Genomic DNA, 72,089 nt, shown 5'->3' with positions numbered 1-72,089 from the left:
GAAGATTATGTTTTTCCTCCCTGATGAGTTCTATCTAAATGGGGGGGGGGGGTAGCTATTAACACTGATTACTGGCAGCTGAATACTAGCTGCCTATTACAATGTGAACATAAATTTTCATACATTAAATAGTGAATGTATTATCTCATAGTTTCTTGAGAACAAGAACTCAGGAGAGACTTAGCTACATGGTTCTGTCTCTCTCTCAGAAGAAAAGCTGGGCCTGCAGTCATCTGAAGGTTTGAATGGAACTGAACAATCTACTTCCAACAGGATGCTATTGGGGGCTCCAGTTCTGTATTACACGGCCCTGTCTACAGCATCCTCATAGCAGAGCTTCCGCCAGAACCAATATTCCAAGGGACAAGACAGGAAGTTGCCATACTTTGGATGTACAGTCTCAGAAGTCACAAATCATCTCACTGAAACATCCCACTCATTGAATGTAAGCCATCCATCCCACACTTAATGGAGGAAAAGCAGGCTCTACTTTAGTTTGTATGTGTGTTTGTTTATTTGTTTGTTTGTTTGTTTGTTTGAGATTAGGTATAATGTATCCCAGGCCGATTTCAAACTTGTAACCTAGCAAAGGATGACTTTGAGGTCTTAATCCTCCAAGTATTAGAATCAGAGGCATGTACCACCACACACAGCGAGGCTCTACTTATGAAGAATTCCCAGACAGTCCTGGTGATGATATATTTCTCTAATTCTAGAACCTGGGAATCCAAGGTAAGCGGATCTCAAGTTCAAGGGTAGCTTGGGCTACACAACCAGTCTCTGTCTCAAAACAAATACACACACACACACACACACACACACACACACACACACACACACACCACACCACACACACACACACACATATATATATATACATACATATATGTATGTATATATATACATATATATATTCAAAATTTGAGAATGTATTTTTGAAATCCAATAAGAAAGCAAATACACAGAAACGGAGGTGAGATAGAATTGCCCAGGTTTCTGGACTGTGGTCTAATTTTGAGCCCTAGTTCTATGCTATTGGTGTGGTTGTGTAAAATAGAACTGAACTCTTAAAAATATTTTCTCAACATGGTATTGGCATGAAAACAGACACATTGATTAAAGAAGTAGAACTGAAGATCCAGATGTAAGTCCACACATCTATGGACACCTCATTTTTTGATGCAGAAACCAAAAGTACATCTGAAAAAAAAGCAGTACTTTCAACAAACAGTGCTGTTCTAACTGAATGGCTGCATGTAGAAGAATGCAAATAAATCCTTATGTAACACCCTGCACCAACTACAAAAGGACCAAGGACCAGATGCCTTGAACCTGATAGAAAAGAAAATGGAAAATAGTTTTGAACTCATTGACAGAGGAAGAGAATTTCTGAGCAGAATACCATTAGCACAATCACTAAAGATCAATAATTAATAAATAAGACTTTATGAAACTGAAAAAGCATCTATTTGGCAAAGAACTCCATGATTAGGACAAAGTAACTGCCGAAAGGAAAAAGATATTTCCCAATTACACACTCGATAAAGGGTTAGTATGTAAAATATATAAAGAACTAAAAACAAAACAAAACAAAACAAAACCTGGACTCCTAGAAAACAAATAACCCAGTTTTAAATAGGATACACTAAACAGATTTATCATAAGATAAAACACATATGTACACATATGTTGGCTAAGAAACCCCAAAAAATGATAACACTTTTGGTCATTAGGGGAATGCAAATCAAAACTACTTTGAGATTTCATCTTTCACTAATCTGAATGGCCAAGATCAATCAAACAAATGACATCTCATAATAGGAAAGATGTGTTTAAAGAGCAAGACTTATCCATTTCTAGTGGGAGTGCAACCTTGCACAACCTTGGAAATCAGTGTGGTGCTTCCACAGGAAGCTGGGGATAGATCTTCCTCAAGATCCAGCTGTACCACTCTTGAGCATATACCCAAAGGACTCTAGGTCCTATATATGGAGGCACTCGCCCATCCATGATCATTGTTGCTCTATTTTTAATAGCCAGAAATTAGAAACAGTTTAAATAATTATGAATGTATGAATGAACATGTGAAAATGTGATATATTTACACAATGGAATATTATTCCGCTGTTAGAAAAAAACTTACTAAATTCACAAGTAAGAGGATGAAACTAAAAACAATCAAACAATGCATTGCGAGTAAGATAACCCAGACATGTTCTATGTGTTCTCTTATATGTGGATGTTATCTTTTTAGCCTTTAAATGGCATTCTGTAATCTGTGTGAACACAGAGGCTAGGCATAGAGTAAGGGACTGGGATGGGGGGAGTGTTGGGGTGCACTGTGTGAAGGTTGTCTTTGTATTTTTCATTTGTTAATTCTGTACCAGCAGAGAGCTAAGTACTGGTTGGTTTTAGTATTGGCCATCACCTGCCTCACAGTTTTGTAAATACACACCTTCTTCACTCACAGATTAGTGTAATGAAGATATGATGAACAATAGCTGGGCAGGAAGTAAAAAGCTGGACTTCCAGGCAGAGAAAAGGCCTCTGGGAAAGAATGAGGCTTGGGAAAGACTTGCGAGTGGAACACAAAGGAGGTTGGCCATACCAGAAGAAAGAGAGAGAGAGAGGTAACAGGCCAGGTGGCACTAGAGTAGTCAGGTTAATTAAGTTAGGTGAACAAGCTGAGAAATAGCCTAAGCTATACCTAAGCTATAATAAAATAAGTCTCTGAGTCATTACTTGGCAACTTGCAAGTCCAAGAAAGTGCAGCAATAGGGGTGGATATTCCAAGGAAGGAGCAAGAGAATATCTAGTTATGATGGAGTAGGAGGGAGACTAGAGCAAGAAGATTAAACAGGAGGAGGGGGAGAAGAGGAGAGGGAGTACAGGGGAAGGACACCTGACACTAAGGGCCATTTGAGGGGGCACATGAAAACCTACTATTATAGAAGTTTCTTACATTTAATAAGTATTCAAAAGAAATCTAAATCAAGACACTAAATATTGGGAGACAATGCCCAAGGAAAAACAAAAGGGAACCAGTGCCAGGAATAGATTACATCTAATTGAGTTGTTGGCCAAAGGGACCCCAAGACAAACCTGAAACACCTTAGACTATGGATTGCTCTCCACAAACTGACAATAAGACCTTAATGCTGAAAACATCACTTACATTCCCACTGAACACAAGAAGAAGAGAAGTCAAGATGGTCCCTAACTAGACACTTTACACATACCTACTAGTGTTTGTGGTACTAGAAAGGACTCTACATACTAACAAAGAAGGAAGTTAACCACCAGCCCAGCTACAAACTCTGCAATCTACAATAGTGACCCGCCTGTAAAATATGCTGATGCAATAGTTGCACAAACATTGTGAGTGTAACCAACCATTCTCTGAGTGGATTGAAGACTCCTTGAGACAGGAGTCATGCCTGACACTGCTCAGACAGCCAAAAACCTGAGATTAAATAGACCCAGGGCCTGATGGAGGCCCAGATGTTATTGTTCTGCTAAAGGAGCCTAGAAGCATGCTCCTAACAATATTCTGCTATACCTATAGATCAGTGTCTTGCTCAGGCATCATAAATGCTTATAAATTCAAACTATCACAGAGATCTGCAATGGGACAGTGGGAAGAGAGAAGCACTCAGTCTTGGGGGGATGTTTTTATCCAACCCCTCTTGAGCCTCAGTAAGAGCCAAAGGGGATGAATGACTCCAAGTGAGGAGTACCTTCTAGTCACAGCAGGAGTCGTGTATGTATGAACTCACAAAGACTACAGCAGTATTCACAGGGTCTGCACCACTCAAGCCAGACAGGGACTCAGCTCAGAAAGGGGTAAGTAGACCCAAGTTACCTTCCCTAACCAAAAAGCTATCTCCAACTGACACCCACTTGCAATAAAAACAAAAATAGTTTTCTCCAATGGAGTATTATTGGATATATTAATCACACTTAAGAGTAGGCCCCATGCCCAGCAGTAGGTAGCTAACACAAATTGAACTAATGCCATTTTTGGAGATATTGTTTGTCTCATATTACTTTGGGCATTTTTTTTTCTTGTTGGTCTTTAGTTTGTATGTTATGGTTTCTGATTTTGTGGTTTTACAGGGTTTGGATTTTTCTGTGTTTCTTGTGCTTTTTCTTTTTTTTTTAAGTTCTGTTTTGTTTTGTTTGTTCTTTTTGCCTGTTTGTTTGTTTTCTTAAAAGAAAAGGAGGGAAAAAAGGACACAGAGTCAGGAACATGGGAAGATCTAGGGAAGTTGGGGTGGAAACCATGACCAGAATATATGGTATAAAAGTGTGCATGCATGTGTGTGTGTCTATGTGTCTATGTGTGTCTGTGTGTGTCTGTGTGTCTGTGTGTGTGTGGTGTGTGTGTGTGTCTGTGTGTGTCTGTGTGTGTGTCTGTGTGTGTGTCTGTGTGTGTGTGTGTGTGTCTGTGTGTGTGTGTGTCTGTGTGAGTGTGTCTGTCTGTCTGTCTGTGTCTGTGTGTGTCTGAGTCTGTGTTCTTCCCTAAAATATTTTGGACATTTACTTACTCTCAACCCACAAAATCTAAGTCACAAAATGGATTCATGCAACTAAAAGCTCCAACACTTCTGATAATCCTGCTTCGGCCACACAGCTCGCTGTTTTCTGCACTGAACACTCCTTAGCCATTTATCCCTCCCCTAGTGACTTTACCCACCAAAGACTTGGAAGGACTGTGGGTGCCATGCCCCACTGTTGCTCTCTCCTGACCTGCTCTGGCCTCTGCTGAGTGCCAAAGTAGAAAGCAAAAGACAGTGGGGATGCAAAGGCATCCTGAAAGCATCTACTCTCCTGGGTAGTAAATGCACATGGCTTCTGACTGGCACATCTCCCTGAAACTCTAAGTTAAAGTCAAACAGAGGTGACACTTAGCTACTGAAGCTAATTTTAAAAATTAATGTTTAATGAGTAACCCTAGTCATATCTTAAATGCATGCTTCTTCAGTTACCTTCAACTTCCTGTCTCTACGTTATAAAATACATCGGCCAGGGGATAATGAGGTCACCAGGCTCAACCAAGAGAGTGATGGAGGAGATCGTAGTAGCTATGTTGCTGATACAAGAGTAAAGCTTGCCCACTCACTTTGCCTGTGGAGAGGCTATGGGTTCTGTGGTGACTGAGAAAGGCAATTAGATACTAAATGGCTTGTTAGTGTGGGGTTTGTTCTTCCCAAGGCATAGAAAGGTTTCTGATGGACGTGGGGCTTTGAGCCACTGAAATGGGTGAGTTTAGGTTATGACAGGGACCCCACCTCTGTTCTTTTCCAAAGCTACTAAAAAACATTTCTCAAGTGGATAAAATAGCCAATATTTGTATTTATTTATTTGTGTTTATGTTTATAGTCTTGAGGTGTCCCTCACAGTATGCAAAGTGCTTCTATATTCCCTATAAACCTACAGAACATGGATCTGTAGTGGACACTGGAGAGCTTAGATCAAAGCCGATGCGCCTCAGCTGCTTGGAACACAGGCTGCTGGAAGCTCACAGCTGGACCTCACACTAGAGACTGCCCTCAGCTACAGGAAACTTCATCACTCCATGTTACACCCCCTCCTGGGGAGTGGTACACAGCCAACTATTGATTGAGATGAGTTCAAAGTCTCAGTCCTTCTTCTCCAAAAAGAGGCATCTCCAATGGGCCAACTGAGCACAGACTCCTCATCCAAGCTCCAAAGGACTGGATAACAGCCATATTGCAGGTCAGGTTCCCCCTCTATCTAATCCTGCAAACCTCACTTCCTTGGAAGCACAGATTTCCCAGTAAGCTGGTGCCTGTGACTCCTCTCAATGTCTGTTTCTAAAAATCCAATTTAAAGTGGTTTTATCATACAGATGCCAAGTGGAGCCTCAGAGAGTCTGCCCCAGTACCTAGAGTCGCACAGCTTATAATGTAGCTCTGATTTGACCTGTTGCTTTCAAAGGTGGTTCCATATTGTTGTTTGGAATCACATGCCCCATGCCTTTTTTTTTTCTAGCTTACTTAATACCTACAGAGCATCCTGAGGCTCAGATCTAAGAATCCTTGCCATTACAATGGTTCTTTTGTCTTCTTTGTATGAATTTCTTGTAACTCATAACAATGTGAGTTCCTCCGTTAAAAGAATCCTACTCTCTGGAAATGGACAAAATTGTTTCTGTCCCCGACCTTTAGCTCTTGCCTGAAAAAAATGCCTGCCAACCCTGTAGCAACTACCACCTTCCACACATTTGCTTAGCACATAGTGAGATGTGTTACAGCTTTTTCAGAGAGACCTAAGAAAGCCTGTGTGTGCCATCCATCACAGTAAACTACCTCTGGGCACCAAAGTAGACTAAAGTTGGGGAGCAGATACAAAACAGAGGAGGCCAGCATGGAGACCAATGTCTAATCCCAGATTCTATGGACACTGTTTATTCAAGTCTGAGCCACAGGGATCAGAACTAGTGGTGTCTGGGGAGCCGCAGATATACTAAGTGAGAGTGGCATCTCAGGCTTTGCACTGCTAACATAACAACCAGCAGAGTGATTTACTAGACTGGCCTCATGGATCTATACCAGACAAATCTCACCTTCACATTAGGATCAGAAATTCCATTTATATACTTTTTATGGCTGCCTTCACAAACCAATATGTTAGAACGTGGAGAAGAGATTCATGAACAGCCTTACCTCCATTTTAAAATCTACTGATTTTTTTTCATTTATTCTTATTTTGAAATTACAAAAAAAAAAAAGAGTAAATCGGTAGCAAATTTTTAGACAGTCAAAAAAGGAAAGGAAATGATAGGACAGGTAGATTCTGACTTGTACTTCTGCCTCAAATTCTCCACTAACCCAACTCAATGACACACAATGAGTGACACCCCTGGGAACTGAACTTGAGCAGTTTGCCTGAAAATTCTTCTTCTGCATCAAGAAGCATTGCTATAACCAGTCATATCAGGAAGCTGGAGTGTTCCTAAGATGGGATGACACCTGTCTACAAGGTCTGTCTCCAAATGCTGCCAATTCTAGATGTTAATTTCAGATAAGCTGTTCTGGGTGGCTTCAGAGACTGACCTAACACTGGAGTAACAAGAGAATGAAGAAAAGACAGACACACTGACACACAGAAAAGCTAAGATCGTGTGGGCTGTGCTTGCTCTGATGGAGGGCACCAGCTACAGCCCTGAAACTTACTGCATTTACTTTGTACATCTGATGGAGGGGTTGTGTTTATGCTATTTAATGGAAAAGGTAGACTGGCTTAGCCAGTCTGAGTAGGAGCACTCTTTGCATCTTGGCTCCTCTGAGAGTGACTCTCAGTAGCCTTTATTGTTTACTCTGGGAGGGAGGGAGGGACCTAGTGAGTCTGGTCAGATTTAGGGACTTCCTGAAGTTATTTTTGAGTTATCTCCCTTCTGGCTGAAGGAGCTTCCCAACAGGATGGATCCTGGAGGAAGCTGCTATATAACAAGGACCATGGTGAGGAGTGGGGAAAAGAAGCTCTAGAGATGGGAATAATATGACAACTGTACCATGAAGGGAAAGTGAGGAAACACTTTATCAGGGAGGAGAAGGAATGTCACTACTTAGTGTAGAGAAGGGAAAGGGGAACATTAAGGATGATTGAACAAGCAATAGGAAAACATTATTTTATGTTTACTTAAAAATATATACATAATATCTTATTAACAAACATTCCAGTACCAAGCATGAGAAACTTCACTTTGATTTGTTGGTCAGGGGAGTCCAAAAGTCTCTAAAAACAGTATAGGCTATCGCCATTGCCCTTGGTTGCCTCCAAGTTCTTGAAGGTAAGATTACTGAAGATATCATATAATTTGGACATAAGGTCTTAAAAGAATCAAGTGACAAGTGATCTGGAAGATTCCTCCCTGAAGACTAGACCTCATGGTATCCAAAGGTGTTATGCAAGCTGCCAAGGAAAAAAACAAATTAAAAGTCCTCTGAGTTACAACAGTGGCCAACATGGTAAGACAAATTCAAAGGCGCCGTCATGGCACTTAGATCTTGAGGGTAACTAACAGGCACATAACTAGGCTTAACATTTATTCAATAGGTAGACATTTGTACCTGACAGTATAAACCCAATCAACTACCAATGGTTAATGAGGTCATACAGGCCACAGGAGAACCTACTACTAACACCTTCCTAAGCCAGGATAATTCCCAATGTCATTCTAAACTCTTATCCTTACCCATGGGTAAGAAGTATAGCTTCCACACATTCACCAGAGAAGTGTCTTTTTACAGCATATTGAGGCCAGCATCGAAAACCACAGCTGGCCAAAATGCAGAAACCAACTGAGCATGTGCTAACTAAACCCCAGTACATGCATCTACAACATAATTTCTATACCTATGGCTCAGGGAGAATTTAAGAACAGAGGTAGACTGTAAGAGCCAGAGGAGTAAGATACCCGCCACAGACCAGTGTCTTCTCTATATGACAGGGAGCTATACTCATGAAATCTTAACAACATGGTCACTTAAACCTGACCTGCACAATGACAACACCAGTTAACATACCAGCATGGATAAAGGAAATTTCACAAAGCCTCACCCCTAGATGGAGAGCTACAAGCAGTTAATAGCTGCTAAGAGAGGGAGAATCAATCTTCTCCAGGGATGAGTGCCCTGGTAGGTTATCCTATCCCTACACACATGTACATAGAAGCAATGCTGAATGGACTCAGTAGATTATACATATATACATACATATACATGTATGTGTGTGTACATATATACATACATTACATATGAATATATATCCTTGTATTCCCTCCTCTCTTCTGTTCTCCATTTAACCATTCGAGACTCATTATTCTCCATACCCCCTTTATATCACTATCCAGTTAATTCAGTTGATTGGAGCATGGTGCTATTAATGCTAAGGTTGTGGGATTGATCCGTGTATGTGTCATAAAGCTCACTTTCTCTACATTCATTTTATCACTACATTATTATTATTTATTATTATTATTATATGTTGTGTTACATATATGGAATTATAATAACTAAAGAAGAGAAATTGTCAAACATGAATATGGGAGGAATTAGTGAGGTTAGATGGTGTTGAAAAAGTAATCTAACCACAGTACTCAAGTGTGAAATTCTAAAAAATATACTAAATAAACATTTTATAGTCTTTAATTACAAACATAGTAGCCCTTCAACAAATGGTGTATAGATAATGAATGATGGGGAATGGATGATAGATTCCTAGATCCAGGGATGCAGGAATGAACAACTGACAAGATGAATGAAGAGGCAGTGAGCCATATGACCAAGACAGACATCAGACTCATGACCTTGGCATTATTAGCAGTGCAATCTAACCAACTGAGCTAACTGGACAATAATAAAGTATGGAGAGGAAAGAAGAATGAAACTGTAATGGCTAAATGTGGTAGGGTATGGGAGGGCAGGGTAAAGGAAGGAATATAGGGAGGGATAATTAACACTAAGAGGCATCCTAAAATATAAATGTGTGTGTGTGTGTGTGTGTGTGTGTGTGTGTGTGTGTGTAGTATGTGTGTAGTATGTGTAGTATGTGTGTAGTGTGTATGTGTGTGTGTGTGCATGTTCACATTTGTAGTATGTACTCAAGTATGCACATTTTCTCACACACATGTATGTGATTTAAATGAAGTTACCCTATAATGTGGCAACAATACCCTTGCTAAACATCATAGGCCAGGAATGGGTTATCTCCTTTGGAGTCATTAGCCACTGAGGTTCACCACCAAACACTACAGGCTATTTTCAATGGTACTGGTTATCTTTAAAGAATTGATGGTAAGACTGTTGCTGAAGACACTGTGTGTATGAGTCATAGAACAAGGAGGGCTCAGTCTGGTACTCACCTAGGAGCTTCATTGCTACTGGAGCATTTTCATAGTGCTGGAAGAAGCTATGCACATAATTAAGGAGAAAAGTAATCATGTCCTTTGTGAACCCTGGGAACTACACAGAAACCAGGATAGCAAGATATGCCCACTGGTGCCATAGTGGTACATCAGTTATAGTAGTATCCAACTACTCTGATTGGACGTAAGTCCTTCCTTATAAGATGGAAATTCTACCTGAAACTGTTATCAGGCCAAGGATTTGACATGTTAACAAGCTAGACAAGTGATAGGCCCTAGGGAAAAACTTACTACTATTACTTCGCTAAAGGGACAAAGCATGAAAACGAATCCTAATGAGTTAACATTATATCTATAGCTAGTGCATCTCTCCAAACTCAGCAGAGAAGCTTCGTTTTGCAATTGTGTCTTTCCTTTTTTAAAAAAAAATTAGGTCTTTTCTTCATTTACATTTCAAATGCTATCCCAAAAGTCCCCCATACCCTCTCCCCACCACTCCCCTACCCACCCACTCCCACTTCTTGGCCCTGGCGTTCCCCTGTACTGAGGCATATAAAGTTTGCAAGACCAAGGGTCCTCTCTTCCCAATGATGGCCGACCAGGAAGAAAGTGGTGGAAGGCTATAATGAAGCAGTGTTTTCCAGACATGACAGGGCAGTTGCATATACTAATTCACTGAGGTTGTTACACAGTGCAAGAGGCCTGCTCAGGCTCAAGTCAGACCAAATTCCACGATGGGGAGATGTGGAAAGCACGAAGTCCCACCCCTAATGGAGGAGTTATTGGTAACTGACACCTGCAGTCAGACAGGAAAAGAGCTTTCTTTAAGAATGTGGTCCCCTGTAAGTTGAACACACTGTAGTTGGATAGCCACACGCCCAAGAGTTTTCAGGCAGTACTGATGGGTTTTTCTTTTTCTAAAGGAGGACACAAAGTTTGATGAGTACAGAATGGAAGGAGCTGGAGTAGGGGTGAATATGATCAAAATGCAATAGAAGAAATTCTAAAAAAAAAAATATATATATATATATATTTTTAAAACGTAGAATATGGAAGAAAATAAAATTAGAGCCACATTTGAAAATAAATGAATAAAATGTTGTAAAACCCAAAAAAGCTGCCTTGTGTCCCCTTGTGTTCCTGACTTCCACGTCTGAGAGTAGGTACCGCAGAAGTTTTTCGACCCCCTGAGCCATGCGATCCAAAGGTCACATTGCTGCCTGTCACATTTCATACCTTCACCTTCTTGCCTGTGCACCTCCTTTCTTGTTTTCTTCTACCTCTTAGTTTTCCTTTATTAATTTTGCATCACTTTCTTTCTTAATTAAAAATACATTACTTATTCATTATAACCAGTGAAATAATGCAAAACTGTGCAAAGTAATATCTCAGAGTTGCCTCTTCCATCCCTACCTTTCTGGAGGAACCACCATCGACTACCTGGAGAGTGCTTCAACCTATTATCACATTCACAGAAACATTTACAAACACACAATCTTATATGGAAAGGCTTTTTTAGTAATTTCTGCTTACAGAAATGGGACCATATTGCTCACTCCTTTCAATGGCTAAATAGTCTTCCTAATATGAATGTAGCAGTTTGTTCATATTAAATCCTTTCAATGACTGTGTCTCATCTTCCACGAAGCACATAGAGACTGTCTCCTATCAAAGAACACTCAAGCTGGTTCCATTCCTTCCCTCCAAAGAAATAAGTTTATAATAAACATCCTTGAAAGTCTGTCTTTGCAAAGAGAGATGCTTTTATTTACATAAACTGATCCATAAAGCAAGGTTGCTAGGCAAGAAGCATGTGTGGTTTATTTTTAACAGCTATTTAAATGCTCCCATATTATTTGTTGCATTTTATCTTCATACTAGCAATATAGGTATGTATTTCTTTCTTTACATTCTGCCAGCTTGAGATGGCTTCCCTCTCCTGTTCTTTTCCCCTCTAGCCAGTTAGACCCTGGGTTCTCATCCAGCATCAACATGCTACCCTCTGAGCGCCTGCCCACTAACCATCAACCATGTGGATGACTGCTTTGGGGAGGGAGGGACCAGCACAGAGCCTTCACCCACTGTTCTGCTCCTTTGCCAGTTATTTCCTTCACATATTAGGAACGCTGATATTTTTCCTTGCTTGAGTATTATAAGACTGTCCCCAATTTGACTTTGATTTCTTAGAATTTTGTTTTGTTTTGCTTTCTGTTTTGATTTTTTTTTCTTTTAACTTTTTGAGACAGAGCCTTGCTATGTAGTCTTTGTCTATCCTGGAACTCACTATATAGATTAATCTGGCCTCAAATTCACAGAGATCTACCTGCCTCTGCCTCCCACTTATTTATTTATTCACTTATCTACTTATTTATTTATTTATTTATTTATTTATTTAATCTATTTTTAACAGGATAGATGAACTTTCCATAAAGAGTAAAGGCAAGCAGGCAAAAAGCAACATTTCCTCTTTCCCCCTGGTTTTCACCAGATGGTGTCCCCACATTTAGAGTGCATTTTCCTGCTTCAAATCATCCAATCAAGAAAATTCCTCATAAGAGTGCCCAGTGATATGTGTTTTGGTTGATTCCAGATGCAATATTTTGTTGTAAAAGTGCAAAACAAAGACAACAGCAAATTAAACCAAATGCATATTAGTCAGCCCCACCAAGGAAGTTGGGTATCCACTGGGAAAGGTTCTTTTTTTTAAATGCAGAAAATTATTTCCAAAAGAAAATAACTGTTTGGTTGAAGTTGGGTTGGGGCTGGGACAAGGGACTGAGGGGCATATTTTACATATCAAAGCAGACCTGGCTTCCAAGTTCTCCCAGCATCCCTCAGTCCTTACCTGGCATACCCTGTCCCCCAACCCTGCACTTTCCACCCAGGGGCTGGGCTGCCCTTCCCCCAAAGGCTCTTCCCTATAAAAATCCAAACATTCTTATCTCTCTTGTTCTCTTTTCTTCTCTTTCTGCACCATCACCCTTTCTCTCTCTCTCTTCCCCCGGGCTTCCTCCCCATGATGACTCCTCTGGCCTCTGTCAGTCCTTGGGACCAGTGAACTCACCCAAGAGCAGTTTCTCAATAAACCAGACTTTTATATATTCAAATCTGGCTTGAATTAGCTCATTTCACTGGCAGTGATGGAGGAATAACCTATCATTAACGTTTGGCAAAAAAGAAAAAATGTCTATTTCGAGACCATCTTCATTTTCTCTGTGTAGACAGCACACCTGAAAGTCATCATCACCCAGTTTTGTCTGCCCAACAAAGTCAATGTGAATTAATTCCTCTCCTAAATCCTCAAGGCCAAGTCAAGTCTGAAAGAGACACTTTAATACACAGTAGGAGGGTCACGGGAGGCTGTAAATCAGGTGGCATTACCACTGTCAAGGAAAACAGGTGGAATGCATCTGTCCCTCTCATCCTCCATGAAGAACAGGCATCAAATTGCTCATCACCATGCAGACCTCAGATCACTCAGGGGCACATTCTGGGTACTGAGTAGCTGGTGGCGGTGCCTAGCCTTGAAGGCCGCTCAAAGCACCAAATGTACAAAAGAATCCATGCCAATGAGAGCAGGGTCATAAAATCTGGGCTCAAGGGACCAGGCTCTGAAATCCCAAGGAGTCAGCAAGTCTGCCCTGCTTCTGCCTGAATTGTCAATGCTGGGAAACACAAACTGCCAAGTAGACCCCTGAAGAAACCTCCCATCCAGTCCAAAAGAATTCAATGCCTTCTGCTCACCTGGCCCTCAATATACAGAAACCCTAATGATGCTGGCTACAAAGGGCCTCCCTCCTAGTCTACAAGTTCTCCCTCTCTAGAATCAACCACACCAACACCGTTAAAAAATATTGGGAAAGGTAAATTCGAGAAAGCCCCAAAATTTAAAACTTGAACTTGCTGTATGTGAAGTAGTATGCTGAATGATCATAAATTGAAGTGATTTGTAGGCACACCCTGCTGAAGCCCCATCCAGCGCAGATCCCCACTGCTCCCAGGGTTCCTGGCCTGGCATTGTTCTCTCTGCATCTTGATCTCTGAATGCGTGCTTCAGCCAAGGGAGGTTGTGTCTGTACTGATTATTTGCAGACTTCTTTCTCTTGTCATTGTTCCCTAAACAATACAGTATAACAACTATTAGCATAGCATTTGCATCGCATTATGTGCCATAGGTAATCCAACAGTGATTGAAAGAACACGGAAGAGATGCATAGGCTGTATGCAAATGTCCTACTACTTCATATTAAAAACTTGAGCATCTTCGGACTTTGGCATCTGTGAGGATCCTGCAACCGGCCCTTGTAGATATCAGGGATATCTGTGTGAACAGTATTTGGTTATTCATAAACATGCGCTGAGCTGGTTTTGTGTGAAATCTGTTATCAAGTTCTTATTCATGAAAGCTGATCTAATCTCAAATGTTAATTACCTTTTCCTGTCTGTAAGCAAATACCTTACAAAAGCAACTTAAGGGAGGACATATTTGGGCTCACAGTTTCGGGGGATTTGGATCCACCATAGCAGGGAAAGCACAATAAGATGATTCCTCCCTTGCATACAGGAATGTGAAGCAACAGCTGTTTGAAAACCACAGAGGCAGAGTCTGCAGCCAGAACCAGGAGCTGGCCTAACCTACAGAGACATGCCCTAGTGACCTACCTCCACCAAGCAGGTCCCATCTCCTTAAGGTCTTCAAAGCAGTACCTGATAAATGACATACAAAGCATGATCCTATTAGGAACATTCCAGATTCAAACCACATCACCTGGGTTGGATTCATGTGGCTATACTTCTCTGTCATTTCTCAGGGATGCCCTAAGCATCTACAGAAATTGCAAGTATACAGGAGAGCCAGCCCACCTCCCAGGTGCATCCCAAGCTTCTAGGTCATCAGCTTCATTCACATCCAATGGCCAAAGTATCATCAAGAGGCAGAGAATAAACTCCACCCACCACAAGGCCATAACAGTGAATGTATAATATCATTACAAAGGAGAGCATGGGCCTAGTGACATAATTAGTCACAATATGAGTAATGGGAAATGGGGAGTCACCAGAGCTCACAAGCAAAGAGTATTCCACAAGTAGGAGCTATTAAGTGGGAAATAAAAAGATAGGCACCAAGCCAGCCTACAGGGGTCACCAGCAGCTTGCACACATTATAAAGGACTCTCCTATAGTCTCTACACTGGTAAATACTCCCACACAGAAAAAGGCTGAGCTGTCTCTGTACACCTACTGGACAAAGGAGCCAACATGCTCTGTCTTTTCCCTTTTGTTCTCCATGTTCATCCTGAGATTCACCAGAAAAACCAACTCTACCATTTTGGGACAGTTTTAAAGCAGTCTTTATTAAATATTAAATACTGACCAAGAGATGGACTTTAGTCAGGAACATTCTCTGGAATTTCCCAGCTGAGAATGGCCCCAGGCCACATGTTGCAGGACCTTTTAAAGAACAAATCGTGTTTATTTGTGAGGCATTGTTATCTTCCAAGAACTACAATTCCCAGCATTCCAGGAAGTTAGCTGGTTCCTGGGCAGGTTAATATCGGGCATTACAGTCAGGTCATCACAGCTAAAGTGACATAATGGCCATCAAGAGAGCAATTATAAGCAACAAGCAGTTTGTGTATATATGCTTGCTACAATGCAGATGAGTATTCAGAAGCTGGCTGCAAATGAGGTGGAGGGATGCTTTTTCTACCAGCTCTTCACAGGGCTGACTCCCTCCCTCTTTCAGCTCTCCTTAAACAGCCCCCTCCTCGAACTTACCCAGACACCTCTGTGCCCAGCCCAAGCTTCCCAACCCAACCCTGCTGTGCTGTAGTGCAGCTTTCTTCTTCTTCTACTTCTTCTTCTTCTTCTTCTTCTTCTTCTTCTTCTTCTTCTTCTTCTTCTTCTTTTTCTTCTTCTTCTTTGCTTTTGTTAGGAACTAGAGTTAGCTTGACTTTTCCTTTCCTTTCCTTTTTTTTTCTTTCTTTTTCTAAATAATTATCTGTTCTTTTCTCTAGAAAGGATTTGTGCAGCTGTGTCTTCAAAAGTACCTGGGTTCAGAATAATTGTTGGATGAGTAACTGTGAAGGGGGGGAGGGGGAGATGGTGGCAATACTGGGAGAGGAAGGGAAGAAGAGACAGAGAGAGGAACAGAAAGAAACAATACTGAGGCACGCACATGGAGAAAAAAAGATAAGACGAAGAACCCTTAATGTGAACTGCACTGGGGACTCAATGGGTTAAAATCCACAGCTGCAGCCTTGACACTGCTCTCTGATCAGGGTGACTCAGGCAGACAGTGCTTAACAAGGGTCCTGGGCCTCATTTGCATTCCTTTATCCATCAAAACCTGACCAGGAGGCTCTGTACTGGAAATTGCTGCACAATTTACATTCTTGGTCTGTGCTGGAAAGTGTTTCAGCAATAGCTTGGAACTAGCCCTGCAGGAAGGAGAGGCCAAAGGACAAGCTGTTTCTTGTAAATAAATAATAATAAATTACCGTGTTTGAATCTTCTCGAGATCCCTCTGTGGTTTGCAGTGCCAGTCTGGATTAGGGTTCATGGTGACACTGCAGGAACCTAGGGCTCCTGGGTCCTGTTTGCCTATGTATCCTTTTACATTTTAATTCTGCAAAATTACCACCTATATACCAACCATATGTTTTCTCCTTCTGGGATTCCTAGTGGATTTCTAGTGCCTGGGATTCCCTCTTTTCGTCTATAGATTCCTTATTCTCAGATACTTCCTGGGAGAGTTCAAGGACTGATTCCGCCAGTTCACTGGTTTGTTCTTAGGCTTCTTGATTCTGTCATTCAATATATCCACAAGCAAGATAGTTTTCATTTTAACAGTATGTTTTATGCCCCAAATCTCTAAAAGGTTCAAATTTTCTTATTCCTATTTCATGTTCCTAAGAACTTATCTCTTTCAAGATAGCTACTTACCTGATTTCTTTCACTTATTTTATGTGTATGAGTAGGTGTTTTGTCTGCATGTTTGTCTTCATCACATAGGCATCCTGACCACCACTGCCAAGAGAGGCTGTCAGGTACCCAGAGCCTAAAGTTTTAGACAATTGTTGGACAAACCCAGGTCCTCTGGAAGAGCAGCCAGTGAGCTTAACTTCTGAAACCACTTCCCAGCCCCTGATTTTTATTTTAAATTCTAATGTTACAAAAACAATTAAGTGTTATCTTAATTAGGATTTTATTGCTGTGAAGAGACACAATGACCAAGGCAACTCTTAAAAAGAAAAACATTTAACTGGGGTTGGCTTACTGTAGGGGGTGTTTCTGATGCTGTTCTCTTCCCCCAATTGGTTGTTTATCTGTCAGTAAAGAGGCCATGGGCCAATTGCTGGCAGTAAAGAAGCAATGAGCCAATTGCTGGCAGAAGGAATAGATGGGACTTCTGGGTCCCTGGAGGAAGGAGACAGACACAAGGGAGAAGAGGAAAGGTTGCCATGCTTTGGAGAGAGAAGAACCAAGCAGCCATGTGAGGTCTCAGGAGGAGCAGAGGCCTGTGGCCACTCCTATAGGTGAGTGGTCATGGATGTTTAGCAGGGACTAGATGTATCTTAGCAACTAAAGTTTAGAGCAGGTGGGAGGTGTGGATTACAAGAATATTGTTAAGGGCATGATTGTTATGATCTTGAATATTGTACAGCTTCAGAAGAACCACACCAGGCCAAACAGTTCCATGTGAGGTTTATTGGGAGAGAGAGGAACAAGGTGACAGTGGAAAGAGAAGTGGGGAAGAGAGAGAGATATCAGGGGAGCCTTTCTTTTTATATGGGTGATGACATAATCACAGGTAAAGGTGGGACGTGAGCCAAGTGGATTCTGGGAATATGGTGGCCGTTGCCTTGGCAACAGGTGTTTGAGTCCCGCCTATGTAATGTCACGGGTTTCAGAGGTCCTGATACCAACAACAATTTCCCAGGTGGGAGATAATAGCTTCCAGCAATTGTGTCCAAAGGGAAGTTGAAAAGGAACAACTGTGTATGTGTGTATTATCCGTGGATTCAGGGGAAGCTGGGTGGGGACTGGTAGTGTGACCCCTTCCCAGAGCTTAGGCAGGGTAGCAAAAGCTACACAAAACAGCTTGCAGTTTCAGAGGTTTAGTCCATTATCTTCAAGGTGGAAAACATGGCATATGCAGGCAGTCATGGTGCTAGAGAAGGAGCTGAGAGTTCTACATCTTGATCTGAAGGCAGCAAGAAACTGTATCACACTGGGCATAGCTTAAGCATATATAAGACCTCAAAGCCTGAGAAGGAAACAGGATGATCAAGGAAGGTGGAGGGAGAGGGGACCTGAGAGGAAGATAGGAGGGGAAAGAAACAAGGGGGGCAGTATCAGGTACTGGAAGGGACAGGAGAAAGGTACAGAGAGTCGGGAAATTGAATAAAAATATGTAGCAGTAGGGAATGAGAAACTGGGGATAGCCACTGGAGGGTACCAGACTCCAGGAAAATGAGAGGCTCCCAGGATCCAACTGGGATGACTTAGGCAAAATGCACAGAAAAGGGAAGGTAGATCCTATAAAGACCACCTCCAGTAAATAGGCACAGCCTCTGGTCAAGGGATGGGGCCACCCACCTATCTCAAAGTTTTTAAACCAGAAATGTTCCTGTCCAAAGGAAGAACAGAGACAAAAAAAAAAAAAAAAAAATGGAGCAGAGACTAAAGGAACGGCCAACTGGGGATTGTCCCACCTGGGGATCCATCCTGTCTGCAGACACCAAACCTGACACTGTTGCCATTGCCAAGAGGCAATTGATGACAGGAACCTGGTGTGGCTGTTCCTTGGGAGGTTTGGCCAGCAACTGACCAATGCAAATGTGGATACTTGGAGCCAACCATCAGGGACCCCAGTAGGGGAGCTGGCTGGAAGGACTTGAGGAGTGGAGGGGGATTGCAAACCCATAGAAAGAACAACATCAGCTGACAGACCACCCAGTGTTCCCAGGGACTAGACCACCAACCAAGGAGTGTACAGGGAGAGAGCCATGGCTCCAGATACATGTATAGCAGAGGATGGCCTTATCTGACATCAATGGGAGGAGAGACTCTTAGTCCTGTGGAAGTTTGATGCCTCAGCATAGGGGGATGCTGGAGCAGTGGGACAGGGGGGGTAGCACCCTCATAGAGGCAAAGGGGAGAAAGGAGAGGGCAGATGTGGGATTGGAGAGGTTGTGAAGGGCTAACCAGGAAGTGGGATATCATTTGAGATGCAAATAAATGGAACAGTTAATAAAATAGAAAAAAAAAAAGACCTCAAAGCCTACCTCCACATTGACACACTTCCTCCAACAAAGCCACACCCACTCCAATAAGGCCACACCTCCTAAAAGTGCCACTCCCTATGGGTCAAGCATTCAAACACATCAGTCTGTGAGGGCCACAATATTCAAACCACCACAGGTGTTTTGATATTTCTCCTATAAATTCACAGTCTTCTGGAACTGTGTAATACCTTAGCTATACTAATAAGGAGAGAAGACTGAATTGATGACAAATCCCTGGCCCTACTTTGTACTGCTGTTGTAACTGGGCTATAGGTCAGAGAGCCTAATAATTCAGATACACCGTTTCCTTTCTATTTCTATGATCCTCTGGTACAATAAGAAATATGCATTGTGTCAGATCAGTATTGATGGAGATGATATAGAATTGAAGGAAAGCTAACGGGCATCTCCAGAAGGAAAACTGTGCCGTTAATCAGAACCGAAGGGCTTCATTGCTATCGGAGACTGTGGTACATAGGAGGCTTGGAGTCACATAGGACAGAAAAGGTAGAAAATTAGTGAGGGAAAAGTCCATCTGCAGGTCTATTCCACTGCAATCGGGAAGTGGTAGATACAAGCAGGTTTGGCACGTGGATCTCCTCATTAGATGCTTCCACAGGTGCTATCAGTCAAGTCAGATTTCCTTCGGGAGCCTCTCGGTCTACCGGATGCTTTAGGTCATTAACCCTTCACACTGGGGCTTCATCTTCAGTCACAGACTAGAACTCTAGAAATTGTTAGGATTCCTTGGGAAGGATGAGAAAACGATATTTTATTTATGAATCTCTCATATATTACATCACAACCACGGTTTCCCCTCCCTCCTCTCCTCCTAGTCCCTCCTCCCTACCTCCTACTCCCACCCCAGATCCACTGCTCCTCCATTTCCCTTCAGAAAAGAGCAGGCCTCCCAAGGACATCAACCAAGCATAGCATAACAAGCTACAATAAGACTAGGCACAAACCCTCATATCAAGGCTGGACGAGGCAACCTACTAGAAGGGAAAGGGTCCCAGGAGCAGGCAAAAGACTGAGAAACACCCTGACTCTTCCTGTTAGGAGTCCCACAAGAACACCAAGCTATAAAACAATAACATATATGCAGAGGACCTAAGTCAGACCCATACAGGATCTGTGATTTTCTCTTCAAACTGTGAGCCCTGGTTAGTTGATTCTGTGAATCATGTTCTTGTGGTGTCCTCAATCCCTCTGGCTCCTAGAATCCTTTCTTCCACTCTTCAATGGGGTTCCCCTAGCTCCACCTAATGTTTGGCTGTGGGCCTTTGCAACTGTTTCTGTCTGTTGCTGGATTAAGCCTCTCTGAGGGTGGTTATGCTAGGCTCCAGTCTATGAGTATAGCAGAATATCATTAGGAATAATTTCATTGACTTTTTTCTAGTTCTGTTTGGTTCTATCCTATGTCTCTGGGTTATCCAGCCTCTGGTTCCTGGTAAGTGTCAGGTGTGAGCGCCCTCTCCTGGCTTCGATCTCCTATTGGACCAGTCGTTGGTTGGCCACGCCCACAAGTTCAGCACCAACTTTACCCCAGCACATCTTGCAGGTAGAACAAAGGTCTGTAGAGTGAAGATTTTATGTCTAGGTTGGTACCCCAATCCTTCTAATGAATTGTCTGGTGACAGAAGATGGCCAGATTAGGTTTCTTGTCCTCCATTACTAGGAATCTTTGCTAGGGTCACCCTCATAGATTCTGAGGAGTTTCCATTGCACTGGGTTTCTACCTTACCACTGAAATGCCACCCAAGTCCAGCCATCTCTCCCAGTACTCTCTCCCTCCATGGCTCCAGTCCTCATTTTGAAGAGTATTTTCTCATTTCTAATAAGCTCTTTTCCTTTACAGCTGTTTGTTAATGGGGTTCTTCCCGAAATGTTTTGAGGGTGGTGACTGAAGGTCAGAGGATCAGTGGTGCTCACCCTTTGACATCTCAGCCTGTAAGAGAGCTCAGAGATTAAATTAATTACCATTAGCCAATGAATCAATCGTGTTTACTTAAAGGAACTCCCATAAGAACATAAGAATACCTAAATATGGTGGGGTTCATAGAGACTACAGGTTCTGAACACATGGAGACACCAGGAATAATATGGGTTCTGTCTCTGTCTCTATCTCTGTCTCTGTCTCTCTCTCTCTGTCTCTCTCTCTCTCTGTCTCTCTCTCTCTCTCTCTCTCTCTCTCTCACACACACACACACACACACACACACACACACACACACAGGGGTAGTTGTAGATTTTCTGAGAAATGGCATTGCTCACTCACCCTGTTCTTCGGGTAATGGAGCAGATCCAAGGCTGCAGACAATTCTGTCCTCTGTGGACTCAGTCCCTCAGTATGGATAAGCTATGGACAACCAGATCATTTAAAGGTCTTGAAAATTAACTCCTCGCCCCCACAAAGCTTCAACATGCTTTGCTGTATGTCAAGCTGCCTCTCTGGAGCTCTAGGGATAGAATGCCACTTTCCTGCCCTGAGACAACAGGAAGACCCATCTTTACAAGTTCTTGCCTGCCTCTTTGCCATCCATGGCACCTGGGCACACTAGCCTGTTCTCCCTCTCCAGGTGATCCTCAAAGCTTAATTAGATTCTAGAACCCATGAGCCCTTTTTTCCTTTCTGCTCCATTTTCAGGGTTACACTGAAAAAAATAGTAAACATCTTTACTAGTTTTCCATCTTACCTTGTCTCTCCTTGTACAGACAATCATGTATGTAAACACATACACACACATGCACACACAAATACGTGTACACACATCATAATATTTGTGGTTCCATATAATATAGTTGTAAGATGAATTTTCTTAAAATTCTTCAGTGGTGGATATTCATGTTCTAAATTTTGATAGAAATTGCTCAGGTACCCTTCAAACTAATATATCAAATTTCACTGTCAATCTTGTTACCAATTACCCTGCAAAAACTATACACATGGGCTATTTCCAGGCCTTTTGATGTTTACAAGAAGAAAATATAGAGAGAAAATGGTATTGTTCTTTCAATTTGTAATACTTTAGTGAGAGGAAGAGTGGGTATCTTTTCATATGCATATGGTAAAACATTTCTTATCATATTTATTTTAAAAGAAAAGAGGGCTTGACCAAAATATCCTTCCTCAAAGAAATTTGTTGAGTAATTCGTGGAATAGCCAGGCTATGGAAAGAAAATGAACATTCTTAATAAACACAAGGAAACAAATGGCTCTGCTGACTATAATTTTTAAAATATGAAGTAAAGTGACTGGAGAGATGGCTATTCTCCCAGAGATAGCTACTAACCCAGGCTACAATTCCCAGCACTCACGGGGAAGGTCTCACAGCCATCCTAAGTCCAATTCCAGGGTATCAAATGACCTCTTTTGCCTCGATGGGCACCAGACCGGCACATAGTACATGTACGTATAAACAGGCAAAACACCAGTCCACGTAAAGTAAGATCAATGAGCCTAGACTACCTTTAGTATGAATAAAACAGTGAATGTGATGTCCCTGGTATTCACTGTTTATAACCAAGCTGTCACGTAGTTAAAGTTTCAAATAGCCCCTGAGGTTGACAAGCTCTGCTTCTTACCACATTCTGACCTTTGAAATCCTCAAAACATGACTAGGGGCAATGAAGAAATGAAGAAAAGGACAGACACACAGCAAAACTGGGAACAGGCAGGGCTGTCTGAGGGAGTGACAACAAATATGTACAACCAAGAACTTCATTGTGTCCACTATGAGGGACTGCAGGAGAAGAAGGCTTTGCCAATGTCCCCTGGGTCCAAGGTCCTGATCCCTAACACAGCCTGCTGGTGTCAAACGCTAGCTACACTTACTCGGGACTTCATATGTTCTTTACACAGTCAATGCTTCCTTGGGCCTCCACAGGAATTTGCTCCAATTTCATACACATGTGATGGTGTCCATTGTATGCTAGCACTCCTGGCCCTGCCTTTCTTGTGTTTTAATTCCTCAACCTATATTAGAAAGAACTTTAAGAATTTTTCCCCAACAATTGTCTTCTTCAAACTTCCTCAGAATTTGACCTTCATAGGCCCTTAATTCTAAGTCAAGCAAGGCAGAAAAAAGGCGTCTATGGACTTCCACCTGCCAATGCATAGTGCACAGACATTTGATGCACTAGATATTAACCAGCATCCTAAATTTGGATCCCCCAAAAGCAACACCCAAAGACTGTGAAGTAGTAAGATTATTTGGGAATGTTTTTGGAATTATTTGGAATGGCATTGACAAGCCAGACAAAGTACACTTGAGACTCAATGGCAGAACCCTATGGGAGAATGGTCATTGCACTTTGGAGTGGCATCACTCTTGAGGCATGTGAACATGGGATCTTTGTGCATTCTGCATTTCTACCACCATAATCAAGTTATGAAAGAACATATTCATTTTTGTTTGTAGTTGCAGAGGGATAAGATTTCATCATAGTGGGGAGACGTGGTAGCAGGCGGCAGGTTCCACAGCAAGAGCAGGCAGCTGAGAGATCACATCTTTAACGACAAGCAAGCAGCAACAAGAGAGAACATGAAGTAGGGCAAGGCTATGCACTCTCAAAGCCTTCCTCTAGTGAGCTACTACCTGTAGCTAAGCAACGCACCTCCCCAGTTAACACCCACCAAGTGTTCAAGAGCTGAGTCTATGGGGGATATTCCCATTCAAACTACCACACTCATGTCCTAGCATCATCTGTTCTCAATAGCTGAATGTGGCCATGGGTGCCACCAAAAAAAAAAATGTATTTCTTTATTGTTGTCTTCAAAAACCAGATTGAGACTTGTAAGTCTTCCCAGCCAGCCTTCTGTGTGTTGAATTTTCAGGGACAGGCATGCCCTTTCCATTGCTTCTGTTCCTGGGCTATAGATTCCAAGCAATTTGAAGGATAGATGCTGATGACCCGGAGCAGAATTTTCTTCCTGTTTACAAAGATGAACTGAAAAGCGTCATGATATTCCCTCAAAAATCTAGAGTTGGATACCTGTATGATCCAGGGTTTCCACTGTTGTGGTTGGATCTAAAATAACCCCCCAGCTTCATTTTTCTGACCACTAAGTCCCCACCTATTGGTATTCTTTGAAATTATAGAACCTTTCGAAGGTAGAGCCTGGCCATAGACATAGGCAGCTCTCCCACCTGCACAGACTGAGGCACTGTGATTTGACTACTATAAGGAGTTGAGAGCCTCTGAAACCATGAGCCAAAATAAATGTTTCCTCCTTTGCGTTGTTTCTGTCAAGCGTTTCAGTCTGAATGATGAGAAAAGTAGCTAATACCTCCACTTGGTTTGCAAGCTGAAAAAGCTGTGGAGAGCACAGAAAGGGTACCTAGCTTCTACAAGGATGAATAGATGATGAACTTTGCAGCACTTGTGAACAGAACGATCTAAAGAAGAAAGGAAGAGAGTCATGAGGAAGGAGAATTAGTGAGTGATGGGTGGAAGGAGAAAGACATGGACAGAGAGGGAAGAAACACGGTGACAGGTGTCCATGTGAACACCCAGGAAGGAATAAGCCAAGCTCTGTCCCAGTGACCCAGCCTCTTCCTCGTGCCTCTAAGAATGCAAAGGCTTTGGAAGAACTGCCTCCTAAAAAAACAAATGAAAATGCTGCCTGTCTAATCCCATCACTGATTTCTTTTAGGTTTGGACTCTCTGCTACCTGGGAGGTCTCCTCTCAATGCCAAAAGGCCTTGTCTGTATTAATTGAAGGTTTCCCATATAGAGAACATATCATGGGACATTGAAACACCAGGAAGCCAGGAATGAAACCTTGGTAACTGTTCCCCTTTCTCTCCTACATTCATGAGAAACAGCACCTGTTCACTGCTTAGAAAACCCTGGCCTGCCAGGGCAGCTCTGGGCATCTGCATCCATCTGCCTTGACCCGAAGCACTGGAGGCTGCTTCTGAGAAATGAAATCGTTTGTTGTATGCCTGTATTTGTCACAGCTGCTGGAATACTCAAATTCTTAGCACAGCCTTGGTGCCTTTGGGAAACCTAACCACGAAATGAGTTAATTTTAACTGCATCTTGCAGGGAATATACCTATTTTTAGCAATTATCTTTGGACTTGCTGAAACAAAAAGCTTTCTGAAAATTAATGATTTTCACCAAGGTACTGGCTTCTTTATATGCAGAACTGAACTGCACAAGATTAAAGTGAAGTTTGGAAGCCGTATTAAGGGAGTGCTAGTTTTTTATAAGAAGAAAATGCAGAGAGAGATAAGGTATACCAATGCAGAAAGATCTATGGGTTTATAATCAGGAGATGAGCCAAATCCTGTGTGAGCATGGGTAAATCACTTTTCTCTGATACTCAATATTGTCACCTTTCAGTGGAGAGATTATGTCATGAAAAACTGAGTTTTATTAAGAGTTAATCTCAGAATTTCTGTTCATTAGAGCAATAGCTATCTATTCATTAGAATATGCTCTCATGGGTAGTTTTGCTTACAAAATGAGGCATCTTACACTAGCCTAGCCTTTCCTTCTTATTCCATTGCTGTGATAAAATACCCTGACAAAAAGTATCATGGGGTATAGGGATCTATTCATTTTATAATTCCAGATTGTAGTCCTTCATCTCAGGAAGTCAGGGCAGAAACTTCAAACAGCTGGTCACATCATATCCACCATGAAGAGTAGAAAGACATGAATAAATATATGCTTGCTTTGTTGCTTGTTGTGCTCAGCTTGACTTTTCTTTTATATAGTTCATGACTCCACCACCACCCTGCCTAGAGAATGTTGCCACCCACAGTGGGCTGAGTCTTCCCAGATGAATTAATTAAAATAATCCCCACAGACATGCCCATAGACTAAACTAAAGCAGAAAATCTCTCAATAAAGCTCTCTTCCCAAGTGATTCTAGGTTGTTTCAAGTTTACAGTTATAACTAACCATCACTAGGTTAGTCTGGGGTAAAGAAAATAATAACAAATTTTGACAAGAAATGAGCATAAATTTGATGTTAAATTAACTAGATGAGAAAGGAAGAAAAGCAACCAACGAAGAAGGGAACTAGAGTAGGATAAGGAACTGAAACAAGAGAACCAGGGGCAGTTGGTGGGATAGAGAGGATGGTTGTCTCCTCTGGGATGAAGCAGCAAAAATCATATGCACAATTTTCTCCCATCCTCAGCACTAAAATGGCATGATCCCTCTAAAACATAGAAACCTACAGTACTGTTAGATATGGCCCCTGAGTAACTGCATCATGCCAACCTTTCACCATTAATTGCTATATGATAGCAATAAATAAACTCTCTGCTTAAGGCATTATAAGATGCAGAGGCAGTGTGTTATAACACATACAACCCATTTTATTCTAGGCTCCTTTCCAACTTCTAGCATTAGGTCTACTGTTGATGAGATTGGCATTTGCACTGGTTCCCTTCTACTACCTTCATGACTCTGCCCAGTGCACCAGGAGAACAAACTCATCTATGGTCTGAATTGACAAATACTGGTGTGTCTTCTGCTGACTGAAGGGTTTAGGCAATGGGAGGCATCAGCAATTCCTCAAAGAACTCAGAAGGGAAAGCCAGGTTCTTCTTCCTGGGTCCCAGCTTGTTGACAAGGAAGAGTCCTGGTTGACCTGCCCACTGCTGCCTCTCCTACTTCCACAGTTAATTAGGCTGCTGCAACCCTGGCCCCATACACACACACACACACAACCCCTCCCTCCTTCTCCCCAGGAGTTAACAGCTCAGTACTGTGGATCTCTCCAGGTGCTTCAGTAACTTGCACTGGCTTCTTATTTCTGCCACTCTTTTTCCATTGGTGCTCAGGTTTATAAGATTAACACCAGTTTTATTTAAATTTCAAATAACAAGATGAATCCAGTATGCTGAAGATCTTAGGAACATTCAGGCGGTTAAAACATCTGGAATACATTACTTCAAAAAATGTGTCATGTAAAAGTCTGGAAATAAGAAGTATGCTATACATATGGATCCAAATCTCAAAGAAATAATGCTTTGGTTTCAATGAGACACCCTGGCATTTCACATCTGTCCATTTTTACATTTATTTTGATGGAGCTGACTGTCTTCAACTGAATTGGGCCATAAATCAAGGACTCTTGGAGTGCAACTTGAGATAAACCTCTTGGGGATTTCATCCTGGTTGTAACAAAAGCTTCTCTGGATGTGGCTGGAGGGAACCCGAGGTCACACTCAACTCCTGGGAACCTGCTGTCTACTTCCCAAAGAAGGTCCATATAAGAAGCACACATCTCTATCAGAGGCTCCCTCCCAGCTACCCCCAAAGCCCCACATAGAATCTAAGAACACTCTTATCTTCCTTCCTCTTCACCCCTCCAAGATGCCAAGTCGGGGACCTGTACTGTGTTGTCAGCATGAAATAGGAGTGGGAAAGAAAAAAAAAAAAAAAAACACCCTGTGACGTGTCTTATCAACATGAGCTAAGCTCCAAACTGTGATTGATGTGGTCAGAGCAAAATTGAGAAAGCATCTCCTCATTTCCAAGTTAACCCAAGAAGTAAAGCTAAATGTTCACATGACACAGAGCCTCAAAATGGACACAGGATACTAGGACATAGAAGCATGTTAATGGGTGAAAAGGAATGAGGTCTACCCTGCATGAGCAGCTCAAGGATGCACCACTCAAGCTCAATGTTATGTGAGTGCTGCTCTCTGAAGATGCATGTGCAGGGTGTTACACACATCCATCAGTCCTGGGGTATTAGAGAGATGCACACTATGCTTGAAACCTGAGATGATCCCCGACAAGTTCATGGTTAGGATGCTTGTTCCAAAGATGCTGCTATTATTTGAATAATCTGTAGAACCCTTGGGAGATAGGACCTAACCCTTAGGGGATAGTGATTAACTGGAGGAAGCAGCTCACTGGGGCAAGTCCTTGGGAAGGTGTTATTCTTGTCCACTTCCAGGCTCACTCTACTTCCTGTTGTGCCATTATGTAAACAACCTCCCACACGCTCCCAACTGCCATGATCTGAGCTGCTGCTTCACACCTCCCCACCATGATGGACTGAAACTGAACCAAAATAAATATTTCCTCTCTTAAATTGTCTCTACCAGGTACTGTGATCACAATGATACAAAGGTCACGAATATGATACATTTTTGCAGTTCTTTGGAAAACCTCATGGCTAATAACTAGCTTTTTGGCAGGCATTCTTGTCAGTGTTAAAAGCTATATCTCTTAGGTACTGACTTGTTACAGACTGGCTTACCTACTGTAAAAAGGAATCCTAAGAGGCTCTGCTACATCCTCATATAACCATCTACAGAGGATGTTCAATACAGTTTGCTCAACATTTTATTGCCCAATGTGGCTAGACAGAAGAAAATTATTATCATTGCAAATGAGATGTCCATCCCTGCCCCCATAGTTTCAAGCATTTAAATACTTGGTCCTCAGTTGGTAGCACTCTTTGAGTAGGCTTAGGAGGTGTGATCTTGTTGTTGGAAGTATGTCACTGGAGCTGGGCTTTGAGAATTAAAGACTTGTGACAGTTGAGTTTGCTCTCTTTCTGATGTTTGTGGTTCAAGATGTGAGCTCTCAGCTTTTTACTCTACCTTCCAACCATAATGGACTCTTACCACTCTGAAACAATACTCCAAATAAACTCTTCCTTCTATAAGTTGCCTTGGTCATGGTGTTGTATCATAGCGATGGAAAAGTAGTAAATTCAATGTGAATATGGAATACAACCCATCCCATTCAAAGACCATGTGTTGAGGGCTTAGTCCTCAGCTATAAAGCCAATTGCTTCCAGGTGAATTATAAAGACTATGGCATAATCAACAGATTAATCCATTGATAGAATCAGAATTTCAAGGCATTAATTGTGGAAGGGGGAGAACCTTCAGAGGTGTAACCTAGTTGGAATGAGTAGGTCTCTGGGGAGGCTTATTCTTGGGGTTCTATCCTGTTCTGGCCCTCTTCTTCTGGATATGTTTCCTGAATGCCACAGAACAAGCAGCTCTACTTCTTTGCAGCCTTGCATCATGATGCTGTGATGGCCTGCCACACTAACAGCAGCAAGAACGGACCCAGCTGCCATGAACAGAAAGCTCCGAAACTCTGAGCCAAATTAAACATTTCCTCTTTCTAAATAATTTGTCTCAAGTATTTGTCACAGTGAGAAAACATGAATAAGTGGCCATCTGCTGGAACTAATAAACAGAAATCATGATTGTGTACCCCCCAGAGCCCTCTCCATCCCTGGACTCAGATCGTTAACTAGCTACTGAACACCAACGTGTAGAGTAACTGACTGAACGCTCAGACTTGGGAGCCTTAGCCTCAGTCTGCCACTTACTAATGGTGGCCTTTGGACCAATCATTCCATTCCCACATCTCAGTTTCCGTGAGTAATAAACAAGTCATTGTGCTTGGAGACTGAAAGGATGAGAGAGAGGCACACAGCAAGAGCCACATAAACTCTGCTGCTGCCCTTCCTATCCTGACTAACAAGGAACCCACATGTAACTGATCTAAATGCAATCCTTTGAGTTTGTTTGGTTTTATTTGGTTTGGTTTGGTTTGGTTTGGTTTGGTTTGGTTTGGTTTGGTTTGGTTTGGTTTGGTTTGGTTTGGTTTGGTTTCTCTGCTCATCACACAGAGGTACTGATCTTTTTAACCTTTTCAGCATTTTCTCAGGGACCAAAATGTAATTTCTTAAAACTTGTCTCTCACTTCTCCCTTCTGCCACAGTCCTAGAACAAAAGTAGACGTTTCTGGGTTCATAGCATCTTTTTGTCGCCTCTTCTTCATATTCCCCCACCATGGATTCAGTACAGATCCTGATCTAGACCACCTAAAGAGAATCCATTTACGTGTTTTTCTCTCTCCACCTAAATCCATATATACATCCCTGTCTAACCCTTCACATTAGTGCCACAGTTATCATCCTGAGACATAGGCTTGCATTAGACAAGGTAAGGTAGGTTTTGCTACATAACAAAGTCTAGACAAACTTTGTGATAAAAAATGGAATAATTTTATGTACTTTTGCAAACATCTGACTTAGTAGAATGATCTGGATTCTTGTGTTGCTTCTACAGTCGATTTGTTGTGGTGTGCTGCTTTAGTTGAAGAGAATGCAGATTCAGCTCCACATGTGTAATTAAAAGAGAAGAATATTATAATTAACGTTTTCAGATGGCTGTGCATAGTTCCTCTTTGAAACTCTACTAGAATTTGACAAGTGCTTATTTTCTTAAAGGTTGTTTTCAGTATAGACTATTAATTCCTGTGAATGAACTTTCATATTCTGCTATATCACAAGGCATCGAACTGTCTTGCAACTTGATGGAGGTTCTAACTGTGTGATTGGCAACATCAGTTGCTGGTCATCTGGACATGTTGGTTCACTGAGTTATGGAGATCTTCCAAATGCTAGGACATTTTCTTAGTTAGATTTCAAATGACAACAATCAATGCCCCCAGTCTCACCCAAAACATCTCTACAAATGAGGAGGCTATGCTATGTTTGCCCCAGAAGACAAACTCTACCAGTGCCAATAAATACGGCGTTGTTTTTTTTTTCTTAAAAGTGCCAGGCTCTTTTCAGCTGTTCTCCAAAAGAAATTTGTACTCCAAATATTCATGTCAGAAATCTTTGTTTGTCTCTCTAGTGTGTTTTCAAGTGAAAATATTGTTGTACTTTTTTTTTTAATTCTCCACCGAGTCTGATTAGTGATGTCTACCTGTGGGACCATCTGCTGGAACATGGCAACCCACCAATGGCCACACCCACAAAGAATAATGACAACTCTTCAGTTCAGCGTGGGGCCTCAAGAAAAAGCAGGTAGCTCATGAGATATAACTACATTTTTCAAAACAAACAATTTAACAAGAAGGATGGTGGTCCTGAACATTTTGAAAGTTCTCCTTTTCTCAAGGCAACCATCACACAGGGTTTGCAGTGAGTCTGCTGCACACAAGCCATTTCATCACACAGAATGGTAAAAGACAGATAAACTCAAGGCTTGGGATTTTTTAATAATCATTTTTAGTGCTCCACCAAGGGCATTTATAAATGAAGAGAGTGTTCCTGTCCATGCAAGTATGCAGTAATGAGGCACCAAGTGACTACTGAGAGAGCTGCCATGCCTTGATACATAACAAGTGTCAGTCTTGTTATGAGATGGTTTTTGTTTCCTCATAAATTTCCACCCTGCCTTTCTGATTGTTTTTGTTTGAGTCAGGAATGTTCTCCACTGGTTCATGGTTCACCCATGTTGTTACCTGGTGGTGACATATTTGGGGAGATCATGAAGTCTTTGGGACTGTAATCTAGCAAGCAGAAGCAGGTCTCTGGGGCCTTGAAAGAGAACCCACAATGGCTCCAGCTATTTCTCATCTAGAAAAGTGACCATGCTGCAAGCTCCTACTTCCCACTGTGCCATGCCTTTCCCACCATGAGGGACTTGTCTCCTAAAAACTTTGAGCCTAAATCTTTTTCTCCTCTGAGTGCTAGTCAGGTGTTTGATGAAGACAACGAAAAAAATCTAGATAATACACTGAGGCCCTGAGAAGGTCCCAGGGGTACCCTAGGGTCCTAGCTCCATACTTTAAGATCCGAGAGCCTGCCATACTCTGACTAATGCAGAAAGATACAAGAGTATATACTACATCAGCATTTCTCAATCTGGGGGACATGACCCCTTGTAGGCCAATAATCTTTTCACAGGGGTCATATCTGACAGAGGGCTGATATCCAAAATATATAAAGAACTCAAGAAACTAGACACAGGAACCCAATTTTTAAGGGGGGGTGGTACAGAGCTCAACAGAGAACTCTTTTTTTTTCCATTTTTTATTAGGTATTTAGCTCATTTACATTTCCAATGCTATACCAAAAGTCCCCCATACCCACCCACCCCCACTCCCCTACCCACCCACTCCCCATTTTTGGCCCTGGCGTTCCCCTGTACTGGGGCATATACAGTTTGCGTGTCCAATGGGCCTCTCTTTCCAGTGATGGCCGACTAGGCCATCTTTTGATACATATGCAGCTAGAGTCAAGCGCTCCGGGGTACTGGTTAGTTCATAATGTTGTTCCACCTATAGGGTTGCAGATCCCTTTAGCTCCTTGGGTACTTTCTCTAGCTCCTCCATTGGGAGCCCTGTGATCCATCCATTAGCTGACTTTGAGCATCCACTTCTGTGTTTGCTAGGCCCCGGCATAGTCTCACAAGAGACAGCTACATCTGGGTCCTTTCAATAAAATCTTGCTAGTGTATGCAATGGTGTCAGGGTTTGGATGCTGATTATGGGGTGGATCCCTGGATATGGCAGTCTCTACATGGTCCATCCTTTCATCTCAGCTCCAAACTTTGTCTCTGTAACTCCTTCCATGGGTGTTTTGTTCCCAATTCTAAAGAGGGGCATAGTGTCCACATTTCAGTCTTCATTCTTCTTGAGTTTCATGTGTTTAGCAAATTGTATCTTATATCTTGGGAATCCTAGGTTTGGGGCTAATATCCACTTATCAGTGAGTACATATTGTGTGAGTTCCTTTGTGAATGTGTTACCTCACTCAGGATGATGCCCTCCAGGTCCATCCATTTGGCTAGGAATTTCATAAATTCATTCTTTTTAATAGCTGAGTAGTACTCCATTGTGTAGATGTACCACATTTTCTGTATCCATTCCTCTGTTGAGGGGCATCTGGGTTCTTTCCAGCTTCTGGCTATTATAAATAAGGCTGCTATGAACATAGTGGAGCATGTGTCCTTCTTACCAGTTGGGGCATCTTCTGGATATATGCCCAGGAGAGGTATTGCTGGATCCTCTGGTAGTACTATGTCCAATTTTCTGAGGAACCGCCAGACTGATTTCCAGAGTGGTTGTACAAGCCTGCAATCCCACCAACAATGGAGGAGTGTTCCTCTTTCTCCACATCCACGCCAGCATCTGCTGTCACCTGAATTTTTGATCTTAGCCATTCAACAGAGAATTCTTGACAGAGGAATCTCAAATGGCCAAAAAACACTTACAGAAAAGTTCAACACCCTTAATCATCAGGGGAATGCAAGTCAAAATGACTATGAAATCCTATCTTACACCTGTCAGAATGGCTAAGATCCAAAACTCAAGTGACAACACATGCTGGCAAGGATGTGGAAGAAAGGGAACATTCCTCCATTGTTGGTGAGAGTACAAACTTGTACAACCATTTTGGAAATCAATTTGGAGGTTTCTCAGAAAATTGGGAATAGATCTACCTCAAGAAACCAGTTATACAATTCCCGGCCATATACCTAAATGATGCTCCACCATACTAGAATGGCACTTGCTCACCTGTGATCATATCAGCTTTATTTGCAATAGCCAAAAACTGAAAACAACCTAAATGTTCCTCAACTGAAGAATAAAGAAAATGTGGTACATTTACACGATGGAGTATTACTCAGCCATTAAAAATAATGACATCATGAAATTTGCATGCAGGCAAATGGACGGAACCATAAAATATCATTGCAAGCAAATTGATGGAACTATAAAATATCATCCTGAGTGTAGTAACCCAGACCCAGAAACACAAACATGGTATGTACTCACTTATCAGTGGATATTAGTCATAAAGTACCGAATAACCATGCTACAATCTACTGACCCAAAGAGGCTAAGTAACAAGGAGGGCCCAAGGGGTGATGCTTGACTATCACAGAGAAGGGGAAATAGATTAGGCATTGGAGGTGAATGAAGGGAGCAGACTGTGGAGGAGAAAGAGGGATGAGAATAGGAGGGATGAGGAGGATGGAGGGAAAAAGTACTGGGAGAGACAACTATATGATGCGGGGGAGGACATCTCTGAGGTGAACAAGAAACCAGGAACAGTGAAAACTCCCAGGAATCAATGTGTGTGATCCTAGCTAAGACTCCTAGCAATGAGGGACATCAAGCCTGAACCAGCCATCTCCTGTGTCCAGGCAAGACTTCCAATGGAGGGATAAGAACACCAACCCAGCCACAAAACCTTAGACCCACAATTTGTCCTGCCTACAAGATGTGCAAAGATAAAAGGTGGAGCAGAATTTGAGTAAAGGGCCAACTAATGACTAGACCAGCTTGAGACCCAGACCATGAGTGGGAGCCCACCCCTGACACTGTTAATGATAGTCTGCCATACTTGCAGACAGAATCCTAGCCTAACTTGTCATCAGAGAAGCTTCATCCAGCAACAGATGGAAGCAGATGCAGAAACCCACATCCAAACATTAAGTGGAGCTTGGGAAATCTGTGGAATATGGGGAGAGAAATGAAGGAGCTAGAGGGGTCACAGGCACACCAAGAAATCCAACAGAATTGATTAATCTGGGTCCATACAGGTTCATAGGAACTGAATTGCCAGCCAGAGAGCATGTGTGGGACAGACCTAGGCCCTCTTCACATATGTAACAGTTATGTATCCAGGTCTTCATGCCGGACTCCTAAAGCAGGAGCAGGGGCAATGACTATATTGCCTGCCTTTGCACCCTTTTCCTCTAACTGGGCTACCTCATCTAACCTCAGTAGAAGAAGATGTATCTAGTCTTACTGAAATTTGATAGGCCAAGGCTGGTTGATATCCATGGGAGGTCTCCCCTAGTCTAAGGAGAAGAAAGGAGGAGTGTTTTGGAGGAGGAGAGAAGAGAGGAAGGGACTGGGAAGAGAAGAGAGAGGGGAGGCTACAATCAAGGTTGTAAAGTAAATAACTTAATCAATAATAAACAAAACTATTACATTCATTCAGGTACATGTATGTGTATACATACATATATGTATATATGTGTATATATATGCATATAAATACATACATATACACACATATTCTTAAACATAACCTGCTCAGTATGTATAATGTTACTAGTATGTATGTTTTTAAAAGCTAGAAATTTTAAAGAGCAATGAGAGAGAGGTATGTGAGAAGGTTCAGAGGGGAAGGGAGGATAATGTAATTATATTTTAAAGTAAGAATTAAAAGAAATAGTTTTTTTTAAAGAAAGAAGAAAACACTGTCTCACAGCAGAAACCCTGGGCCTCTGACTCTGGCTATCTTTTCTCCACTTTTCTGAGCCTTTGATTAGTGGGTGTGTTATAGATGTATCAACTGATAATAAGCGAGTGCCCCACAGTCAGTTTCTCTGTGTTTTGATGACAGTTTTGCCATCAGCCTTCCCTGAGTCTGTGCTAGCAGGACCTAGGCTAATTTCCTATAAAGTATAGTCTTGGTCATCACCCAGCCTTTGCTGGTGCAGTTGGCAAGTGGGTCACCGTGTTTGAGAACTGCACTTATCCCTGGGTATAAGGATATGCATCACACACTCCAGTTTTGGATCTGAAGAACCCACAACTAGAAATATCAGTGGAAGATGGATAAAAAGAGCCTACTATGTGCCCACTCTTTCTGTATTTTATACAAAGTCGGGCAAACTTCCAGAGAAAACTTCAGACCAAAGCTACTATGAAGCTGCCTTTTGCAGCATGAAGAGGCCATTATAGAAATCCCCAACTGGTCGTGCAGAGAACAACTGACTGGGTTGGTGAGTTGTGTTGTTCACTTCTGTGAAGAACTGGTGTATTGTTCATCATATAGAGATAGGGTGACCATCTCCAAAAGATACATCTACAACACAGCCTTATACCAAAGACTCGGGAGAGTGGGAAGAGAGATAAGAGACAACAGACTCGGGTATCCACTGTGAGAGAATGTCGTTTATATATGGGAACAAAGGTGTATGCCTAAAAAAGTTCTGTATAATGACCCCTGTTGACATGTCATTCTGGATGGGGGAACTTTCATAAAATCTCATCCATAGATGAAGAGCTACAGGAAGTTAATTAATGACCATTAAGACAGGGAGAATCAATATTCTCCAGGAATGAGCCCCCTAATAAATTATTCAATCCCAAGTGGTCATTCTTAAACATATTTCATACAAATAACACAAAGTGGACTCAGCAGGATGTAGTGTGTGTGTGTGTGTGTGTGTGTGTGTGTGTGTGTGTGTGTGTGTGTGTGTGATGGTATACAAGAAGTATGTATGTGACGGCAGGCATGCCCAGATCTGTTCTCTCCTCCTACCATTTGGGTTCAAGGAATCACACTTAGGTCACTTAGGTCATCAGACTTGGCACTGCCCACTGAGACAACCCTGAAGCCCACATATGCAGCAGGAGAAAGTATATCTGAAACCAGTCATGCCAAAACAAAAAGGTTATAAAAGTCACCAGTGTTACCATTTGGAGTTTATTCCTTCTGTTTGGATTGGTTTGTTTTGTGACAAGATCTTGGTATGTACCCTAGAACTCATCTAGTCTCAGCCTCCCTAGTGCCTTACCTGGCTCCTTTTCTCCATACTCATTCAAAGAAAGGAAAGAGAGAGAAAGGGAAGGAATAAGAAAGCAAAGGGGTGAGAGAGACAAAGGAAGGGAAGGGAGGAGAGAGGGGAAGGTCTTTCATTGATTTTTACCAGAATGAAGCTGTACTACATACAGCCTCAGCAGCATGCTCTTTGATAACATATAACAGGCATCCTTTTGGGGTTAAAACAACAACAACAACAACAACAACAACAACGTAGGTATAAGTTTTATTAACTTAACCTTAACTACTTAATATTTCATAGTAAGAAAGGGCCATGTTTCCTTAAGCTCTTTCGTGTTACTGCCTTTAAAATACCTTCATTTATTATATAGGACAGATTGTCAAACAGAGGAAACTCAGGACAAACATATCATATATTTTTAAGCTGAACAGGGCACGATTATGAAGCTAAACAGGCTGGTGACAACTTGCGTTTCTACTGTGACACATGACAACACAAACTTCCGTTGGTGTCCTTGCAGTCCCAGAAGCTTCCTCTCGCTCTCAGGATTTGCAAGTTTTTGAAGACTTAGCAGGGTAACTCACTTTTAATTAATGCCTGTTTACTGCCCCACCCCCTATCTCTGTCCATGCCTCTCTCCACTGTCCTGTTGGGCATTGCTATGCTGCTCATCCGAGCACTTAGCACACAGCCCTATCTGTCAAATGTATTTCAAGTATGCTTTCTCCATCTAACTCCAACCTATGGCCAGAGTGATTTTCAGACATTTTCCTTATCACACTTGCCACATTGTATTGTCTGTCCTCTGCTAATGATTGTTGTCTCTGCTAACAGTCATGCTTTTTAAGGTAAGGACCACCTATCTAAGTTTGGTGCCCCATCCTGAGTGACAATGCACAAATAGTAAGCACTCAAGGGTTTCTGAATTGGCTGTTGAATATCTACCTCAATAAACAAGGTTTTTCCGAGTTTACCTTCCTTGTGCTACTCTGAGTGATCTGTTAATGGCAGGTGTTCCATCAAGTGTCAGTGGGACCTGGGCAATTACAACCTAAAAAAAAAAAAAAAGAGCATAGGAAAGTGACAGCACCTCGTTTCTGTGGCTAAGCTGTGCTCTCAAGGAAGGACAAGAAAATTTCACCATCTGCCGGGACTTAGATGGAAAGGCCCGGTTCGAACAGAGCATCACAAAGGATACACGGCAGTATGCTTATTTGTTATTCCAGGGGACGAAGCTGATTTTGATGTTATGTGTCACTAGTGGGACAATCTATTGTTGCAGTTGGCTCAAAGCCTTTATGCTGCTAAGAGAGACTCGGATAAAAGAGGAAAAAGTCATTTTTTTCTTGGTTTTATGGACTCTCTCCCCAAACCAGAAAATAAATGGGCCGTCGTAGAGTTTGCCGTTACCACCAAATGAAGCATGACAGAATTAGAGTTTTGTAGGGGAGGGGCAAGCAGAGGCAAGAAGCAGAAGGAAACGGAGAGCGGGTATGCACGTGGTGTTTAGGAGATATCTGGGCAGCACCAGAGAGAGAAGAAAGGATAGCACCTTCAAGCCAGACAAATTTCAGAGCTCATTACGATCTCTTACCAATCATCTTAGCATCACATAGTCTCTGCAGCACAAGCCATGTATGCCTCTCTATAACATTGCCAAAGGTGATCTTCCCAAGTCCCATCCCACCCCTGGCTGCTTCTGTATCCTTGACTGTTCTTGTCAACATTACAAACTAAATTGAAAACTTTGTTGGACTGGCTTCGTGGATGCAACCTTGGGTGCAATAGACTTGAATCTAGAGGCCACCTGATGGAGCCAGGATGTGAATCCAACTTTGCCCTAGCTCCATTCTCATAGGTGATCCTTGCTTCAATCCTCACCACCAGCCAATCCCAAAAAGGTGACGCCTGAACACTGAGACGTGGTCTCTTGTTGGAATGAACTGTGCCCCGGGTTCAGGGTCACGTGGTCTTCCTGTGGCAGCCTCTTTAACAACAGTGCAGCTTGAGCATGGCAGAGGAAGAAGGGAGCAGCACTAGGAAGAGTTACCACTCAGCGTGAATGTGTTTAATATCTACTTGAAAAGCAAAACAAAAGAGACACTAGTCATAATATTTGTGAGCCATAAAGGTGTCTAATTTAAAATTTGGATGAATTATAGTTTTTAAATGAAAAGACAAAAATGGGAACTCTAAGAGGCTGAAGCATATGCCATTGTCTAAATTAGGAAAATCACTATTTCAGAAACATGGCATTGTTCCTTAAATTCATACATGGACCTATTGTACATGGTTAAAATTGAGTCCCAATAATTTTGGGACTTAGTAATTTGACTGAATACAATCACACCCACATACACACATAAACAGCTAAGATCTTAAGAGAGGAAAATGCTGATAAAGGATCATATACCACAACATATAATTTTTAAAAATCATAAAATAATATGGCACCAGCCCAGGAATCAGCCAATAGATAAATAGAATACATTTTAAGAATATAGACATGGAAGGAAGCAGGTAGACGATCTTCAGACCTTCACTCTCCCTCCTCTCCCCCAAATCCAACTCCCCAAGGTGGGCCCCAGCTCCATAAGAGACTATTTGCTATGATCCCCTTCCTCTGTCCCCATCTCCAGCATGATGATCACTCAGATCTTCTCCTACACCCTCCCTCACCACCCCACCCCAGCCTCCAACTTCCACAGGCTTCCTGGGAGCTCCCTGATCATGCCAACCCTGGAAGCAGACAGACCAGGGAAGCATGTAAGCTACCCGCTACCTTAGCTCTCCCTTGTCTCCTCCAAATCCAATCCCCTACTCCAATTCTCAACTCAGTAGCCGTCTACCTGATGTGGCCTCTCCTCTCCCTCTGTCCCCATTGCCAAGGGACTAAGCAGATCCCGATAGCACACCCTGCTTTCCTTCCTCCTGTGGAACTCCTCAGCCCTACTCCTTTCTAGCCCGTTCCCATTCCCAAGTTTCAGCTCCCAATACCAAGAAGGACATTCTACACAGAAACCCCAACAACTACCCCTGACCTCAGGATCTCAGACGTATTACCTACCAGGAGACCCACGGCCACCACACTCTCCTAAGAACCATTTTGGGTGGGTCTTCCATTCTTTGGCTTCTTTTGCCCAATCCTTAGGGTAAAAGGAAGGAAAAGGATATTCCGAGAAAAACGACCTAAGCAATAAGACAGTGAGGCCGTTTTAATAGCTGACAAAATAAGCTTCAAAACAAAATCAATCAGAAGAGATATGGGGGCTGGAGGGGGAGGGGAATGTCATGAGTGGACCAACCCTGCCCCTCACCAGCCGTGTGCTTGTGTGGGCAAGAGAGAAATGCCCTACCCCCTGCCTTGCTCCTTGTCATCTGCAGCAGACAGGAGAGCTGGCCCTGGGTCATAAAAGCAGGAGAGCTGGCCACACCCCTCATGTGCTTTTTCTCCAGCTCTTTTTCTTGTTTGAATGTTTTATCCTATTCTGATTTGTTTGTTCTTATTTATCTTGTTTTATTACTATGCCTTAGATTCCTTTGTGTGTTCTAACAATGACAAAAAGGGTGTGGATCTCATGGGAAGGGAGGGGGAGGGAACCTGGAAATGGAGACAGAAAACATGATCTGAATATATTGTATGAAAATAGCAATTATTTCTTTAAAAAAAAAACAAAACAAAACAAACAGTAGTATTGGGTTTTGTCCTGGGTCTCTGGGCTATCTTGTTTCTGGTTCTTGGTCACCCAAGCAGATAAGGTTTCATCTCATGGAGTTCTCAATTTTAAAAAATGGAAAAAAATCATAAAAGCCAAAAAACATAATAAGCTGACCATAACTACTCAGGTTTGTTTCTGTACATAATACTGTTCAAAAAGTTCATTGGTGCTGGGTTATATCCACTGGTAGAGCGTTTGCCTAGCTTATGCAGGGCCCTGTGTTCTAACCTTCAGCACCACAAAAACTAGTAGATGAAGAATTCTGTAGAGAAGGGAGTGCCATACTTGCCCTTCATATATATTTCAGCAAGGAGCAGTCATCTGTGCCCCTAACTTATGACTGTTGGAATCTCAGTGAAAATGCTTGTGCTAATTCTTAGTACTAATCAACTGTCTTTATTTAAATTTAAATTTAAACTTACACTTTTTAAAAATAGCAAAATCTAGACAAATATTCTTGAAAAGCCAAAGCTACAGTAGAAAGAGTGTGCAACCGGTGGCTGCCCAGGTTTCAGGGCACAGGTAGATGCAACCACAAAGAAGTAACCTGGGAGAATAGGAGGTGATGGACATTTTCTGTATCCTCTAGTTTGGGGTTGGCTTCAAATTCATAATCCTCCTGACTCCACTTCCTCAGCGTTAGGATTACTGACACATGCTACTAGTCCTAACTTTGACTTTTCAGTAATTTAGGGACATTTTTTTTTCCATTTTTTATTAGGTATTTAACTCATTTACATTTCCAATGCTATACCAAAAGTCCCCCATATCCACGCACCCCCACTCCCCTGCCCACCCACTCCCCCTTTTTGGCCCTGGTATTCCCCTGTACTGGGGCATATAAAGTTTGCAAGTCCAATGGGCCTCTCTTTCCAGTGATGGCCGACTAGGCCATCTTTTGATATATATGCAGCTAGAGTCAAGAGCTCCGGGGTACTGGTTAGCTCATAATGTTGTTCCACCTATAGGGTTGCAGATCCCTTTAGCTCCTTGGCTACTTTCTCTAGCTCCTCCATTGGGAGCCCTATGATCCATCCATTAGCTGACTGTGAGCATCCACTTCTGTGTTTGCTGGGCCCCGGCATAGTCTCACAAGAGACAGCTACATCTGCGTCCTTTCAATAAAATCTTGCTAGTGTATGCAATGGTGTCAGCGTTTGGATGCTGATTATGGGGTGGATCCCTGGCTATGGCAGTCTCTACATGGTCCATCCTTTCATCTCAGCTCCAAACTCCGTCTCTGTAACTCCTTCCATGGGTGTTTTGTTCCCAAATCTAAGGAGGGGCATAGTGTCCACACTTCAGTCTTCATTCTCCTTGAGTTTCATGTGTTTAGCAAATTATATCTTATATCTTGGGTATCCTAGGTTTGGGGCTAATATCCACTTATCAGTGAATACATATTGTGTGAGTTTCTTTGTGAATGTGTTACCTCACTCAGGATGATGCCCTCCAGGTCCATCCATTTGGCTAGGAATTTCATAAATTCATTCTTTTTAATAGCTGAGTAGTACTCCATTGTGTAGATGTACCACATTTTCTGTATCCATTCCTCTGTTGAGGGGCATCTAGGTTCTTTCCAGCTTCTGGCTATTATAAATAAGGCTGCTATGAACATAGTGGAGCATGTGTCCTTCTTACCTGTTGGGGCATCTTCTGGATATATGCCCAGGAGAGGTATTGCTGGATCCTCTGGTAGTACTATGTCCAGTTTTCTGAGGAACCGCCAGACTGATTTCCAGAGTGGTTGTACAAGCCTGCACTCCCACCAACAATGGAGGAGTGTTCCTCTTTCTCCACATCCTCGCCAGCATCTGCTGTCACCTGAATTTTTGATCTTAGCCATTCTGACTGGTGTGGGGTGGAATCTCAGGGTTGTTTTGATTTGCATTTCCCTGATGATTAAGGATGTTGAACATTTTTTCAAGTGCTTCTCTGCCATTCGGTATTCCTCAGGTGAGAATTCTTTGTTCAGTTCTGAGCCCCATTTTTTAATGGGGTTATTTGATTTTCTGAAGTCCACCTTCTTGAGTTCTTTATATATGTTGGATATTAGTCCCCTATCTGATTTAGGATAGGTAAAGATCCTTTCCCAATCTGTTGGTGGTCTTTTTGTCTTATTGACGGTGTCTTTTGCCTTGCAGAAACTTTGGAGTTTCGTTAGGTCCCATTTGTCGATTCTCGATCTTACAGCACAAGCCATTGCTGTTCTGTTCAGGAATTTTTCCCCTGTGCCCATATCTTCAAGGCTTTTCCCCACTTTCTCCTCTATAAGTTTCAGTGTCTCTGGTTTTATGTGAAGTTCCTTGATCCACTTAGATTTGACCTTAGTACAAGGAGATAAGTATGGATCGATTCGCATTCTTCTACACGATAACAGTTGTGCCAGCACCAATTGTTGAAAATGCTGTCTTTCTTCCACTGGATGGTTTTAGCTCCCTTGTCGAAGATCAAGTGACCATAGGTGTGTGGGTTCATTTCTGGATCTTCAATTCTATTCCATTGGTCTACTTGTCTGTCTCTATACCAGTACCATGCAGTTTTTAACACAATTGCTCTGTAGTAAAGCTTTAGGTCTGGCATGGTGATTCCGCCAGAAGTTCTTTTATCCTTGAGAAGACTTTTTGCTATCCTAGGTTTTTTGTTATTCCAGACAAATTTGCAAATTGCTCCTTCCAATTCGTTGAAGAATTGAGTTGGAATTTTGATGGGGATTGCATTGAATCTGTAGATTGCTTTTGGCAAGATAGCCATTTTTACAATGTTGATCCTGCCAATCCATGAGCATGGGAGATCTTTCCATCTTCTGAGATCTTCTTTAATTTCTTTCTTCAGAGATTTGAAGTTTTTATCATACAGATCTTTCACCTCCTTAGTTAGAGTCACGCCAAGATATTTTATATTATTTGTGACTATTGAGAAGGGTGTTGTTTCCCTAATTTCTTTCTCAGCCTGTTTATTCTTTGTATAGAGAAAGGCCATTGACTTGTTTGAGTTTATTTTATATCCAGCTACTTCACCGAAGCTGTTTATCAGGTTTAGGAGTTCTCTGGTAGAATTTTTAGGGTCACTTATATATACTATCATATCATCTGCAAAAAGTGATATTTTGACTTCCTCTTTTCCAATTTGTATCCCCTTGATCTCCTTTTGTTGTCGAATTGCTCTGGCTAATACTTCAAGTACTATGTTGAAAAGGTAGGGAGAAAGTGGGCAGCCTTGTCTAGTCCCTGATTTTAGTGGGATTGCTTCCAGCTTCTCTCCATTTACTTTGATGTTGGCTACTGGTTTGCTGTAGATTGCTTTTATCATGTTTAGGTATGGGCCTTGAATTCCTGATCTTTCCAAAACTTTTATCATGAATGGGTGTTGGATCTTGTCAAATGCTTTTTCTGCATCTAACGAGATGATCATGTGGTTTTTGTCTTTGAGTTTGTTTATATAATGGATTACATTGATGGATTTTCGTATATTAAACCATCCCTGCATCCCTGGAATAAAACCTACTTGGTCAGGATGGATGATTGCTTTAATGTGTTCTTGGATTCGGTTAGCGAGAATTTTATTGAGGATTTTTGCATCGATATTCATAAGAGAAATTGGTCTGAAGTTCTCTATCTTTGTTGGATCTTTCTGTGGTTTAGGTATCAGAGTAATAGTGGCTTCATAAAATGAGTTGGGTAGAGTACCTTCTACTTCTATTTTGTGAAATAGTTTGTGCAGAATTGGAATTAGATCTTCTTTGAAGGTCTGATAGAACTCTGCACTAAACCCATCTGGTCCTGGGCTTTTTTTGGTTGGGAGACTATTAATAACTGCTTCTATTTCTTTAGGTGATATGGGACTGTTTAGATGGTCAACTTGATCCTGATTCAACTTTGGTACCTGGTATCTGTCCAGAAATTTGTCCATTTCGTCCAGGTTTTCCAGTTTTGTTGAGTATAGCCTTTTGTAGAAGGATCTGATGGTGTTTTGGATTTCTTCAGGATCTGTTGTTATGTCTCCCTTTTCATTTCTGATTTTGTTAATTAGGATTTTGTTCCTGTGCCCTTTAGTGAGTCTAGCTAAGGGTTTATCTATCTTGTTGATTTTCTCAAAGAACCAACTCCTCGTTTGGTTAATTCTTTGAATAGTTCTTCTTGTTTCCACTTGGTTGATTTCACCCCTGAGTTTGATTATTTCCTGCCGTCTACTCCTCTTGGGTGAATTTGCTTCCTTTTTTTCTAGGGCTTTTAGATGTGTTGTCAAGCTGCTAGTATGTGCTGTCTCCCGTTTCTTCTTGGAGGCACTCAGCGCTATGAGTTTCCCTCTTAGAAATGCTTTCATTGTGTCCCATAGGTTTGGGTACGTTGTGGCTTCATTTTCATTAAACTCTAAAAAGTCTTTAATTTCTTTCTTTATTCCTTCCTTGACCAAGGTATCATTGAGAAGAGTGTTATTCAGTTTCCACGTGAATGTTGGCTTTCCATTATTTATGTTGTTATTGAAGATCAGTCTTAGGCCATGGTGGTCTGATAGGATACATGGGACAATTTCAATATTTTTGTATCTATTGAGGCCTGTTTTGTGACCAATTATATGGTCAATTTTGGAGAAGGTCCCGTGAGGTGCTGAGAAGAAGGTATATCCTTTTGTTTTAGGATAAAATGTTCTGTAGATATCTGTCAGGTCCATTTGTTTCATAACTTCTGTTAGTTTCACTGTGTCCCTGTTTAGTTTCTGTTTCCACGATCTGTCCTTTGAAGAAAGTGGTGTGTTGAAGTCTCCCACTATTATTGTGTGAGGTGCAATGTATGCTTTGAGCTTTACTAAAGTGTCTCTAATGAATGTGGCTGCCCTTGCATTTGGTGCGTAGATATTCAGAATTGAGAGTTCCTCTTGGAGGATTTTACCTTTGATGAGTATGAAGTGTCCCTCCTTGTCTTTTTTGATAACTTTGGGTTGGAAGTCGATTTTATCCGATATTAAAATGGCTACTCCAGCTTGTTTCTTCAGTCCATTTGCTTGGAAAATTGTTTTCCAGCCTTTCACTCTGAGGTAGTGTCTGTCTTTTTCCCTGAGATGGGTTTCCTGTAAGCAGCAGAATGTTGGGTCCTGTTTGTGTAGCCAGTCTGTTAGTCTATGTCTTTTTATTGGGGAATTGAGTCCATTGATATTAAGAGATATTAAGGAAAAGTAATTGTTGCTCCCTTTTATTTTTGTTGTTAGAGTTGGCATTCTGTTCTTGTGGCTGTCTTCTTTTTGGTTTGTTGAATGATTACTTTCTTGGTTGTTCTAGGGCGTGATTTCCGTCCTTGTATTGCTTCTTTTCTGTTATTATCCTTTGAAGGGCTGGATTCGTGGAAAGATATTGTGTGAACTTGGTTTTGTCGTGGAATACTTTGGTTTCTCCATCTATGGTAATTGAGAGTTTGGCCGGGTATAGTAGCCTGGGCTGGCATTTGTGTTCTCTTAGTGTCTGTATAACATCTGTCCAGGCTCTTCTGGCTTTCATAGTCTCTGGTGAAAAGTCTGGTGTAATTCTGATAGGCCTTCCTTTATATGTTACTTGACCTTTCTCCCTTACTGCTTTTAATATTCTATCTTTATTTAGTGCATTTGTTGTTCTGATTATTATGTGTCGGGAGGAATTTCTTTTCTGGTCCAGTCTATTTGGAGTTCTGTATGCTTCTTGTATGATCATGGGCATCTCTTTTTTTATGTTTGGGAAGTTTTCTTCTATTATTTTGTTGAAGATATTAGCTGGCCCTTTAAGTTGAAAATCTTCATTCTCATCAATTCCTATTATCCGTAGGTTTGGTCTTCTCATTGTGTCCTGGATTACCTGGATGTTTTGAGTTAGGATCCTTTTGCATTTTGTATTTTCTTTGACTGTTGTGTCGATGTTCTCTATGGAATCTTCTGCACCTGAGATTCTCTCTTCCATTTCTTGTATTCTGTTGCTGATGCTCGCATCTATGGTTCCAGATCTCTTTCCTAGGGTTTCTATCTCCAGCGTTGCCTCGCTTTGGGTTTTCTTTATTGTGTCTACTTCCCCTTTTAGTTCTAGTATGGTTTTGTTCATTTCCATCACCTGTTTGGCTGTGTTTTCCTGCTTTTCTTTAAGAGCCTGTAACTCTTTAGCAGTGCTCTCCTGTAAATCTTTAAGTGACTTATGAAAGTCCTTCTTGATGTCCTCTATCATCATCATGAGAAATGTTTTTAAATCTGGGTCTAGATTTTCGGTTGTGTTGGGGTGCCCAGGACTAGGTGGGGTGGGAGTGCTGCGTTCTGATGATGGTGAGTGGTCTTGATTTCTGTTAGTAGGATTCTTACGTTTGCCTTTCGCCATCTGGTAATCTCTGAAGCTAGCTGTTTTAGTTGTCACTGTTAAGAGCTTGTTCTTCAGGTGACTCTGTTAGCCTCTCATTTTTTAAATTTAAACTTGATTTATTATGTGTGTGTGACAGAGGAAAATGCATGCCACAGTGATCATGTGGAGGAAAAGGACAGATAGTTTTCAGAAGTTGTTTCTCTCCTTCCATCATATGTTCTTGCAGTCAGACTGAAGTCATATGATGGTAAAGAAGCATTGAGCCAATTTGCTGGCCCTAGGAATTTTTCTTAATATTTTCCATACACTATATTCTGATCATGGTTCCCCTACTATAACTCTTCCCAGATACTCCCCAGCCATCCAACTTCATTTCCTTTCTTTTTATTTCTTTTTTTTTTCCATTTTTTATTAGGTATTTAACTCATTTACATTTCCAATGCTATACCAAAAGTCCCCCATATCCACCCACCCCCACTCCCCTGCCCACCCACTCCCCCTTTTTGGCCCTGGTATTCCCCTGTACTGGGGCATATAAAGTTTGCAAGTCCAATGGGCCTCTCTTTCCAGTGATGGCCGACTAGGCCATCTTTTGATATATATGCAGCTAGAGTCAAGAGCTCCGGGGTACTGGTTAGCTCATAATGTTGTTCCACCTATAGGGTTGCAGATCCCTTTAGCTCCTTGGCTACTTTCTCTAGCTCCTCCATTGGGAGCCCTATGATCCATCCATTAGCTGACTGTGAGCATCCACTTCTGTGTTTGCTGGGCCCCGGCATAGTCTCACAAGAGACAGCTACATCTGCGTCCTTTCAATAAAATCTTGCTAGTGTATGCAATGGTGTCAGCGTTTGGATGCTGATTATGGGGTGGATCCCTGGCTATGGCAGTCTCTACATGGTCCATCCTTTCATCTCAGCTCCAAACTCCGTCTCTGTAACTCCTTCCATGGGTGTTTTGTTCCCAAATCTAAGGAGGGGCATAGTGTCCACACTTCAGTCTTCATTCTCCTTGAGTTTCATGTGTTTAGCAAATTATATCTTATATCTTGGGTATCCTAGGTTTGGGGCTAATATCCACTTATCAGTGAATACATATTGTGTGAGTTTCTTTGTGAATGTGTTACCTCACTCAGGATGATGCCCTCCAGGTCCATCCATTTGGCTAGGAATTTCATAAATTCATTCTTTTTAATAGCTGAGTAGTACTCCATTGTGTAGATGTACCACATTTTCTGTATCCATTCCTCTGTTGAGGGGCATCTAGGTTCTTTCCAGCTTCTGGCTATTATAAATAAGGCTGCTATGAACATAGTGGAGCATGTGTCCTTCTTACCTGTTGGGGCATCTTCTGGATATATGCCCAGGAGAGGTATTGCTGGATCCTCTGGTAGTACTATGTCCAGTTTTCTGAGGAACCGCCAGACTGATTTCCAGAGTGGTTGTACAAGCCTGCACTCCCACCAACAATGGAGGAGTGTTCCTCTTTCTCCACATCCTCGCCAGCATCTGCTGTCACCTGAATTTTTGATCTTAGCCATTCTGACTGGTGTGAGGTGGAATCTCAGGGTTGTTTTGATTTGCATTTCCCTGATGATTAAGGATGTTGAACATTTTTTCAAGTGCTTCTCTGCCATTCGGTATTCCTCAGGTGAGAATTCTTTGTTCAGTTCTGAGCCCCATTTTTTAATGGGGTTATTTGATTTTCTGGAGTCCACCTTCTTGAGTTCTTTATATATGTTGGATATTAGTCCCCTATCTGATTTAGGATAGGTAAAGATCCTTTCCCAATCTGTTGGTGGTCTTTTTGTCTTATTGACGGTGTCTTTTGCCTTGCAGAAACTTTGGAGTTTCGTTAGGTCCCATTTGTCGATTCTCGATCTTACAGCACAAGCCATTGCTGTTCTGTTCAGGAATTTTTCCCCTGTGCCCATATCTTCAAGGCTTTTCCCCACTTTCTCCTCTATAAGTTTCAGTGTCTCTGGTTTTATGTGAAGTTCCTTGATCCACTTAGATTTGACCTTAGTACAAGGAGATAAGTATGGATCGATTCGCATTCTTCTACACGATAACAGTTGTGCCAGCACCAATTGTTGAAAATGCTGTCTTTCTTCCACTGGATGGTTTTAGCTCCCTTGTCGAAGATCAAGTGACCATAGGTGTGTGGGTTCATTTCTGGATCTTCAATTCTATTCCATTGGTCTACTTGTCTGTCTCTATACCAGTACCATGCAGTTTTTATCACAATTGCTCTGTAGTAAAGCTTTAGGTCTGGCATGGTGATTCCGCCAGAAGTTCTTTTATCCTTGAGAAGACTTTTTGCTATCCTAGGTTTTTTGTTATTCCAGACAAATTTGCAAATTGCTCCTTCCAATTCGTTGAAGAATTGAGTTGGAATTTTGATGGGGATTGCATTGAATCTGTAGATTGCTTTTGGCAAGATAGCCATTTTTACAATGTTGATCCTGCCAATCCATGAGCATGGGAGATCTTTCCATCTTCTGAGATCTTCTTTAATTTCTTTCTTCAGAGATTTGAAGTTTTTATCATACAGATCTTTCACCTCCTTAGTTAGAGTCACGCCAAGATATTTTATATTATTTGTGACTATTGAGAAGGGTGTTGTTTCCCTAATTTCTTTCTCAGCCTGTTTATTCTTTGTATAGAGAAAGGCCATTGACTTGTTTGAGTTTATTTTATATCCAGCTACTTCACCGAAGCTGTTTATCAGGTTTAGGAGTTCTCTGGTAGAATTTTTAGGGTCACTTATATATACTATCATATCATCTGCAAAAAGTGATATTTTGACTTCCTCTTTTCCAATTTGTATCCCCTTGATCTCCTTTTGTTGTCGAATTGCTCTGGCTAATACTTCAAGTACTATGTTGAAAAGGTAGGGAGAAAGTGGGCAGCCTTGTCTAGTCCCTGATTTTAGTGGGATTGCTTCCAGCTTCTCTCCATTTACTTTGATGTTGGCTACTGGTTTGCTGTAGATTGCTTTTATCATGTTTAGGTATGGGCCTTGAATTCCTGATCTTTCCAAAACTTTTATCATGAATGGGTGTTGGATCTTGTCAAATGCTTTTTCTGCATCTAACGAGATGATCATGTGGTTTTTGTCTTTGAGTTTGTTTATATAATGGATTACATTGATGGATTTTCGTATATTAAACCATCCCTGCATCCCTGGAATAAAACCTACTTGGTCAGGATGGATGATTGCTTTAATGTGTTCTTGGATTCGGTTAGCGAGAATTTTATTGAGGATTTTTGCATCGATATTCATAAGAGAAATTGGTCTGAAGTTCTCTATCTTTGTTGGATCTTTCTGTGGTTTAGGTATCAGAGTAATAGTGGCTTCATAAAATGAGTTGGGTAGAGTACCTTCTACTTCTATTTTGTGAAATAGTTTGTGCAGAATTGGAATTAGATCTTCTTTGAAGGTCTGATAGAACTCTGCACTAAACCCATCTGGTCCTGGGCTTTTTTTGGTTGGGAGACTATTAATAACTGCTTCTATTTCTTTAGGTGATATGGGACTGTTTAGATGGTCAACTTGATCCTGATTCAACTTTGGTACCTGGTATCTGTCCAGAAATTTGTCCATTTCGTCCAGGTTTTCCAGTTTTGTTGAGTATAGCCTTTTGTAGAAGGATCTGATGGTGTTTTGGATTTCTTCAGGATCTGTTGTTATGTCTCCCTTTTCATTTCTGATTTTGTTAATTAGGATTTTGTCCCTGTGCCCTTTAGTGAGTCTAGCTAAGGGTTTATCTATCTTGTTGATTTTCTCAAAGAACCAACTCCTCGTTTGGTTAATTCTTTGAATAGTTCTTCTTGTTTCCACTTGGTTGATTTCACCCCTGAGTTTGATTATTTCCTGCCGTCTACTCCTCTTGGGTGAATTTGCTTCCTTTTTTTCTAGGGCTTTTAGATGTGTTGTCAAGCTGCTAGTATGTGCTGTCTCCCGTTTCTTCTTGGAGGCACTCAGCGCTATGAGTTTCCCTCTTAGAAATGCTTTCATTGTGTCCCATAGGTTTGGGTACGTTGTGGCTTCATTTTCATTAAACTCTAAAAAGTCTTTAATTTCTTTCTTTATTCCTTCCTTGACCAAGGTATCATTGAGAAGAGTGTTATTCAGTTTCCACGTGAATGTTGGCTTTCCATTATTTATGTTGTTATTGAAGATCAGTCTTAGGCCATGGTGGTCTGATAGGATACATGGGACAATTTCAATGTTTTTGTATCTATTGAGGCCTGTTTTGTGACCAATTATATGGTCAATTTTGGAGAAGGTCCCGTGAGGTGCTGAGAAGAAGGTATATCCTTTTGTTTTAGGATAAAATGTTCTGTAGATATCTGTCAGGTCCATTTGTTTCATAACTTCTGTTAGTTTCACTGTGTCCCTGTTTAGTTTCTGTTTCCACGATCTGTCCTTTGAAGAAAGTGGTGTGTTGAAGTCTCCCACTATTATTGTGTGAGGTGCAATGTATGCTTTGAGCTTTACTAAAGTGTCTCTAATGAATGTGGCTGCCCTTGCATTTGGAGCGTAGATATTCAGAATTGAGAGTTCCTCTTGGAGGATTTTACCTTTGATGAGTATGAAGTGTCCCTCCTTGTCTTTTTTGATAACTTTGGGTTGGAAGTCGATTTTATCCGATATTAAAATGGCTACTCCAGCTTGTTTCTTCAGTCCATTTGCTTGGAAAATTGTTTTCCAGCCTTTCACTCTGAGGTAGTGTCTGTCTTTTTCCCTGAGATGGGTTTCCTGTAAGCAGCAGAATGTTGGATCCTGTTTGTGTAGCCAGTCTGTTAGTCTATGTCTTTTTATTGGGGAATTGAGTCCATTGATATTAAGAGATATTAAGGAAAAGTAATTGTTGCTCCCTTTTATTTTTGTTATTAGAGTTGGCCTTCTGTTCTTGTGGCTGTCTTCTTTTTGGTTTGTTGAATGATTACTTTCTTGGTTGTTCTAGGGCGTGATTTCTGTCCTTGTATTGCTTCTTTTCTGTTATTATCCTTTGAAGGGCTGGATTCGTGGAAAGATATTGTGTGAACTTGGTTTTGTCGTGGAATACTTTGGTTTCTCCATCTATGGTAATTGAGAGTTTGGCCGGGTATAGTAGCCTGGGCTGGCATTTGTGTTCTCTTAGTGTCTGTATAACATCTGTCCAGGCTCTTCTGGCTTTCATAGTCTCTGGTGAAAAGTCTGGTGTAATTCTGATAGGCCTTCCTTTATATGTTACTTGACCTTTCTCCCTTACTGCTTTTAATATTCTATCTTTATTTAGTGCATTTGTTGTTCTGATTATTATGTGTCGGGAGGAATTTCTTTTCTGGTCCAGTCTATTTGGAGTTCTGTATGCTTCTTGTATGATCATGGGCATCTCTTTTTTTATGTTTGGGAAGTTTTCTTCTATTATTTTGTTGAAGATATTAGCTGGCCCTTTAAGTTGAAAATCTTCATTCTCATCAATTCCTATTATCCGTAGGTTTGGTCTTCTCATTGTGTCCTGGATTACCTGGATGTTTTGAGTTAGGATCCTTTTGCATTTTGTATTTTCTTTGACTGTTGTGTCGATGTTCTCTATGGAATCTTCTGCACCTGAGATTCTCTCTTCCATTTCTTGTATTCTGTTGCTGATGCTCGCATCTATGGTTCCAGATCTCTTTCCTAGGGTTTCTATCTCCAGCGTTGCCTCGCTTTGGGTTTTCTTTATTGTGTCTACTTCCCCTTTTAGTTCTAGTATGGTTTTGTTCATTTCCATCACCTGTTTGGCTGTGTTTTCCTGCTTTTCTTTAAGAGCCTGTAACTCTTTAGCAGTGCTCTCCTGTAAATCTTTAAGTGACTTATGAAAGTCCTTCTTGATGTCCTCTATCATCATCATGAGAAATGTTTTTAAATCTGGGTCTAGATTTTCGGTTGTGTTGGGGTGCCCAGGACTAGGTGGGGTGGAAGTGCTGCGTTCTGATGATGGTGAGTGGTCTTGATTTCTGTTAGTAGGATTCTTACGTTTGCCTTTCGCCATCTGGTAATCTCTGAAGCTAGCTGTTTTAGTTGTCACTGTTAAGAGCTTGTTCTTCAGGTGACTCTGTTAGCCTCTATGAGCAGACCTGGAGGGTAGCACTCTCCTTAGTTTCAGTGGGCAGAGTATTCTCTGCAGGCAAGCTCTCTTCTTGCAAGGCAGGTACCCAGATATCTGGTGTTCGAACCAGACTCCTGGCAGAAGTTGTGTTCCACTCACTAGAGGTCTTAGGATCACGTGTGGAATCCTGTGTGGGCCCTTGGGGGTGTCAGGCGACTCAGCTGGCAAGGTAGCCGGGGCTCGAGTGGAGTGGAAGGGGTTTGTGCCCCAGATCAAGCCCGGGTAGCCTGCTTCCCTATGTACCGCAGTCTCAAGTTCCACGCGATTGGATTGGGGTAGGCGCTGTGTTCCACTCACCAGAGGTCTTAGGGTCCCGTGGGGAGTCCCGTGTGGGCCCTTGCGGGTGTTGGGCAAGACTCTGCTGTCAAGGTAGCCCGGGGCTCGAGTCTCGAGTCGAGCAGAAGGGACTTGTGCCCCAGATCAGGCCCGGGTAGCCTGCTTCCCTATGTACCGCAGTCTCAAGTTCCGCGCGATTGGATTGGGGCAGGCACTGTGATCCACTCACCAGAGATCTTAGGGTCCCGTGGGGAGTCCCGTGTGGACCCTTGCGGGTGTTGGGCAAGACTCTGCTGGCAAGGTAGCCCGGGGCTCGAGTCTCGAGTCGAGCGGAAGGGACTTGTGCCCCAGATCAGCTTATTTCTTTATAAAACAAACGAAAAGAAGATACAAACCAACCAGAATTAAACACACAATGACATACATGCACAAATGGAAACACAAAATTAGAAGCCATAATACTCAATTGTGATAAAAACTGCATGGTACTGGTATAGAGACAGACAAGTAGACCAATGGAATAGAATTGAAGACCCAGAAATGAACCCACACACCTATGGTTACTTGATCTTCGACAAGGGAGCTAAAACCATCCAGTGGAAGAAAGACAGCATTTTCAACAATTGGTGCTGGCACAACTGGTTGTTATCGTGTAGAAGAATGCGAATCGATCCATACTTATCTCCTTGTACTAAGGTCAAATCTAAGTGGATCAAGGAACTTCACATAAAACCAGAGACACTGAAACTTATAGAGGAGAAAGTGGGGAAAAGCCTTGAAGATATGGGCACAGGGGAAAAATTCCTGAACAGAACAGCAATGGCTTGTGCTGTAAGATCGAGAATTGACAAATGGGACCTAATGAAACTCCAAAGTTTCTGCAAGGCAAAAGACACCGTCAATAAGACAAAAAGACCACCAACAGATTGGGAAAGGATCTTTACCTATCCTAAATCAGATAGGGGACTAATATCCAACATATATAAAGAACTCAAGAAGGTGGACTTCAGAAAATCAAATAACCCCATTAAAAAATGGGGCTCAGAACTGAACAAAGAATTCTCACCTGAGGAATACCGAATGGCAGAGAAGCACTTGAAAAAATGTTCAACATCCTTAATCATCAGGGAAATGCAAATCAAAACAACCCTGAGATTCCACCTCACACCAGTCAGAATGGCTAAGATCAAAAATTCAGGTGACAGCAGATGCTGGCGAGGATGTGGAGAAAGAGGAACACTCCTCCATTGTTGGTGGGAGTGCAGGCTTGTACAACCACTCTGGAAATCAGTCTGGCGGTTCCTCAGAAAACTGGACATAGTACTACCGGAGGATCCAGCAATACCTCTCCTGGGCATATATCCAGAAGATGCCCCAACAGGTAAGAAGGACACATGCTCCACTATGTTCATAGCAGCCTTATTTATAATAGCCAGAAGCTGGAAAGAACCTAGATGCCCCTCAACAGAGGAATGGATACAGAAAATGTGGTACATCTACACAATGGAGTACTACTCAGCTATTAAAAAGAATGAATTTATGAAGTTCCTAGCCAAATGGATGGACCTGGAGGGCATCATCCTGAGTGAGGTAACACATTCACAAAGAAACTCACACAATATGTATTCACTGATAAGTGGATATTAGCCCCAAACCTAGGATACCCAAGATATAAGATATAATTTGTTAAACACATGAAACTCAAGAAGAATGAAGACTGAAGTGTGGACACTATGCCCCTCCTTAGATTTGGGAACAAGACACCCATGGAAGGAGTTACAGAGCCAAAGTTTGGAGCTGAGATGAAAGGATGGACCATGTAGAGACTGCCATATCCAGGGATCCACCCCATAATCAGCATCCAAACTCTGACACCATTGCATACACTAGCAAGATTTTATTGAAAGGACCCAGATGTAGCTGTCTCTTGTGAGACTATGCCGGGGCCTAGCAAACACAGAAGTGGATGCTCACAGTCAGCTAATGGATGGATCATAGGGCTCCCAATGGAGGAGCTAGAGAAAGTAGCCAAGGAGCTAAAGGGATCTGCAACCCTATAGGTGGAACAACATTATGAACTAACCAGTACCCCGGAGCTCTTGACTCTAGCTGCATATATATCAAAAGATGGCCTAGTCGGCCATCACTGGAAAGAGAGGCCCATTGGACTTGCAAACTTTATATGCCCCAGTACAGGGGAACACCAGGGCCAAAAAGGGGGAGTGGGTGGGCAGGGGAGTGGGGGTGGGTGGATATGGGGGACTTTTGGTATAGCATTGGAAATGTAAATGAGTTAAATACCTAATAAAAAATGGAAAAAATAAATAAATAAATAAATAAATAAATAAATATCTACAAAAAAAAAAAAAGAAGCCATAATACTCAAGCAAAAGACCAATAAGACAAAAAATGCCCCAACAATATGGCAGAAAGGGTCAAACGTGCCACTGAGTTCATGTTGTGTTGGCCATCTACTGTGAGCATTGGGGCCTACCCTTAAGTGCGATTAACCCAGTGAGTCTCCACTGAAGAAAGCTAATTTATCCTTTGAATGGATGTCAATAGCTTCTTGGTTAGGGATGGAAGCCCATGTCCTCTTATATCGTACTAGGAGGACCCCAGTAAGAGGCCCTGGAAGTTTATAAGTGAATTATTTGCTTTCTGAATCCTATTTGTCAAATGAACACACCACTCAGGGTACAGCCTCCTCCTGCCCCCGGCTGAGCCTTATCCCTTTTCCCTTCTCCCTGGAGATAATGACAATACTGATTTCTAAAATCACAAATTTGTTTTGCCCATTTTTAAAATTGAAATCGCATATTTATTTATTTAAATACACTAATAAATATAATAATTGCAGTAAATAAAATGAGTATAATTCCATTCTCTATAGTTAGACTTTGAAAATAAAGTGGTTGAAGGAATGTAATATATTTACATCTATACTGAACTGAAATTCTAACTAAGGCAACACTATTTTCCTTTTTTTAATTGGATATTTTATTTGTTTACATTTCAAATGCTGTCCCCTTTCCCAGTTTTCCCTCTGCAAATCCTCCTATTCCATCCCCCCTTGCTCTGCTTCTATGAGGGTGCTCTCCCACCCACCCACTCTAGCATCACCACCCTAGCATTACTCTACACTGGGGCATCAAGCCTTCACATGACGAAGGGCTTCTCCCATTGATGCATAAGGCCCCTTAAGTTCCTTCAGTCCTTCCCCTAACTCCTCCATTGAGATCCCTGTGCTCAGTCTGATGGTTGGCTGCAAGCATCCCCATCTGTATTGGTCAGAATCTGGCAGAACCTCTCAGGAGACAGCTGTATCAGGCTCCTGTCAGCAAGCTCTTCTTGGCACCCACAATAGTGTGTAGGTTTGGTTTCTGCATATGGGATGGATTTCCCAGTTGGACAGTCTCTTGATGCCCTTTCCTTCAGTCTCTGTTCCACTTTTTGTCCCTGTATTTCCTTTAGACAGGAGCAATTCTGGATTAAAATTTTGGAGATGGGTGGGTGGCCCAATCTCTCAATCAGGGGGCCATGCCTAACCACTAGATATGGTCTCCACAGGTTCTCATTCCCTTTGTGAAGTGTTTCAGCTATTGTCATCCTCATGGGGTCCTGGGAGGCTCTTGTTTTCCTGGCATCTGGGACTTTCTCGTTGCTACCCCACCTCCCCATCCCCCATTGCTATACACCTCTGTTTATCCTGACCCTCTGTACATCTCCTCCATCTCCTTCCATACCTGATTCTGCTCTTCTTTTTCCCCTCCCTCTCCTCTCTTCCTCCCAAGTTCCTCCCACCCTCTACTTCCCTTGATTATATTGTCCCCCCCATCTAAGGAGGACTGAAGCATCCATTCTTTGGTCTTCCTTCCTATTGAGCTTCATGTGGTCCATGAATTATATCATGGGTATGTATGCTCTTTGCCTAATATCCACTTATCAGTAAATATATTCCATGTGTGTTCTTTTGTGACTGAGTTACCTCACTCAGCATGATATTTTTTAGATCCAGCCATTTGCCTGAGAATTTCATGAAGTCATTGTTTTTAATAGCTGAATAGTATTGCATTGTATAAATGTACCACATTTTCTGTATTCATTCCTCTGTTGAGGGGCATCTGGGTTGTTCTCAGCTTCTGGCTATTATAAATATAGCTGCTATGAACATAGTGGAGCATGTGTCCTTATTACTTGTTGGAGCATCCTCTGGTATATATGCCCAGGAATGGAATATCTGGATCCTCAGGTAATACTATGTCCAATTTTCTGAGGAACTGACAGACTGATTTTCAGAGCTTGCAAACCCACCAGCAATGGAGGGTCTTCTTTCTCTACATCCTCACCTGCTGTCACCTGAGTTTTTTACCTTAGCCATTATGACTAATGTGAGATGGAATCTCAGGGTTGTTTTGATATGCATTTTTCTGATAACTAAGGATGTTGAAGTTTTCTTTAGGTGCTTCTCAGCCATTCGAGTTTCCTCAGTTGAGAATTCTCTGTTTAGCTCTGTCCCCCATTTTTTAATAGGGTTATTTGGCTCTCTGGAATATTCAGTCTGTTATTCTATTTCTTTTTATTGGAGAATTGAGTCCATTGATGTTAAGAGATATTAAGGAATAGTGGTTTTGCTTCTGTTATTTTTGTTATTAGAGGTGGAAGAATGTTTGTGTGGCTATCTTCTTTTGGGTTTGTTAAAAGTTTACTTTCTTGCTTTTTCTAGGGCATAGTTTCCCTCCTTGTGTTGGAGTTTTCCATCTATTATCCTTTGTAGGGCTGGATTTGTGGAGAGATATTGTGTAAATTTGTTTTTGTCATGGAATCGCTTGGTTTCTCCATCTATGTTAATTGAGAGTTTTGCTGGGTATAGAAGTCTGGGCTGACATTTGTGTTCTTTTAGGGTCTGTATAACATATGCCCAGGATCTTCTAGCTTTCATAGTCTCTGTTGAGAAGTCTGGTGTAATTCTGATAGGCCTGCCTTTATATGGTACTTGACCTTTTTCCCTTACTGCTTTTAATATTCTTTCTTTGTTTTGTGAATTTGGTGTTTTGATTATTGTGTGGCTGGAGGAATTTCTTTTTTGGTCCAATCTATTTGGAGTTCTGTAGGCTTCTTGTATGTTTATAGGCATCTCTCTATCTTAGGTTATGGAAGTTTTCTTCTATAATTTTTGAAGATATTTACTGGCCCTTTAAGTTGGGAATCTTCACTCGCTTCTATACCAATTATCCTTAAGTTTGGTCTTCTCATTGTGTCCTGGATTTTGGATGTTTTGGGGTTAGAAGATTTTTGCATTTTGCATTTTCTTTGACTGTTGTGTCAATGTTTTCTATGGTATCTTCTACACCTGAGATTCTCTCTTCTATCTCTTGTATTCTATTGGTGATGCTTGTGTCTATGACTCCTGATCTCTTTCCTAGGTTTTCTATCTCTAGGGTTGTCTCCCTTCGTGATTTCTTTATTGCTTCTATTTCCATTTTTAGATTCTGGATGGCTTTGTTCAATTCCTTCACCTGTTTGGATGTATTTTCCTGTAATTCTTTAAGTGATTTTTGTGTTTCCTCTTTAAGGGCTTCTAGTGTTAACCTGTGTTCTCCTGTATTTCTTTAAGGGAGTTATTTATGTCCTTCTTAAAGTCCTCTACCATCATCATGAGATATGATTTTAAATCAGATTCTTGCTTTTCCAGTGTGTTGGGGTATCCAGGGCTCGCTGTGGTAGGAGAACTGGGTTCTGATGATGCCAAGTAGACTTGGTTTCTGTTGCTTATGTTCTTACCCTTGCCTCTCACCATCTGGTTATCTCTGGCAATAGCTGGTCTTGTTGTCTATGACTGTGGCTTATCCCTCCTGCAAGCCTGTGTGTCAGTACTCCTGGGAAACCAGTTATCTCAGGGAAGAATTCGAGTATCGAGAGCACAGGGTCAGCTCCAGGGTACAGACAGAAACCAGAAGCCTGTCCCTAGATGTTCCTTGGTTCCTGTGTCGTGATAGCTCTGGATGGGTCCCTCTTGGGCCAGGGATTTGAGCAGAAGTGGTGGTCTTACCTGTGCTCACAGGCATGTCCACACTCCTGGGAGACCAGCTCTCTCCCAGCAGTATTTGTGTATGGAGCACTGTGGCACAGCATCAGCTCTGGGTGCAGACAGAAACCCATCAACACTATTCTCTAAAGTCTTCTTTCAGTAAACTCCCATATACTTAGAATTTTGTCTTAGTTCCTTTTAGGAGAGGGATTCATGGAATTGTAGCAATAAGATGTCATCAGTTATCATAAATGAAAGATGTAGACATGTTTCTAAGCTTCACATAATACTATACAGAATGGTAGATTTGAAGTTTGTTTTGCCCATTTTTGAAAACTGTATATAAACAGAATCTCACAGCTGTGATGCAGTGTGTATTCTTTTGCATTTAGTTTCTTTAGCAACATTATACATATGGAATGTATTCATATGATGTCTCAACACTTAGTTCCCTTTTATTGCGCTGTGATAGTTCATTGAATAGATATAGTTTTTAAAAATTCCATTTTACTTCTGATGGAAATTTGGCTGTCCAATTTGGGAGTAACAAATAATGTGTCTGTAAGGAAAAGAATAGAATCTAGAAATAGTTGTCAAAACTTAACATCTGATAAAAGTGGAAATTCTTAAGTAAGGGTCCAATATCAGGATAGTTCATAAAATTAAATAGATTTAAAATATTCAGAAGAAAATGGAATTTCTCATTGATAAGAGCAAGCGTGTATTAGTCATTAAATGGTGTTATGGTACAATTGTCTGTTCATTCAGAAAAAAAAATTAGAGTAAATTCCAATCTTATACCAGACACAAAAATCAATTGAAACTTAATTGAAATCTAAATAGAAAAAATAAACACTAAATGTACCATAAAACATTTATCTATTTCAACATCCCAAGGGATAACTATTTTATCATTTTGGAAATGCAGGCGTTGAGTCTCAGAAAGATCGTGTAGCTTACCTGGGGTCACACAGGCCTCATACAGGGAGTTTAGAAAACACCCATAGATGCTTTGTGCTCTAGATGTGCCCATTAGGTGAACTATCCTTATGTGTGTTCACTCAACCCAGCTAAGAATTCTTAACACATAATCTTCTCTGACAGCCAGAGCATGGCCCAGACCTCCAGGAATCTATTCAAAGTTCAAAATGATACTCATGTAAAACCTTCCATTCTCACAACCTGAGTCCCCTAGCAAGGCTCATCCATTTTCTGAATGCCATAGAGAAGAGATCCATGCCATCAAAAAAGGGAATGCAGGGCTGTAACCACATGACTTGGAAACATAGTGGTGATTGTCCTGAGGAGAAATGAGTAACTCCCTCCCAAAAAGGCAGGATGGGCCTTGGAGTCCAACTCCATCTCTTCTTTTCAAGAAGCTTCCTCCAAGAGAACGAGAACCCAGTCACTGCATTTTTTTAACCACCAGAACTGCCAGGCATTTAAAAGACTATAAGGGACAAGAGACACATATTAAGCATCTGAATGTAGGACTATATTAGGAATGTTGTAAAGAGCACAGGGAAGCATGATTTAGTTCATTTCATGGTAACATAATAAAACACACGAGGCCAGGCACTTTATAAAGAAAATGGGTTTATTTGTTCATGGGTTTGGAAGCTGAAAGTCTACAGCAGGTGGCTATTTCTGTTTGGCCTTCTACCACAACATGGTGTTGTCATCATCTTAGAAGCATGAAAGGGGGATAAAGCAGTCATGTGTTGACAGATTCAGGGGCTAGTCTTGCCCTTCTTAAAACAACTGTTCTCACAGAAGCTAGCTCACTCCACAAGAATAGCATTAATCTCTTGAGAGTGTAAGGCCTTCATTACCTATTCATCTTGCACTGAGAAGGTTCCAGTACCACATACAGTCACCACACTGGGGACCAAGCTTTCAATAGGTAAACAAACATTCAGGGGATACAATCAAACCATCTTCAAACCCTAGTGGGATGTGGTTGGCTTTCTCCATCTTCCACAGGACCTGCAGCCTCTTCTGTGCCTTCCTGGTTCTTCAGTATTTTCTTTCCTTTTTTACTTTCTTATTTTTAAGTGTTGTGGTTTGAATTCTAGGACCTCGTGCTTACTAGTAAACACTGCCACTGACCCACATCTCCAGCCTTTCCTCAATCCCTTTCAAAGCACTGCTACTCTTAGTCTCCCTCCTAGTCCTTATCACTTCCAAGGCCAAGGCACTATCCCATGCACACAGTTTCTCCAGCCACTCCCTCATGCCCCACATTCCAAAGAGCTTTCCTCACATCTCTCCATTCCCCTACATAAATCAGAAGACAACCCCTTGGGAAAGCATGCCTTTGGAACTTCAGGCAAAGCCTGAACCAGAGAGAGTTTGAAAAATCTGCAGTAGACTCAGGGTGAACTGCCGAAGTGAAGCGTGCATTGGACAGGAGTAAAGAAAGTAGACACGTGGGTGACAGGCATCAGCATAACTGTGAAGGATCCAGTATGCCACACTGAAGACAAATGGCCATAACCAATGACTAATAAATTCATTGAAAAGGATATAGTGGGAAATGCTAGGCCTTTTCTCCACAAATGTATAAGATATAACAGAAAGACATATGGATACCTCCTATCTTGAAAACCCAGACCTTCTGCTAAGTATTACTATAGGACATACTGCTCAGATGATCAGAATACTGCCTAACGGCCTCTACTCCTCTGACAAAACAAGGGAGCCATATCTGTCAAGCAACACTCAGCAGAACTCAGAACCTTCAGGTTCCTCTTCCAGGCTCATCACTAAGATGAACAGGAGTCTTGGCTCCTATCTCTGTTCAGAACAACAACAAGCACCATGCACATATCTCATCCATCCATGCCCTGATCTAGCCTCTAGAATGCATTGGGGAGCTTGGAGAGCAATATGCATTTCTCTAAATTTCTCTCAGCCTCTCCCATCTCCCTCACCAATTCTTCCTTCTCTTCCCTAACTGCTCCCTCTTTCCCTCCTTCAGTCTTTTATTCATTTTCCTCCTATAAAAATTTGTTCACAAATAATTTGAACCATTTCTCATTAATAAAAAACACAAATTATCATTATTTTAATACCATTTTGTACATGATGGTGAATTTATTAGTCTAAATATTCAGCACTTAAGACTGTTGCATCCAACAAAACTGCTATTCACATAAATTGACAAAAGACCTAACTTATTTAAAAAAAGATCCATAGTTTTTGATGCAGAAATAAAGCATGGACTTCACATAATGAATATTACATAAAGTAAAATCCAGTATCGATAAAATTTGATATGAACAATATCTAATCAATACATCAGATTTTGTTTCTGGGTTTAAGTGGAAAAGAATATACCCAAATGAAAATGATTTCAGTAGAGTTAACATTTTTTGAAATGGTCTAACTGTGTTATGTAGAAAATTGATCAAGGGATTAAATTGACTTAATGGAATCACTCTGTAAAATATTATCTGGATGGAAAGTCCATCTAAGTTGATATATTTCTAATTAAAATTGTTAAGTTCAAAATGTTCTCAGAGCCAAAAGAGCAGGAGAAATTGTTCTCAAAGTCAAAAAGGAAGGGTCAACATGTTGAGGTCAGAATGTCCTGTAACATAACAAATGTGGACACCATACTAGGTCACATCAGTTTGTCCCTTCACTTCTAGAAGAAAGAAGAAAAAAATGACTACGAGATTCCATACAGGTAATCTAGTTGTACAAAGATATACGAGCTGCACAAGCACCTAGAACATTAGGAAAGAAAGAAAGAAAGAAAGAAAGAAAGAAAGAAAGAAAGAAAGAAAGAAAGGAAGGAAGGAAGGAAGGAAGGAAGGAAGGAAGGAAGGAAGGAAGGAAGGAAGGAAGGAAGGAAGGAAGGAAGGGAAAAATTACCTCCATTAAAAGACTACATCAGTAGAGCTTATCTATAAAACTACTGTGAAGACCAAATGAGAAAGTCCCAACAAGGTGCTCAGCTCTGGGCACAGGAAGAACACAATGAATACTAGTGAGTATGGACATCGAAAATAGCAGGAGGATTTGAGAAGCTGAAGAAGAATCACACATTAGCCATGAGACTAGGCTAGCATCATAGAAGCTCACTGCATGCCTCACAATCCTCTTTCAAATTCAGTTCTGACCAGTCCTACTCACTTTCCAGGGCTCACACTGGTATGCAGACATCTACCCATCACAAGAAGGATGCCCTTGAGCCTTGTTCTGCCTCTGCCTCTCTCATCCTCACCTGGAAAATATTTATGTGTCCTTCACAACCCAAACTAATGTCATTCCCTCTATGAATTTTCTATTGGCTCTCCTACCAAGCTCCCAGAGCCTTTTATCCATATTTTATCACCTCACATTATCAGCATTTGTTGCTCTTTCCCCATTACATAAAGAGCTTCTTGAAGCTCATTTTCACTTAGACTTTTGAGCACCTGACACCCAGGGGATACCCAGCAAATGTTTTGGGGAGCCAGCTTTACTAATAATGCCCAAAACTGGGCTAAACCTTCCCTGTGGAAAGATTCCTTCATGTAATCTATCCTATATTGCAAACAGAATTAGATTGTATTTTCTTTGCCTAAGAACACTTCTGGCTGGGAAGAGATGCTTTGATGAAATGCCAATTTAATGCTAAGAGAAGGTTCTGGAACATTTCACCTGCAAAGGATTGTGACCGGTGGGTTTGTTAGAAGTCTTCCTAAACAACAAAGATCTCATTACTTACAGTCAAGGAGATTCGGGCACTGTCACCCTTGATGGGCACAGAATCCCTGGGCAGTTATGCCACTGTAGCTTTTAGAATTATTTGATGCTAGAGTTAGATTCTACTCCAATTCTCACTCGTGGCATTTTTGAGATTTTAACATGTTGAGGAATTACAACAATAAGGGTACATTTGTGCTTTCGAATTTTATATTCTCTCTCTCTCTCTCTCTCTCTCTCTCTCTCTCTCTCTCTCTCTGAATGTATGTGCAACAAGTCTTTATTTTCTCTTCAAAGGTTTTGTCAAACCAGTGTTTGTTAATGACAAAATCACTCATTGGTGTCTTTTATAAAAACTTAGGATCACTAAGAAAATAATTCTGATAGTGATGCTAAGCTACCTGGAGGATGATGGGAGGTTGACAGGGGCTCAAAGAATAAGATTCCAACAAAAAAGGGGGAGTTATGTCATTAGAAGGCTTTGATGGTGGAATCTGGACCTTTCCACTAAAATGATACCAGAACCTTCTTTTTCTGAAGATACTTCCCTACCATATCTCAAGGCCCTGAAACTGTAGAACTTGAGCGTATTGAGTGGGTCCTAAGTCCAATTAAAGAGCTGTTGGTCTAAGAGATGCATGCCACAACTGTACCCCTAGGGTTATCTTTCCATGCTCATCATTGCTGTGTCCACAGGTATAGTCTTTTATTTTTCAACATCTACTTTTATTTTTTTATTGGTATTTTATTGGTTATTTTATTCATTTACATTTCAAATGTTATTTCCCTTCCCATCTTCCCCTCCACAAATCCCCATCCCCTCCCCTACCCCCTGCCTCCAAATCCTACTTGTAATATGGGTTCTTAAACACTTTAACCTCCCTTCTAGCTCACTACCCACCACCGGTAGTGGAAAAGAAAGGTTATTAGGATACTGGGGAAGGGGACCTGTTTAGAAATTGTTCTTTGGAGCAAATCCCATCTGGGTTGTCAGGAAATCAGCTGTTCAGTTCACAGGATTCAGTAGCAGCAACTCGATCCACTTGCAAACACTTCATGAATATACCAGCAGTTCAGTTCAATAGTGAAAGGATAGCAAACAAGAATCAGCAGTGTTGGCATGACCTAGCAGGAACAGCCAGGCCTCTGCTACATCGACACAAGTCAGCAGGAGCGACCAAGACCACCAGGGACACCAAGAGAAGTTTTCTCTGTGCTTCTCTCAATGAAGTGAAGATCAGAGAAGACATGAAACTAAGAAGCTTTGCAAAGCTAGGTATGCAAGCAAGCCCCCATCACTGTCTGTTGAGTCCTATTTATACTCCCTCCAAACATCACACATCCTCCATGTGTCTTGCCTCAGCATGTGAGTCTGTCTTAGCAAAATCCATGTGAGTCTATATGAACATCACAAGAAGTGTTTTGGTGTTTCTCTCTATGGAGTCATGACAAATGAAGCTCAACAAAGCAATATAAGGAGAACCAGTACATGTACAGTCATTTGAACAAAAAAAACAAAAACAAACAAAAAAAAAACCACTTCTAATAGTCCTGAAGGCTCTTAAGTACATAGTGTTGACATTTGATAAGTGTAGCAAAAAATGTTTTGTTTTGTTTTGTTTTGTTTTGTTTTTAATGTATAATTTACCCTATCTCCAGCAAGGCACCTTGTTCTCATCTCATGGAGACTCTGACCCAGAGCTCCGAAATCTCTCCACCCAGCTCACTAAGTTCTCATGGCAGGTCACTGCCATGCCAACCCCATACTTCCAAATTCCCCTGGCTGACTGTGGTACCCCGCCATCGTACCTTTTCTCTGGAACTCAGTTGAGTTGCCATGTGAAGGAAAACACCATACAATCTTAGTTTAGAACCAAAAGGAAACACAATCACTGGGTGCAGCAACTAGCATCCTAATATTAAGTCCTATTAGTAAATCCTGCAGTAGCTGATCCCAATGGATTCACTACCTGAACCAAGGGTCTCCTCTACCTACATTTTTGTTCCATTGTCCTTCCCATCCAAAAGTCCACTCTCCTTCTCCTGCCTCTGCTGTCCCTCCATCCATCCAACCCAGAAGTCCTGCCTACTTGCCCAGTGATTGGTTTCCTTGAAATCCTTATTCATTAGAAGGGTCACATGAAGTCCTGAGTACTGATTCACTCCTCTTCCCAGGCAGCCCCTCTTGGGGAAGCAGAATTAGCATCAAAATACAAACAGCACCAGAGCTATCCACAACAGGTAAGGAGAAAACAAACACACCTGAGCCAGGGGGAGAAAATGAGGCTCATTCCTTCTATTAGGAACCCTCTCTGGGGATGATGCCATTGATCCAGAAACACTTTTATGACCTGCTCACCTCTTAAAGGTCCCATCTCTTAAGACTGTCACAATGACTATTACATTTCAACAGGACCTTTTGAGGGGCACTCAGAGGAACAGACAGCTCCTTACTAGGGTCTGACCCTGCCTGACACCTTCCTAGATCAGCACTGACTCTTAAACTGGGCAATCATTCAGTTCCCCAGACCCATAGAGCCTTGTCTCACCCCAGGTCTTCATGAAACTTACTCTCCAAAAACTACTTTCTCCACTGGTCATAAGACTGACATCTCCCCCTTTGGGAGCTCATTTCCTCTCCAGTGTCATGTAACCACATATCTAAGATAGTGCCCTTTCCATCTCCCCAAGTTATTTTTTCTTATCTCTTTTGCTTTTTATTTCCCCATGGATATTCTTTAACTCCACACTCATGGTTATTAATGATATTTACAGCAATTGCTATAACCTGAAATTACCTTGCTTGTCTGCTTTATCGATCCATGTCTTGTTCTCCTCCTCTTCCTCTTCCTCTTCCTCTTCCTCTTCCTCCTCCTCCTCTTCCTTTTATTCCTTCAATTCCAATCTAGACTGAAAGATCTGTAGAGCCGACGATAATCTTTGATTTAAGCACATGCATACAACAAAAGTGATTACAGGTGTTAATTGGTTCTCCTGCTACTAAACAGGTAAAACATATAACAGACATTGGTTGGAGCTCAAGTGACTGGAGCCTTTGTGTACCTTAGTGGGAATGCACACTGAGAAACATCACAGGGCTTCTAAAGGAAACTAACAAAATACAGCCACACAGTGCCATGGTTCTTCTGCATTAACAGTTCCACCTTCTTCCCAAAGCTGACTTTACTCTATGTTCATTACAATGCCTTTCAGAAGACCTAAGATGTAGAAATAACTTAAATGGCCATCTATGAGCAAAGAGATAAAGACAATATTATGTGCATGTAAACATTGAGATTACTCAGCTTTTAAAAACAATACTGGGAGCTAGGCAGTGGTGGCACACACCTTTAATCCCAGTGCTTGAGGCAGAGCCAGGCAGATCTCTGAGAATTAGAGGCCAGCCTGGTCTACAGAGCTAGTTCCAAGACAGCCAAGGCTACACAGAGAAACCCTGTCTCAAAAACAATGCTGGAGCAGAAGAGATGGTTCAGTAGTTGAGGGCACTTGACTGAAGTTCCACAATCTCCTTAAGAATACATCTCACTAACTGGAATATCTCCTGTTAGGCTCTACCTCTTAGTGATAGCACCACAGACCCAAGACTTCAAACTGCAAGCTCTGGGGGTTCTTGTCATGCAAACTATTGAACGGATGTAAACTTTCAGCGACACATGTAACTCATGGCCTCTTTGTATCTATAATTACAGTGCTGTACTGGACATTTACAGTTTTGTCAAGAGGAAAGAGCTCATATAATAAAAATAACAAAAAAGGACATCATAAGAAATTACATATTTTGAAAACTTGTCAAAAACCATTAACCACAAAATCCAGAAAAATTAATAATATTTCTATTTCTTTACCTGTTTGCTTTGTCTACATATGCTTTCATTGCCTCTTCACATTTCAATTTTGAAAACATAATTTTCTATGAAACAATAGAAAGATTGTTCATATTTTCATTTCTAATGATTGATTAAAGGTTGTTTGTATTTGAAGCTGGAAAGATGGCTCAGTCAGTATTGTGCTTGTTGCACAATCCAGAAGGCCTGGAGTTAGTTAGGATCCCATGCATCCATGTGCAAGCTAGGCAGAGAGAAAGAGAGACAGAGAGAGAGAGAGAGACCCCCAACAGAGAAAAGACAGACAGATCCCTAGAGCTCATTAAATAACTAGATAACTAATCTTACCAAATTATGTGGGTTCAGAAAATGAGATTGAGAACAACTGGAAGACACCCAATGCTGATCTTTGGCCGCCATTTGCATATGCACACATACACACACAAACACTATCACATACATATACCATACGCATACAAATACAAACACACTTTCTCTGCATTTATTTATATAGTATGGGCTGCTTGTGGAGGTCAGAAGGCTGAAGGCAACCTGTAGGAGTCTGTTCTCTTTCTATCATGTGGGTCCTGAGAACTGAACTCAGTCTATCAGGCCAGGCAGAAAAGCTTCTGCCCACTAAGCCATTTCATTAGCTCTGGTTTATTTGAATTGTTTATTGAAGCTTCATAATTTATTATTGGTAATGTCAAGTGCCTTTTCTGAAATGTTTGCAAGTCAGAAACCCTGTTAAATTCCATCAATATGTGAGCTGCAGTGCTTGGATGCCTTCTAGAAACAGCTTTGGGTTAGCACATTTTAAATTCCCATCTGACCCAGTCCTATGTTCTGGTGCTGGATACTGAAGGACATAGTCCTGCTCTGTTATGTCACATCACTGTATAGGTTGTCATGGAAGCAAATGTGGAAGTCATTTCCCATATGAGATGTCCGGTGCTAATTTACCTGTGCCCATAAATGACTGAAAACTACTCAATAGAGCCAAACCAGAATGTAGGCATAAATTTTTTCCAACCTACTTTTAATAAGGGTTCAACCTCTCCTCTAGCCCACCAGCCAGCAGAGGTAGTAGAAGCAAAAAGTTATTAGTATCAGGGAGGGAGAAATGAACCTGTTCAGCAATAGTTCTTTGGGAGTGAGCCCAGTCTTCTTGGGCAGCAGTTCAGTCCCATAGCAAACACCAAATAAGACTCAGCAGCTACAGTCCAGTCCTCTCAGCAAGCAGACACCAAGCATCTTCAGTTCAACCCTGAAGAAACTGCCAGGTTTGCCTGAGGCAAGGAACCTTGAGAGCAGTTCTTGGGCAAGTTTCTCTCAAGGTCAGAGTTATCACAAGTTGAGCTCAATAACACTATGTAAGGCGAACCCATCACATGCATGTATTTAGCAAAGAAAACAAGGCTGAACAAACCAAACCAAAACTCAGTGCTTTTTCTCCCACTGTCTGTGGGTCATATTTATACTCCTTCATCAAGCGTCCTTTCACATATCTGCTGTCTCCAAACATCCTTTCACCTGTGTCTGCTTCAGGAAAACAATTTTTCACATTTGCTTTAGCAAGACATCCTTTCACCTGTGTCCCCCAGCAAAACATCATTTGGCATAACTAACTTTCCAAAGAACTAGAAGTTTCCACTTCACCAGAAGGTGTCCACAACGTAATTCTACTCAGCTACAAAGTCAACCTGTGATTTCTTTATCGCCACTCAACGTGAAGTAATCTAAAGGGAGACAAGGACAAGTCAAAGTACAGAGAGATGTCAGTGTTCAAAATTGTTTACTTCTATACATTTTGCAAAAGGTTTAGAGTTAGGAACTGTAAAGCTTAAGCATCAACATCTTTGTGTGTCTTGATAAAATAATAAATACAAGAGTTGATTAAAATGGGCTTTAGTTTCCTATTCTAATATCCAGCATCTTTTTTGTTTGTTTGTTTGCTTGTTTTTGCAACAAAGCCCCTCTTTGAAAACAATAAGACACTGTTCATTATGACTAGGAGTGAGCATGTGACGAACCATGGGCAATCTGAGTGAACCCCATTTTCCTTGTTGTAGTGACTCCTCAAGATCAGATACACAATATTAGAAAGGCCATTTAGATTTTTCAATGGCATTTCACATGAATCTGGGAGGATGCAGCGCCAGTTGCTATGGAGACACAATACTATAGATTCAATGACATCCCTACTCCATCTGTGATAAGGAAGCTGGTAGTCAGGGTGTTTTCTTTCTCTGTGCCTGAAGCCTCCTCCTAGACATGAAAGGTAGGAGAGAAATTGTGCATCTTCTGAGTGCTGGGAACTGTGGTTTAACAAGGTATCCAAGCTTGCCTGGGCTCCCCCCTCTACCCTCAGGCCCCGGGAAGACCTAATTCTCAATCTGATATCAGACTGTGCCCTCGTCCAAGCAACAGCAGGAAGACAGGAAGCATACATAGTGCCTGGCCCTTTACAACATCCTCATACCCCCATGGGGTGGTTTCTCCTGTGGCATTCTTAGTTTCTCTTAAAAAGCTTAATGATTGTGTAGTGTAACTCACATCCAAGCTTTTCTCTAAGAAAAAGCCCAGAACTACACTTCTTAGCCATTGTTTCCTGCACTGTTTCAGACTTCTCGTCTCACCCTCACAAGTACTTTCGAGGACTCGTTAATAAGGGGAAAGCTCAGCTGAGCCCATGGGGAGGTTTCAGCTCCATCACCCACTCCATCCCTTTGGGCCTGAGGTGAAGCAGAGCATCATGGTGGTAGGAGGTAGCAGAGGCTGCTCATCTCACTGCAGAAAAGAAGCAGAGAAGAAATGAGGAGCACAGAGCATAGCATGTCTTCTTCTCCCTAGTGATCTACCTCCTCCAGCTAAGCTCCACCTCTCACCTGTCAGCACCTCCCAATAATGACATCCTACTACAACCCATCAAGGGAGCAATCTGATTAGGCCGGAGCCCTGGGAATCCAATCACTTCCTGGGAGCCCATCACCGGGCAACCTAGCCCACAGGGACCATCATTTAACAAAAGCACAAGAATAGCCAATGAGAAGTCTGGCATGTGAAGTACTCAGAATCAAGGATAATCTCTGGTCATGATCTCACTTAGCAACTATAATTTAAAATAGAATGTCCAAGGGGTAAGAATGTGGTAAATGTTCTGCCCGGTGGCTGCAAGGTCTTGGTATTGAGGGGAAAAAGAGAAACAAGCTAGAGTACCCCATTCTTCGCTCCCACTCTCACTTCCCCAGTCCTCCCTCTTAGAGAGGATATCAGAGAATTATTCCCAGAAAGGGTTTCATAGAGAGGTTGGGAAGACTGAAGGTAGCATAGGGAAGCCTTGTGCTTTGGGCAAATGGAGAAGCGATTAGAAAGGTCAGACTTTAAATGAGTTATAAAACGAAAAGAGGGATGTGGCACAACTCCTCTGCTAAGAACATTGCTAGCATGAGATCCCAGGCTTGAGGCCTAACACCAAGTAAATATTCCACGATTTAAGCCACCAATGTAAAAACGTGTGTGTGTGTGTGTGTGTGTGTGTGTGTGTGTGTGTGTGTGTGTTTATTGTTGTTTTCTGGAGACAATGTCTCACTCTGTAGCCCAGGCTGACCTGTAACTCACTATGTAGCAAGGTTACCCCAAAACCCACAGTAATTCTCTTGCCTCAGATTCCCAAGTGCTAAAATGAAAGAAGTGAGACTATGCCTAGCTAAAGAGTTGTTTACCTCAGAAGCCTATGATATAAAGGTCGTGGCTTTAGATCTGTATTAAAAATCATCATCACCACCATCATCATCATCACCACCATCACCATCATCATCATCACCACCATCATCATCATCCCAGGTCAACCCTTGTTCTATGAATGAATGATATTTATGAAATAACAAGAGCACCAGCTTGTGTTGAACTTTTAGTGTCAGTCTGTCTGCAAAAACAGCTTGGCTGTGTTTGAAGGATGCTAAGCCGCTGCTGTATAGGTGACAGGAAAGTGACAACATTGAGGGTACAGTGGAGAGAGAGGGGCTGGCAGAGGCAAAGGGGGAAATGAAAGGAAACCCCCACCCTCGCCATGGCGTGCACCTGATGAGCAGCGCTGATGAGATGAGACACAGAAGAGCAGACCTGGCATAAGCTGCATTGCCACACGTTAAGATAACCTTATTTGCACCAAATCCTAGGGGGAGCAGGTAGGGGGTCCCTGTACCTGAACTAACTCTTCATCTGTCGTAGGAAGCAAGAAATAAAAACTGCCCAGAGTAGATAAAAGAAAAAAATATATGTAAGTACATGGCTGAGACTTTGGGTAGGGAAAAAAAAAAAACAAAAAAAAACAGAACAAGGGAAAACAGAAATGGTTAAAAGGGTTTTCCTCAAGAGAGAAGCCTGCAGGTGGGGCGAAGGCTGCAGCTTTTAACTGCAAGCACTTCGGTGCTCTGAGACTTGTCGCCATGTGTATCCATTGCTCTGATCAAATTTCTTAATTTTAATAGATAAAATCCTGGAAACAGGTTCTCTGAATCAATGACAATGTGTTGACAATATTTTTGGATGGTGTT

The 72,089-nt window shown here is 41.7% G+C and overlaps 1 long non-coding RNA gene across 1 annotated transcript; it reads right to left on the bottom strand.

The window, feature by feature from the left end:
- Positions 1-19,265: 19,265 nt before the first annotated feature.
- Positions 19,266-67,006, bottom strand: Gm30335. The gene is made up of 4 exons (XR_378478.2): positions 66,484-67,006; positions 21,461-21,541; positions 21,115-21,130; positions 19,266-19,928 (listed from the first exon to the last, which is right to left on the bottom strand). It is a non-coding gene; the product is annotated as a predicted gene, 30335 (long non-coding RNA).
- Positions 67,007-72,089: the final 5,083 nt, after the last annotated feature.

Source organism: Mus musculus, chromosome 7 (genome assembly GCF_000001635.26).
Source record: "Mus musculus strain C57BL/6J chromosome 7, GRCm38.p6 C57BL/6J".
NCBI lineage: Eukaryota > Metazoa > Chordata > Mammalia > Rodentia > Muridae > Mus > Mus musculus.
This window is presented reverse-complemented; position numbering and strand designations above follow the sequence as displayed.